The sequence below is a fragment of the Condylostylus longicornis genome, unplaced genomic scaffold (assembly GCF_029603195.1).
Source record: "Condylostylus longicornis isolate FDR11 unplaced genomic scaffold, ASM2960319v2 ptg000034l, whole genome shotgun sequence".
NCBI classification, from domain to species: Eukaryota; Metazoa; Arthropoda; class Insecta; order Diptera; family Dolichopodidae; genus Condylostylus; species Condylostylus longicornis.
The window spans coordinates 1,005,176-1,077,264 of NW_026578003.1; the positions used below are offsets into that span (position 1 = coordinate 1,005,176).

Consider the following 72,089-nt stretch of genomic DNA (forward strand, 5'->3'; position numbering starts at 1 on the left):
TTTTAAGGAAATCCAAAACTAAGAAAAGTAGTATGATCTAAATTAGGAATTAATAGTACGATCTTTCTTTTCGTGTGGCTGTTCCTAGAGTTTATAAGGTGCCTTTCGGTCTTTCTTATTTAGTTATTGCGCTTTACATTTATTTAATATTTTGCCGGCTAGTTTCAGAGGCGAAGGTTCGAAGAGTGTTTACTTGAATATAGCGTTAGGGGGTGGATTTTGGTTTATAACCGTGATTCTATTGAGAATAAACAAGCCATAATGCAGAATTATGGATTTTTTTCGTAAATACTTCGCAATATAATTTGCTCTCATATTATTAACAAGTATTTCTCGGTTTTTATTCTCTATATACCGTTCTGAAAATCCGCTATACCGTTTTGAAATGATATATTATTAGACATGTGTAGTGAATTGAGGGCGCATTCAACACTTTTCTACCAAAATAATAGAAATGTTCTTACACAATTCTCATCCCGAATTTTGGAATTATGAAATAATTTTGAAATAAAATTAGAATTTTTGCTTAATTTGTACATTTTTATTATATTTATGTGTCGATTGAATTGTAAAATAAAATCTATTAATTTTTGGATGAAATAAAGAATTTTTATTGCATTTGATTTTACATATAATAAATCTGTAGATTTGTAAAAACTGGTGGACAATGCATAGTTCGATATATATAGAAAATATATTTTAAATGGTATGACTAAAAACGTACATATTTCAAACAAATTACAATACGAAATAAAACGAATGAATTCAAACCGAATAGACTTCCATCGTCTGTAGAGTATACTTATAATTAGAGTGTACTTTATAAATATTTTCAACTGCAATGAGAAATGCGTGTACAGGTGTTCTAATCTTCCATATCAAGATCTTTCAACGTCGTATAATTAAAATTATAAAATTACTTTCAAATTTTTTTAATAATATAAATTAGATGTGAATATATAGCATATAAAAACCGATAATTTAAACCGAACCAATAAAAAATAGACAAATTTCTTTAAAGTATTTATGGATGCATATACTTAAATATTATAAAGTGTTATAATTATTTTATATAACATATTAAATAAAAAATTTTAAATTAAATATAAAAAAATTTTTTTACAATAACTTGAAATTTTTAAATTACTGCTTATAGGCAAAATTCTATAACCGAAAAATATTAAAAAATTAAATGCATTCCATTGATTAGAATTATCATTACAGAATTCTTCATTAGAAATGCAAAATTTACGCGGAAATTACTTTGTCGAAATAAATCAAATAAAATAATTAAATTAAATTTATATATATTTATAAATCAAGGAGTTTCCGTTAATTATACATACATTTTTATAATCTACTTTAATTTATAAAAATTTTTATAACACCATCTCTGTACCATATATATATATATATATATATAAGTAGTATATATCCATACATAACGCGTCAAATTATATAATGTTACATTAATTCCATAATAGAAACAGTTCAAATAATTTTTTATTTCTCCACTCTCCCCACATTAGATCGTCGGAAAACTTTATCTTTCAAAATTTTAAAATTAATTTTCTTTTTCTTAGAAAACTTTTAGAATTTTATTTTACGCATCTTCTGGTTCATTTTCCCCCATTACAAATATTTATATATTACATATATACACTTATATATATATATATATGCTAAATAAATCCACTATTATAAAATACATAGATACATATATGCATGTATATATATATATATATATATATATACATATAAATATATGTATATTACACGCAAGCATAAATTACATGATTATAAAATGGTACATTTAATATTTTAATTCACTTTACATGGTAATGGTATTTTATATAGTTGGTACACAAATTTAAAGTACTTTATAGCCCATATAAGCTATATACTTAATTAATTAACAACCAATAGTTTTTGAAAGTACACCTACTAAAATAATTGCATATATATATTAAGAATGTATATATAAATTATTATTTTATTTGAGAAAAGAATTATACGGTATTATGGTCATATAAAATATAATTTTAAGCGAGAACTACAGTAGAACTCTAATAAAAATAATTGATTTTTTGATAGATATAAAGTGAAATATTTTATTATGGCGTACTATATACTTAGGGAGTGATCGCATATCTCACTATTTTACTCGCTAAATGAGAAGAAGATAAACGACTATCAAATATTTGTAGAATGTAATTTTCGAGTGAGAAAAAGTTTTCGATATTGCGTATCTTTTTTTTTCTAAAATGTGTATACAAAATTTATTCACTCTATTTTTGGAGGTTAAGGTTCAGTCGATAATTTGAGAAAAAATCCAAAAATCCAATTGAAAAATGTGTAATTTTATTAGAACAATAAAATATTTATTAGCACAGGAGAGAATTCTGATTTGAAAGTGAATAAAAAGTGGAGATGAAAGGTGAGCGAGATTCACAGCTGTTATTATCAAGTATACCCATACGAATGTTTTTCAAAAATAAATTGAAACTTTTAATTTTAATACTAAAACTTCAACACTAACATTGCTCACTGGTTGTACTTAATTTTCGCATATATATTTTAATTTTTATAATTTAAAAACAATATTTTCTTTTTCCTCTCATTTTCTTCAATATTAATAATTTTTTAATTTATATGGCAAATATAAATCATTCTACTCATTTATGCAAAATTTGAATACACGCTTTATAGTTTCTAAGATATGGCCAACTTATTTATAAAATTTTATGGCAATAGGAACTTATATATCCAAAATCAAATTTAAATGGAATATTGGCTCTATTGTTCAATTCAATTATGGACTCGCGGAAGCAATCGACGAGCAGATTATTGTACGCTGATCTAAAACATATACTTTTGTTTTATCTACGATTTTTAAGCGCTATACAAACATATAAACTTATAATGTCCCTCGAACATTCGTTCGTACGGGTATAACAAATTCAAAACCTTTTTTTTTGGGCACACTTCAAACAACAACCACCGTCTGCCGTTAGTTCTAAAGTTAAACTATATAACTTCATAGCCAATGTAAACAAATAACTTTAAATATCTTAGTAAAATAAATTGTTTATCGAATTCAATAAATTTAATATGATAAAATGATTATATATTTAAATGAAATAAATAATATAAATTGTATAATAATAATATTGTATATGTGCATGTAATATTTTACATATTTGCGGTACTACAAAATGTAATTCTACTGTATTTACAATAAAACAAAAAAAAAACATGTTTTGTTCCTCTATGTGTAAATATACTCTTATATAGTTATTGCTTTGCTCCACCTAGATTTGACAAGTTTTTTCTTTTGCATACACATATACATTTTTATATGTATATAATGTTATATATATGTATTTCTAATATATGTTTTTATTTAGTTTCTTTTTTCGTATAAATAAAACTTAATAACATAATATTTTAAATATTATGAGGCCATTATACCCTAATTTTATACAAATAATAATAATAATAAATTAATATAAATTTTTTTATTAACATAATTATACTTATAATATTTTATTATATTAAGTATTTAGGGAAAAAAAATTAAAATAAAAAAAAAACACATTATATATAAATGTAAGTACATAATATTGTATAACATAAAATATAATTATTTTATATCATAGAAAATTTATTATATTGTATATAGGTATGTACATAGATGCGTTAATTTATTATTAGTATAATATATAATATACATTATATTATGATCCTTTTTGAAATATGTGTATATTTCAGACTTACATAGGCCCAGTATAGTTTCTATATATCCCATATTATAAGAAATATAAAATTATGTGTGAATTATACCTATACATACCATATGTACATATGTATCTATGTATATGCTTGGATAAATATACAAACATATTCAGATTTCTAATATTTTCAATTAGAAGAAAATTTTAATTATATTTATTTTTTTATTATGACGTCATTATTATGTTAGTTTACCGCCATTAAATTTCTATTATTTTTATTATTATTATTATTTTTTCTTGTTTTCTTTTTTTTTAACTTATGGCAACGCTCCGCCTTCATTAATATTTTACTATTATTATGTGCAGATGTATGTTTTCATATCGAAATTAAATGGTTCATTTAAATTTTAATAAAAAAAAAAAAGATTTGCCTATTTATTTTTTATTTTCACAATAATTACAAATTATTTTGCATTTTATATATAAAATAATATTAAAAATTCATTTAACGTTTAATAAAATTTTAAGAATGTGTTTGTGTAATATACATACATATATATTCGCCTGAAATGTTCACTCGCGCGCATTTCTATATTTATATATACATAGATTTAATAAACCACACCCTATATTTAAAACACCATAATATTATTGTCACTGCTACTACTACTACTACACTAATTCCATTAATATTTTTATATTCCCTATGTATAAATTATTTTTATCATCGAGTATATTTTCACTATACACACAACTACAATAACAAAAAAATTAGAAAAACAAAAAAAAAATTACAATTTTATATTTATTTGTCAGTCATTCATTATTCACTTGTCTCTTATTTTATAGTTTTGAATGTGCAATTGGAATGGCGGGTTGTTATATTTTTTAAGTTCTGTATAATAAATATTATAAATTTATTAATATAATATATATAAAAATCTTTTTTTTTTAATAACAATATTTTTAAATAATATTATTGTATTGTTTTTTATTAATGGTATTTTAATAATTTGTTTTTAAATTTTTTTTTATAAATTAAAAAAAAAATTTTTTTTTTTTTTTTACAAAATTTACTTATCGTTTAATACAGTGACACATTATATGCCTATATATAAGAGTTAATATAAAAAATAAAAATCATAAAAATTTTATAAACTTAAGTATAATAAATTATCGGAATTTCTAAAATTAATCTTATAACTATATATTATATTATTATTGCTTATTATTATTATACGATGATGAGTATAACATTATAATTATTATAAAGTACATTATAAATGTATGTATATGAAAACAATATAATAATAAAATAATTAATAAATTATATTTGTAAAGAATAATATTTAATCAAGTGGTTTTCAATAAATTCATATACAGAGCTTGTATATGGTTTTGAACAAAAATAATAAAATACCCATACATACCATATATTACTGAGATCATATAATTTTTGTCATTTAATATAATTATTCGTAAATCAGTAAAGTTAATAAAAGGTTTTATTTTAATAACATTTAATACATATTATATGTAATTAATTTAAATTATATTATTTTTACACATTCATACATATACATATATATTACATATATATCAAAAATATAAAATATATTGTAGCATAATACTGTGATTGTGATAAATAAACAAAGCGAAGGAATATAACAAAATAAGATTTATAATACCTAAATTATATATATAGTGAAGAATTACAGTTAAGTTTTTATAGAAAAAAAAGATAGAATAAATCAAAATAAGCATAAAATTTTTATTTATACAACACCCGCAATAAAAATATTTTGAAAAAATAGTATAAAAAATAATTTTTGAAGTTTACACAAATAAAAATTTATGATCTATTTAATTTACTTACTTACACCTTTACACATACGCAGAGATTTTTATTATATTAAAAAATTTTAAAAATTTCAATTACTTTGTATTAAGAAATAAGGATTAAGATAATTATTAAAAATAATCAAAAAAAAAAAAGTAAAAAACAAAAATGGTTTCTTATTATAATTCTTTAACATATCCACAAAAACATACTGGTTATCCGCCGGTACAATCATGGTTTTCACCAAATTATCATCCAACATCAAATCATCAATTATTAAGTGATATTGATCCAAGTCATCATCAACCAGTTTATTATAATCCACATCATGTATTTCCACAAGGACCAACAATGGATTGGCATCAACATGAAACATTTACAAATCAACATTCACATCATCATCATCATCATCATACAAGTAGTGCTGCTGCTGCTGCTGTTGCTGCACATCAACAATTAGGGCATTCAATATCAACACATCATGATTTATCATCACCAAATCAAAATGGTAATAATAGTATACATTTAACTGATATAACTGGTAATAATTCAGAACAATCATCAACACATGGTGAAAGTGGTGGTGGTGGTAGTGGTAATAATAATAGTAATAATGGTAATAATAATGGTGGTAATGGTGGATCCGGTAATAATGGTAATAATAATAATATGTTACAATTATCACCAACATTGACTAAAACAGAATTATCTAGTCCAACATCAAATTTAACATCATTACATATACAAATTAGTCATCATCATCAAAATAAAAATCATCGTACTGGTTTAGTTAAAAGCCCATATTATGATTGGATGAAAAAGCCACCATATTCAACACAAAATTCATCAGGTAAGTTAAATCTATTGTATGTAAAATGTGCATATATGTATATACATAAGTATGTATTTGTATATATAATTAAAATGTCAATATAACAAAAAAAAACCAAGTCTTGAATACTTTTTGTAAAAGAAAACGTGAAACTCTGAACCAATTTGCTGAGTTTCCTTTATGTAAGTGGTAAATTAATCAAGTCATGAAGTTTTAACAGCTAAAAATCTTTATTGAACATAATTTTATACTTTTGGATATATGAAATCAAACAATATTTTCTTGAAATTTAGTCTTCCCAATCTGTTTGTCTTAAATTTTTTGTTTTAAAACACCAAAGCGGGATCTTTATCAATTATGTATTGAATAACTAATCCTCCTATTAATTCTAACAGTAAGTTTTCGAAAAAATTTTGCTGCTGTTATGGATAGAGCGACGACAGCTGGAGAATGATTGGAAAATAAATTGTTCAAATTAAACGTACTCATACAAAATAGAAAATAGTTTTAACTTTTGTCCGCTGGCAAGTAGCAAGAAATTATTGTTATATTAGATAAAGCCGACGCTTTACATGCAATATGTATTAAAAAATTTATTTTAACTACACAAGTTATAGAATAATTATTTAATACAAACATAGGTCCAATTTAAGTCTTAGGCGACGGCATTAAGTGTGACTTATATAGTGGAATATTTGAATGAAGAAATTTTTTAATTTATTTTTTATTATTTTATTTGCATTTCTACAATTAAAAATTGTGTCATTTTTAAGACTTTTGAAAAGAAATTTCTGATCAATTAAATATGGGGAAATTATTGATAATTTTCAAGAAATGAAAATCAGAAAAATGTCTGAAACCGTAAATATATCGGAAAACCCCACGTGAATCTCTTATGAAGTAAAAATAAAATAAAAAAGTTTTTTTTTGATCTCTTACATAATTGAAATTGCTACTAAAAACTAAAAGCACTTCAGCAAATCAAATAAAAAAATCTGATTTGATCAGATTTGTTGCGTTGTGTATTTTTGGTTTAGCTAAAATAACAGGGTCGTGAAAATCTCCTTTTTGTTTATTTGCCTAGAAAAAGGTAAATTTAGTTTTTAGGAGAATGTTTTGATTTTTATGCGCTCCGATCAAATATTGATTTTTAAAAAATTCTTTTCTTAGGTCCTAAGATATTAAATCAGCTCATAGTGAAAATTTGGTTCCGAACTTTGATATTTCCAATATATACTGGTTCACCGTTTTTACAAAAATAATTATAACAATATATTAAATTTCAAGGAATTCAACGAAATTGGTTGATTATTTCTCTCTAGATATATGTATATGTTCAAAAATGCAGATTGAGCATGAAGCAGAAGTTCAATTCTTGCGACTTGGCGTCTCTCAAAATTGACCAATCCGTGACACAGCGAAGTTAACCTCTGATATAAATTTTCATCAAAATCGGTTAAGCCTAAATTGAGATACCCGCGTTCATATGCAGACCGAGGCACAGATCGGCAGATTCACATGCCTATATAGATAAACCGACTTATATAGTTTATTTGCATTTCTGTATCACGGATAAAGACATTTTTGTTGAACGAAAATGCTCAGCATGTCAAACAGATAACCTCCCCTTATTTTATGCAATATGTTTGGCATAACAAACAAAAATATTATATAAGTATTATGCATGATATAAAACAATGTGTATACGATAATACAAAATATAAATTTAAGCCTTTATATCTGATGTGCATTAAAATTAAAACTATAAAATAATAACAACAAAAAAAAATTACTCCACAAATTACGTGTGAAACTTTTATTCAAAAAATGTCATCTCAAATGATTTTGCTTGCATAGTAAACATTTTGTTGATGCAATGATCTTAATAAATATGTTTACATTTTCTAAAAACTGAATCATGCCGTATCTGTAAGATCAAAAAGTGTGGGTAAATTTTTATAACGTACGCCTAATTGCATAAAATGATTATACATGTTGTAATTAAATAAAAATGTTAAGTACTTCCATAAACAACGCCTGAAGATGTTACTTTGCAAACTAATTAAATTCAAAAATAAATGAATGATTTTAAATCAATTATTAGATTATATTAAAGCAATTTGTTTAACTTTGAAACAGTTTTGAATAAGAAGCCGTCTTACCAACCTTTTCAACTACTATTGCTCAACACCTAAATATTTTGAGAAAATTCATGGTCTATCGTAGTACAAACACTAATGAAGAGGTATACGAGGTATACGTCGAAATCGTCGTCCCTGAATATAAGTTTAAAAGTTCTGATCAAGAGGTTATAGAATATAAACACTATTTTCTGTTTATTTATAAACGATCTGTCTGACTGCTTTCGACATTTCTCTTGCAGTAATACGCAATTTCAATAGCTCATTATAATGATTTACAACGAAATCCATCTAAAAGACAAACTATGGTCATCTTCAGTAGACCTATCGATACTTTTGATTTACCTCGAATTTTCCTGAAGGAATCGTATATCAACTTTTCTGCGAAGGTCAAGGATCTTAGTGTTGTTTGTAATAGTAAATTTCATTAGCATAAACATATCAACTTAATAGCATCTAAAGTCTTTCTTAAACTCAGAACTCTTTGAAGGTTTTTTCTGGTTTTTTTTGAGGTGACTAGGATGAGTTGATTAGGCCTCTACTTCTACCGTACTTTTTCTATTGTTTTTCCATTATTAAACAAAATATCATTTTCCATGTCTGGACTAGATTTGTCGTCAATAGAAGAAAATTTGACAGGATCTCGGGCAAAAGAAAACTTTTGATCGATTGCTGCTTCGTTGAATATCTGGGTCTGCGATGCAGTATAGATTGTTTAACCCTTTCAACCTGTCTTTTGAATATTACTGAACTTTACTGATGCATAACGTATATGTGCCAGCCGAGTCAAAAGTGTTAACACGATTTTTGATGGCGATTGCCCGAAATATCTTCGTAATAGAACTTGGAAGCGGGTAGGTCGATTAGGTCGCCCATTGCGAAATACTTTTGCATACTGGATTTCCTAGACATCTGTCATTTTTGTGGAATTGCTTCTTTGTAGAATACTCTCCTCGTGAAGGTTACAATAGTGCACAATGGTCGGGTATGCGATAGGTTGTGCAAGCAATATTTTTTTAGCATTAAATAAATTAGTTATAGCATTAAATAATTTTTAGTATACTTTAAATTAAATACTTTATATTATAATTTTCTAAATTATAATTTTTTGTCTAATATTAGTTTTAAGAATTGTTCTCCTTTATAGGGTGATTTTTTTGTTTTTCTATTTTACATCTTTTATTCTGGTTTTTTTTTTAATGCTAAATTCTATATGTTTATAATACTATACTAAATCACATTAAGCTATGTGTATGATTGAAAGATATTAAATCTTATGTATTTTAGAAAACGTTAATTTCACATGTGACGTAATATTGCAGTTTTCTTTAATTCATTTTTAATTTTGACAGTCCAGTTACCGCCATTTCTATTAATAGATTAAAAAGAACGGTATTTTAATGAAATTATGGCTCAATTGTTTAAAGTATTTTATCATGATTTAAGCAAGAGCTTAAAGAATTTTAATTGTTGTCGAATTCTAGTTATATTCGGAGTAATGACTTTTAACTGCAAATCGAGTTTTGGCAATTATTTATAGTGGAACAAAATTCAATTTTCTATGTTGTAGTAAAAACAGAAAATTTTATTCTAAAAATTATTAAAAATATAATTTTAAAGTATTTTATTTGATAAACATTTTCTATATTATTGAATTTACTATAATTGAAATTGATTTTTCTGAAATATAAGTTTTGATATATGTTATGTATATGTATATAAATACGAATATGCCACACATTTTAAATGAAAATATATTATTGATAACGTTTTCATCATATATGAAAGATATTTTTCACAATATTTTATATTATACTTATTTGATAGTATTAGTGACACATGCGCGTCAATGATTTGTAAACTGTTATGTATCACAAATACCATAAGTATAAGTATGGATAATTCTTAAACAAAACTATATAAAGTTTTAAATTTTCCTCATCTCATATATTTGAGCATATATACACGAATATATTTAATATTACCTTACATTATATTGTATACATATAATTATACAAATGTATTATTTTTCCTTACATACAGAGAACGTCGGTTGGACAAAACTATTTAAACAATTTCAAAAAAATTAAAGCAAATTTGTAGGTGTGATATTCTACATAAAAAATATATTTTTCATGATTTAAAAGATAAATATTAAATAATCATCTTTTGTAATGTGATAATAAGTTTTTTTTTTCATTACGCGTCTTCTTAATCTTTTCTATATCAAAATTAAATTCCCAGTGAAATGAAATTAAGAACATCGCGATAATAAGCATCTTGATAAAAAAAATTCAAAAAAAGAAAAAAATAATTATAAATAAAAAAGGCAAAAAATGTATCCAAAAGTTTTGTTTTGTTTCGATTTTTTCGCGATAAAATAAATTTATTAAAGTATCCAAGCGCGATTACGTTTATTTTTATCTTATTTTGTTATCAAAATTACAATATCAGAATATCTAAACCGACATATTGTTATAATATAATTTTTTTTGTCCTGGATATACGCATATGTACCTACATACTCGTACATACCTAAATTTAGTAATTTATCTATGATATAGTTTTTATTTTATTATCACCATGTAGGTGTGTATTGTAGATTTTATTAATATCTAGAATTGATTATAAAATTTCAAAGAATTGAAAGAATTTGCTTTGTACTTTACAAAGATTAAAAGCACATGTGCCCATATTAAACATTTTATATGTATACATATGTATGAGTAAAGTGATAATTAATAACTTTGTATTCAATTTCATGAAAACAATTTTGTTTTTTATCAATATTTTTGTTTTTTTTTTAAATTGCTATGAAAATGAACTTTGTACTAAATAAATTCTAAAAATGAAAAAAATAACTTAAATAATCTATAAAAATATATATTGGCAGTTACGTATAGAATTAATAATTGTAGTACTTATAAATGAATAAATAAGGAGCTCAGCGCATTAGCGGCCTATTTGCAAAATAATGACAATTTCGAGAAAATTGCAATTGAAATGTTAAATATTTAATTTTTAGGAAAATTTTTAAAATGCAAAAGCAAACTTATATCAAAATAGAGTGAAAAGAAGATTAAATAAAGTATTTTGAAAATATAGAACAATTCTTTAGTCCATTACAGCTCTATTGAACATAATAATTCATTTTTGTATAAATGTTGGATAGGCCACTAATGCGCTGAGCGTAATTTAAATAAAAATGGAAATTGACTTAATAATCAAATAAGCTGATTACAAGGACATTCATTTAATTAAATATGGTTGTTAAATAATTAATAACAGTTCGTATAACTTTTACTTTTATTTTATTATTCTAATCATCTGTTCGTCATTTTGGTAAGGTACGCACGACTACTTTTCATGTTTGACTTTATTACAAACAAATTGAGATCTTAATGATCAACAATTCTGAAGGCTAACGTTTCTTTCTTAAGGCTAATAGTTTTTTACCGACCGCAATGCATACAAGGTAGGAACGCACTTCTCCCTAGTAGGGAAGCCTAAATAAACTAATAAACTAAATAAAGTAAAGCGCATTTCATTAAATTCAGCCGAACCGGTTTTGATGAAATTTTTATATTATGTGAGTTTATTTTGTGTCTATTTTACATTTTTGCATAAAGAGAAATAATCATCCAATTTCCTTAAAATATAATATTTAAATTTGGAGGTGTTAATACAATGAACCTATAAATTTTTTGTAAAGATCAGGGTTCGGAAATCGAACTGAAAGCCGACTTTAAATTTTTTTTTGTCACATCTACTGAACTAATTGGTGGAATTTCTTGAAATTTAATAATCTTGAGCTTTAGTTGTTATTGAAATTAACTGACGAAGTTTTTAAGGAATTCGAATGGCACAAAGCGAAACTTTACTCTATGAGCCAAATTTAAATTTTTCTAGGAATGTTAGCTAAACGTTTACTATAATGTCTTTAAAACTGTAAAGATGTGTTTAAAATGCAATTTAATAATCTTCTGTAACATTTTCACTAAATTACACATTATACATTGCGGGCGTTTATATACTGACCTCATATAGAATACATATTATATTTTTGTAAATATATATACCAAATTTCAACATGAATAAATATAACACTTATATAATATAAGTAATTATTTTATATTGATAACATTAAAATAAAATCATATAATATAATGTTTATATACATATATATATATATACTTCGGAATTTAAGCCTATATACCTATATTGTAATAATAAAAATTTTGATTCAAAAATCATAATATATAATTTATAATATAAAAAGGAAGCGCACTCCTGTAATTTTTGTTAATGTATATATATTCACCATAATATATTAATAAATCACAATTGCTCATATAATTTTAGGTATATAAGATTATTATTTTTTTATACTACTGCAATATACTTAAATTTCATTGCTATATTTTATAATTTATATACCACATAATATATACACATTTTCTACATTTTTTTTTTAATAAAATCCCAAATAAATTATACAAACATTTTTATTAATTTGATTATATATACCAGTAATATATATATATATAATATTGTACGTATGTGTTACCTATATATAATAATTGTAGTTTAAAAAAAAATATTGTAGTTTAAATATAATGTAAGATTTAGATAATTTTTTTTTTTCCTAAAAATAAATTGTAAGTAGAAGTCTATAATCGGCATTTTCAAAGTTAAAAACTTAAATACTTTTAATAACATAATTTATTATCTAATTTATTATTTTATTATTATTATTACTTATTATTAATATTTATTCGTATATATATATATACATATACATATAATATACTTGTTGAATTGTATATATGTTTTGTGTAAAAACCATTATAATTTTATTTACAATGACAAATATTGTCATTTTATTTATTTTTTAAAAAGTTGAATTTTCTTCACATACATGCATATATATATACAAAATATCACATATTATATATTTATGATATATATCGTATATGTATGCTTGCGTTATACTACATTATATATATGTATATATGTTTGATATTTAAAGGTCAACAGTCTCTTCAATAATTCCTTGTATACGAGTACACAATTAATAATTATTGTTATTAATATATTTACTCATATATACGAGTATATATGTATATTTGAGCTACATTTTATTATAATAATTACAATTATAATTATTATTATTTATTTGTTAATAATTAAATATGATTTTAATTGGCCAATAGTCGTCAATTATTAAGTATTGTAGATTTAACTGCAGTAATAAATTTGAAATGAGGTTTTTCTCTAATTATTTTATAATTTTTCATTTTTAATTTTTGTTTTTTATTTTTAATTAAAAGGATTTAGATACATACATTGTACATAAATTATTATTGTTATATTATATATTAGTAAAGTGTATATAGAAAAATTTTTTTAAAATATGAAATTATTTGAAATTGTGCACAATAATAAATATAATTATGTTGTAGTTATTAACAGTAAATTTATTTATTTTACACAACGTGGAAAGTATTTTTATTGCAAAATAATTTAATTATAATTTAAAAAATTTTGATTTAATTAGAGTAGTTTTTTGAGTTATTAATATAATTACTATAATATAAATTAGGTTTATGGATAATTTGTAAATAAATAATAAAATACTTGAATATTTAAGTTACATATATATCAAAAAAAAGCTTTAAATTATTTTCACTGCAAGCTATCAATTAAAATTTGTAAAAATATATTAATTCTATATATGCTTAATTATGTGATTTATAAATTGTGTATAAATTTTTTATAAAATTTGAAAAACATTTAAACAAAACATTTCTGAAATTTTTTTTTGTATTAATTGCAAATATTAAATTTAATTCAAATATTTCAAGGATTTATATATACTCTGTAAATTAATAATCTAATATATAGCTATTATACTCTTTGGAATCTTACATAGTCTATGATGATATATATTTGGGAAAGTTTTGTCATTTATGATGATGAAAGCTCTCAAAAGGAAAAGCTTTGAAAAAAAATAATGAAATTTTATAAAATTACTTCTCTAAATTTTGTCTTCCTCAATCATTACAATCAAGTACTGAATGCAAGATAATGTATATACAATGTTTGTATAACAGTTTACGCTTAGTAAAATATAAAAGATTTTCGTTGAAATGTATACACCATTTTTTATTTGTGGTGGAACAGGCTCTATTTCTGACACGTAATCTGATATAACTTAATATTTACTGAAACTTTAACAACTTAAGTTTCAAATTAAAATGTTTGTACCTCCTTAAAACAACACTTTTTTAAGACAATCGAAAAAACTATTATAAAATTATTGAAAAAACTAAAATTTGCATTGAATGTATTTTTTCTTAGTTAACCGTGAAGAGGACTAATTTTTATACTCGTATACAAGAACGTATGTTCGAAGGGTATACTAAATTTGCCTTATCGTTTGTAACGCTAAGAAATAATGATCTGAGATATAGACTCAAGTGTATGTTTTTGATCAGCGTCGAATTCTGAGTCAATTTAGCTTTGTCTTTTCGTCTATTTGGCTGCTTCTGGTAGCTGCCATACAACTTCAATAGTAGTTTGCCAATATCTTAGAAAATATTGAAAACACAGTACTGAAATTTTACATAAATTAATATTGTACTCGTAATATGGCAACTAAAGGTCATAGTCTGTTCCATAGTCAGCTACGACATATTTACTGGCACGTAAGATAAAAAATTCGTACGAGTATCACAGATTTGACTCGGTCAACTCTATTATTTCTCGTTTCTTATATTTTTGATATTTAATTATATTTTTAATTATTTTAAATTCTTATGTAATTGGACATTATATGAAATGATATTATTGAGGGCATTCTACCTTAATCTACTTTGATGCAAATTCAAACTGAAACACAATACCGTGCTATATGAAAATGCTATAAAATAACTTTTATATTGTTGTACACATACACATACATTATTATATTGCTTTTATTAAAAAACATTATTTTATCTTAAATTTCAAAATAAATTTATAAATAATTAAAGTTTATAGTGGATAATTTGCTTCGGCTATTTTATCAATTTTTATTTTCTTTTTCTTGCTTTTATTTTTTCTTTATATGGCATATAGAATATACGATCATTTTAACATCTCCAAATTTAAAAGTTTATATAGCCCACCTAAAAAAAAACACTAGAATTTTTCAAACTTTTATTACGGTACCATAATTGCGATGATTTAAACAAAAAATATTTCCGACAGTTAAAATCATAAAAAATATATTCAATTTCATATAAGTATATGAATGTGTACAAATGTGTTAAACCGCAATGGCTATCTATATGCACATCATATACACAATATGTACACTTGTGTAATATAAAATATTTTTTTAAATCGCTTAGTAATAAATGTTTCTTTTAAAGTAAATGTTTAAAGTAATAAAGTTTCTGGTAACTTTTCTATTTTTGGACATATCCGTCAAGAGGAACATTCAAATTTTAATATTGAATTAAGAGAAAATAAAATTTAATTTATTCTATTCATTGATCCTTACATAATATTAATTCTTAGCAATTCCAATTTTATTTTAGGATTAAATTAAAAATTTTATTATTATAATTTAATTCAAATATCTAAAATATACTTAGGCAATATCCTAAGAAAACTGTGAGACCCTGGAAACTAATAACAATTTAATTTACGAGCTTATAATGCAAGTATACGGTGATATTCGAAAAATGCCCGCAAATCATTGTTAATTTTGGAAATTTGTCAAATATCAGTCATGAAAAGAAAAGTAATAGGACAACATAATTCTACATTACACTATTTGCTTCACCATTTGAAAATTTTAGAAAAAATTTTTTTCTCCATTTACACATTTAAATATTTGCAAACAATTTTATTTTACAAGACAACGTTTACATATTATATATCAAACATATTGTCAATTATTGTTCTATTTGATTCCATAAAAAGGTTAATTATACAAGGTGTCTGAAAAGTTCCCGTATTCGTCGGGAATTTTACCCCTAGTAGTACCTGTTAACTATGTCTTTATTTTTTGTTAGCATACAAATGAATTGCGATAACAGGCGCATTACTATTACACAGGTATGAAGACACAGACATTACTATTACACAGGTACAGATCAGGTATGAAGACACAGAGAATTACACAGATCAGGTATGAAGACAACTGAGATTGTAAGGACGACTGGTTATAAAAAAATGATTGTTTAGTGTCCTCGTTGCGACCGCCCTGTCAATATATGATCGAATTATATGATGAAATTACCATCGAACAGATCACGACCATTGTCAACAATTTTCCAAAGCACCTCCATGCATGTATTACTACAAATGGAGTTAATTTCGAGCATTTGTTGAAAATTTTTTATTGAATATTGTTATTATTATGTTATAATATTTCATTCGTTCATTTGAATAATATTGTGATTGTTATAGATGCACTTGAGCTACTTTTTAGTCATTATGCAGTAAATAACATATTTACATATATGTACGTATATGCAATAAAGATAAGCAATTTACTGTATGTACGCAACTTTATTATGTTCATATATTAAAACAACTATTTTCAAAAACTAAACAATCGCAATTTTGGATCAATATCAATTAAGAAATTCTTGTTTTAGCGCAAACTATACATTACTAAAGATTTATTTAAACAAAATAATTTTTATATAATTAAAAGGTTTCAACATATCAATAATTAGTTCGTCATTTCACATATTATTGAAATTTAAAGTGAACTGGATTCTGATAATAATTGCTTTTAAAATATCAAATTTATTTTTTATTATAGAAAAAAAATGGAAGCAATAAAAAATATAGTTGTATTTTTTTCCCTCTATTTATTTATTTAACGTGGTCTTTCTTATATATTTTGTTATGATGTTTTTCTTCTTCTTCTTTTATATAGATAATAAATTTTATTGAGCAATACTTTTAACGATAATTTTATATGTATACGATTTGATTGGATCGCGCTTAGATACTCATTTTTTTTTTCTTATTTCATTTTTCTGCCGTTTTTTATTGATTTCTTTAATATTTTATGGCGTTATGCATTAATTAATTTTCAAATTTTACTTTTATTTTATCAATTTTACGTGCCTTTTTTTTGACATAAAATCAAATAAAAAGTAATAAATTCGAAAAATAATTTTGAGGTTCAAAAAAATTTAAAATAATTGAATTGTTTTTTTTTTTGGAACTAATAAATTTAAATTATTTTTTGTGAGTATTTCGGTATTAATATTATTTGATTATACAATTGAAATGTTAATGCTAAATTAAGTTATTAAAAGTTATTAAGGAATACTTTAATACCGATTTTAAACATTCAGAATTACACTAGGCTCTCCAGACGTATAATATGTAAATTAACCAATTGTATCATTTATAATGTATGAAGTCTTTTCAAATTGTAATTATATAAGTGTATATATGAATGTATAACTATAAATAATATTCATTAAAAATTGTTTTATATATTAAATGACTACTCCAGTATAGTTTTTAAATCAAAAAGTGTTATGGTGAAGTAGTTTTATTAGTTTAGATTTACGTTCCAAATTAACAAAAAGTAAAAAGGCAGAAATATTTTTCAATATCGTATAACAAAATTTAGGTCGCAAGTTAGAAAAAAAAATGATAAAAATTTTATCGTGTCGTATTAGAAGACGTCGTATCTTAAAGAACCAGTGTACTTAAAATAATTAAAAAATATAGTAAAGTGGATCTCTTAAGGCCAATGCTCCCGCTTCTTTGAATTTGTTTTGCGTAAGATTTTGTGAATAAAATGAATTGATGTTTTTTTAATCTATTGTATTTTTATTTAAGATCCAATAATAGAGAGCGCTTTACTTCAAGTTTTTGTTTAGTGTTTTAAAAACGTATTTGTTCTTGAAGTTCGAACAAAAATTGTACATGTACCTCATAAATCCTAATAACATGTACCTCATAAATTCTACTTGGTTCTAAATACTAAATATATATTTCAACAATTTTTTTTCTTTTGTACAATAGTCGATAATATATAATATGTAACAGTAATTATTTCTTAGTGACTTTATACAATATATAGTACATAAATAAAAGATACATATATATATATCAATAAAAAATTAAATAAGATAAAATCTCACATTTTCACAATAATTTTAAGCTCCTACTTGGTTCAAGTCTTATTTATTATGATTTAAAAATCTTTTTAAATTTGTAAATTATAGAAAGTTAATTGTATCGCTGCATTTTAAAAATTTTTTATATACCATGGATTGAAGAATCTTAAAATAAAAGTCTTGTATATATTATATAAACATTTAGATATTTAAAAATAAAAATAATTGTATGCTTGCATATATATTTAGGTGATAATTATATAGTCTTCTTCATTAGAACTTATTCAATTTGTCTATGACTATATTACATATTAATTTCTGTTTACATACATGCATTTTTTTTTAGGAATTATAGGCATATTCATAATTGCCAATAATATAGTTCAACAATTAAAAATGTTAACAAACATGGCTATCAATTCAAATTTTTTAGGTTTGTCTATAATGTTATAGAATCTATGCGTATACAATATTAAATATTTTCAAATAATTTTATAATAATTTGATTGACCAATTGACTAATCGAATACATTATTTATTTATTTTAAGTATATATACATAGTGTTCATTTATATTATATGCCTTTTATATTTTTTCAATCAAGTTGAAAAAACAAATTTCTAATAGCTATACGATTTATTAAATTTTTGAAAAATTTAATTAAGAACTCAATAAATATTTTCGCACCCATAGATAAATATTTTTTATTTATATAAATATATGCGTTATCTAATATATAAATCAACTTTAAATTATATTTGATAAATTTTAAAATTAAATTATAAAAATTTTGTATAGCTATATTAGAAATAAAAAGGGTACAAAGTTTCTTTTTCCTTTGTAAGAATTTAATACAATAATAAGCAATAAGTACATACATATATATACTTAACAATCTATACATAATTTGCAATGTACTATAGTAGAACATTGGCCTTTTTTTCAAATTACTTCAAAATATTTAAAAATTTTTGTACATTTTTTTGTATTTTTAAATTTTTTTACATTTTTTATATAAAAGGTTTTGTATACATTATATTTGCACAATTTGTCATATTGTTAATACTCATACTAAGAATATGTCATATTGTTAACATATAGTTTTCCTTAAAGGTCTTAATATGCATTTTCAATAAAATAATTTTCTATAGTCCATAATTAAATTAAGTTTACATTGTAATTTACAACTAACTTCTATATCGAATATTAAATAAATTTTGTAGTCTAAACTATACCTGTTACACTAAAAATAATTTATAGTGATTTAAACTGAAGCGATATCAATATTTTTAAAATTTGAATATAAAAATATTTTTTTTCAAATTCTATAGAATAATATTAATAACTTAAATTTGAAATATGTATAAGAATTTTCATTTAGAAGGCAATATATACGAGTACTATACTTTGATAAACTCTACAAGGTTATTAGTTTGCCTATAAGTATATATATGAATAAATATATATACAAATTAAAAATAGTTTAATTTATATAATATTCGTACAATAGTCTTGATAAGATTTTCTATGTTTTACGTTTCAATGCTATACTCGTATATATGTAGATATTAAATAAAAAATACAATATGACAACAATAAATTAAATAAAATCAAGTATCCTAGAATTAAATTTATAGAGTTTACATGTTAATGTACGCACATTTCAGATAGAATAAGTCACTAACGTATATGTAGAATAATAAATTCATATATTTGATTAAATTTTATACGTTTAATCCAATATTTCTCATTGATGAGTATTGTTAGTACCTAAAAAAAAAAAATATTACAATGTAGACTCTCTGATGATTTAAAAATAAAATTCTTAATTAAATTTATTTCATTTTTATCAACAATTAATAAAATAAATTTGAATACTTACGTTATTCAGTAGTAATTTTTTTTATACATAAATTAACTGTTGCTATTTCCAATTTTTTTATTTATTTTTAATGAATTAAAATTTTACATGGAAAAATTTCCATTGAATTCATTGATATCATCGATTGGTTCTAAGTACCTTTATATATATATAGATCTAAAAATAAAAAAAATGAAACTCATTAGTTTTAGCAATTTTTTTGTTTTTTCATATTTTATTTTTGAATTATTTTCTAATTTACTCTAATCAATATTAATTATACAGAGTACTTAATTGTCCGATAAATTTATAATTTTTTTTTTTTTATTATATTCTATATTTTCTTAACTAGACGAAATTCTTCTATATATTGGAAAATTTTTATTGGTGCAATTGACTCAATTAATTTAGTACTAATTTATTTTAATCATTTATTATATAGACTGCAATAAAAATAATTGGCGGTTTGAATTTATATTGACAATAAAAAAAAGTACTTATTTATACATATATATATATATATATATATATATATATATATATATATATATATATATATATATATATATATATATATATATATATATATATCCATACAAAACAAATATTTAGTTTAAGATTAATAAAATGTTGCAAAAACAGAAAAAAAATTAAGAAATTTATTGATATATGTATATATATATATATATATATATACCTACAGTATAAAGAGATAGAATATAATAAAAAAAAAAACGTGTGAACATTGACTTCTTACATAATATAATTCTGATATACGATTATGTTGTAATTGAAATTTATAAAATTTTAAATTTGACAACATTCCTACATTTTTAAAATCTAATTGAAAAATAATTATAAAACAAAATTAGAAACGAGCAAAAATAAAGTGGGCCGAAATAATTTTACTGTTCGAACCATTTACGAAACATTTTGCTAGATTTATAGCATGACAGTTTAGAAAAGAACAGGTAACATACATAATATTATGTAGACCTTTTATTATGTTTATTTTCAAAATTGCGGCTCCATTATAGTAAAATTCTTTTCATAAAATTTGGGCAATACGAGTACTGTTTTAATAGTGATTCAGATATTCTGTTGTTTCTGTTCTGTTGTTGCCGATTTCTATATTTATAATCGAAATTTTATGAATTTTTTCTCTCTGTTCTCTGAAATTTATTTATAAATAATAACATCACGTTACTATGTTTAAGTTGAATCCCAGATTTTGAGAAATTTAAGGACGAATTCGTCCTTAAAGAACGTTCCGTATATATATTGAAAAACTTGCATAAATTACTTCTATTATAATAAAATCCCAATGCTGTATATGTATGTTTGTTTAAACGTTGTAAGATGGGGGTGATTTTGACAATTCATTTCTCGGCTTTTTAAATGCTAAATACCCAATAGATTGGAATAGATTCAACTGGAATTATATATTTGATATTATAAAATAAATTAACTGAAATTTTTCATTATCATAAATTTTGAATATATTTCATACAAATTATTGCCAGCCAAGAATATGAGAATTTTAGAAGAAATAGAAGACAAAGTATAGATTTGTTTATATCTATTGCGTCTATACTGATTTGCAGACCATTCAGGTTTGATAAGTATATCCATAGATCTTTCTCATGAATGTATATATATCTATGTATATATACTTTAATAAAATTCATTGTTAAATTGTAAAATTTTGTACTCCATTTTTATTAAAATTTTATAAATTTAAGTGTTTACAATTTAACAAAAAAAATAATTATACTAAAAAAAAAAGAAAACAAGATTTTTCGTAGAATATGGAAAATTATTATTTATGTATGTAATTTTAAAGTAATTGATGCAAATATACTAGCACAATGTCTGTGTACATATACATATATATATGTACTGCAATATAAAAAAATACTGCGCAATAATTATAAAAATCCAACTGTCAATAATAATTTTAAATAAATATTATAAAGACTTTTTATTTATTTTCTCATTTAATTTTTTTTTTTTGTAAATTTTATAATATACAACTTTATGTTGTATATATGTATATACATACATATTTAATCAAATAAAATGTATAAATTAAATACAATAATTTTTCAAAAGAAATTTTTATATACTGTTAGTTGTCAACTTGAGTATATTAAAAAACAAATTATTATGATTTATGATCTCATTTTTCATTCTTTTATTAATTAATATACATAAGTATATACACGACTACATTAAAATATATATATACATTTTTAATATGAAAAAAATCGTTTATGTTAAAAAATTTTTTTTTTTGGTAAAAATTTTTGGTTTATACTATGAACAAAAGATTCACAGTAAATACGTGAGGATATATACAAATATATATATATATATATATACAAATATATATACATTTATGCTATGTATACAAATTATTTACATACATATGTATGTAGATGTACATTACATTATATTTTTTAACTTTTATATATATATATATATATATCACAAGTACATATCTACATACTTAGTAACTTAATCCACACCTGTTTTATCATCTCTTATATAGGAAAATGAACAAAAACCAAAAAAAAAATTAAAATAAAATTAAATTTTAAAATAATATGTAAAATAAAATTTGACGACCTAATTCAATTTTTTTTTCTTTTGTTTCTTTTTTTATTTTATTTTAAATTTTTTTTTTTTTGATAAGAAAGGTAATTATTTGAGTAAAATGTTATATTTGTTGAATGACATTTAAAAATTACAATATTTGAAGAATTGTTATATTTCTTATCAAAGACTACATAACAAATAAGCTGATATCATTTGAGGATGGATACACTTAATATATATGAGACATTCATAGACATATATATATATATATATACATATTCCTAGCATACATATATTCATATATATATATGTATATATAAGTATATTATTTATGTAAAATAATAAATTAAATATTTATTTAGCTTTGAAAAGAACAAAATAGAAAAAAGAAATAATGTTGTTAACATTGTTATTAACATGATAAAAACATACATAGTATATACTAAAAATTGTTCGCCATAATATAACAAATATTGTTGTTCTATGAGTTGTTTCTGATGTCTTTTACCGAAAACCGAAAATTATCAATGTTTGCATTTGTAATTATTTATGTGCATTTGTATACATATAAATTGCGCTACAAAATAGCAAAATTCATCAAGAAATAACAAAAAAAAAAAAAAAAGAAACGAAATTAGAGCAAGTTTGTTGAAAGAACTCTAAGGTTCTTATATTTTTATAGATCTTGTAGTCGATGATTGAAAATACAAAAGGTTTTTATATTATATTTAAAAAATTTTCCCGTGGATCACAAGTTTGTCTATCTTCTATCAAAATTAAATTAGTTTTAATTAAATTAATCTAGTTTTTGGACCACTTAACCGGCAAATTACAAGTGTTTTAATAATTTACCTACAAATTATTATCATCTTAAAAATTCCTCTTATTAGAACAAAATGTTATACTATAATTCCCTTTCCAGTTTCCTTATATCAGTTTGCTCTGAATTATTAGTTTTAATTGACTTCTAGTAGAGTAAGATAGTAACAGAAAATGTCCACATCGAATATTAAGATTAAATTTAATTACATTTGGCTTCACCTTTCAATTTTATCAACTTATCCTGCCAATACAATTTTTTTTATATTTATTTTATTTTTCTAATATTTCTCCCAAATGTATGCAATAAGTTGCCATTATAAGTACATCATAAGTAATTTTAATAGAACTCCTTTTTTTACATTTTTGCCTTTAAAGTTCTAAAAATGAACTTATTCAATACAGAATTATATTATTCACCCAAGCATAAATAATAAGGTTATAATAATCTTATAAAATTTGTATATGTATACATCCATATACATACATAGATTTTATAAGACGAGTATTAAAAAATGAAGGTGATATTTATGTGTGATTGTTTATCATTTACAAAATGTGGACTAATAAATTTGTATATTGACCAAGTTCCAATTGTTGTTATAAATATAAGTACATTGTTTATAATATAGTTATAATAGTTAAAAATGTGGCACATGCCAGAATTTATATAGTAATTAGAATAGGTATATTAAATAGTATTTTTGCAGGAGTATTTTCACTTAATATATACTAGAAAAAAAATTTAATATTTGCTATAAAATCTATTTCACACATTTACTTCTTATTTACCTAAACCGTCTAGCCGTTGTTAGTTTAAGATAATATTATAATAATAGAAAGTAAATGTAAAATATAATAAAAATAATTGCAGCAAACCACAAAAATGAAATATTGCGAACAGAATAAAAATGACTTGATTTTTTGGTCACGTACTGGTATTGGCTGAATTAAATTTAAAAATTCCGGTCAATCCACAATTATCCACATTTTTTTTCGTAAACTTATCAAATTCAAACTTATGAATTTTTAGTCAATTTAAAAAAATGTACGCATTGGTTCTAAATGGCGATTAAATTGACGTTTGTCACTGACAAATATACATAAATCTCAAATGTTTAAACTTGAAGAAGTTCCACTGGATTTCACTAGATTTGAGTACTGGTTCGTTTGTATTAGTTCGCTTGTCCAGTATTCTATGTAGAATTTTATATTCGAAAAAACATGTTAACTTATAATCGAACTGGCAGGAACACTGGCTGACGCGCTAAAATATATGTTTTCTATTGCTATATAACAGAAAGAAGTGAAGCAGTTCCATGAAAAATTTAAAATGTGAGATTTGGCGGAGTAACTGCAATAGAGATGTATTTTAATTTGTAAAATATTCAAAAAAATCTAACACATTCAAAATGAAAATTTTGAACTATAATACTTCTTCAACATCACTGAGTAAAAATAACCCAAAACAAAAATAATATATAGAGAGATATTGTATTCAAAAAAATCGAGTTATATGGATGTAAACATTAATGAAATTCGTAAATCTTATGCGTTTGCACAAGATATTTAAGTAAATATAAGTAAATTACATACAAACATTACTATATAAAGCGCTCTTTTGATGTTTTTTTTTTTTTGACGTAATATTAAGAAAACAAAACAAATGTCATATATTTTTTATCCAATCATTTTATTTTAGTGGAATTAAGGAAAAATTAAATAAATAATTGAAATATGAAGTGATAATCATTTTATATCAAAAAAAAAAAAAAAGAAAGTGTATGTAGATAGGATTTCATATTTTATTTATTGCTTTTTTAAGTGCTCACCTATATATATGTACTTAAATATACGTGAATTGCATATATGGCGGCATTTTATTAAAGAAAATCAACCCTTTAACTATAATTACATTGCACCAATCAATCATTTGTATTTCAAGTAGTGTCATAATTTATTATATTGCATTCAATGTTTACCTTAAATCGGAAGGATTAGTATGAAGCAAGATTGTCATGCAACAGGCAAAACAAAACCAAAAAAAAAAGGTGAAAAAAAATAAGAGACCTAGAAAAACCTCTTTAAATATTGTTGATATTTGATTAATTTGTTGCTATAATTAATTTTTATTTAAGGTAAACAAAGTATTAAATATTGTAAAATTATTTCTAACGGTAAATATTTTTTATAAACATAGTAATGTTAGTTATGACATTTCTTTCCCTAATTACGGTATCAAATTCAAATGTTTCACTCTTGTACACACATGCATTGGTATATAAGAATTTATCAGTGCGTTTAATTATACTCGTATTACGCGTTCAATTTACGCGGAATAAAATTTTTTTTTAAATGAAAAATTCTAACCGGTTTATTCTGCAATCCAATTAGCCGGGATCAATTTGAGATTTAATTTAATTTTATATTATTAATACATCAAATTGAACTCACTTGGATTATTATAGAATCCACTTTGATTATATTATAGGTATTTCATCCGAACTCAGCTGCGATTTGATAATGTTTTCCAAATAGGTAAAATCATAAATATAGCAAGTGGCTACTGGTTAAGTTTTGTTCCTCTAATTAATCAATAAATAATTTTTAACTTTTACTATGGCAAGTCGTTCCAACTTGTTCACTAGTCTTTCATATGTAAATGTAGTATTTACATCATTCAGTTGAGAAACGAAAATGTTGATTATAAGAACTTCGTTACCTCCTATAATATTCTGGGTAATTTTGTCTTCAAGGAACAAGAAAAGAAAAAATACACAACAAACAGTAATATTTCGAGGATCATAGTTGATTTTCTTTACAACAAACGTAATAATTGGGTTTGCTAATAGGCAAAAGTTTTTCAGTGAAAAATTTAATATTTTTGAAATACATTAAACAATAGGGAAATATAATTCACTTCACAAAAGTAAAAAAATTGTAATTGAATCGTCCTTTATTTTTCTTTTTGATTTAGAGCTTAGTAAAGTATGAATTGAGTGCTAAACCATAAATCAAATCAGTTAATATTCATTATCTTGATATACTCTTCAATTGGTCAACTAAATTTAAGCTATTTTTTTAAAAATACTCGTAATGTCCAAAATTTCGAAAATTTATAAGATTTCATTATCAAACTCTTGAAAATTATTTAAAAAAAAAAAAAACAGTGTTTTATATTTAAGTATACCTCATCTAATTTTGCTTCTTTAGGTCGCTATCCAAAACTGTCCATCAATAGAATTTAAAAATGTCAAAACTTTCAAGGTCTAAATATATTAAAATAACAACTATAGATATGAAGGGTATATGAAATTAAAAGTTCAATATTGCAATTATGTTGTAGATCTCAGCTGATTACCACATCTAGATTTGATTTTGGTTTTTTGATTCAGCATCAAGGATTCTACATAAAAAGAGTAACATTTAATTGACTATATTGATCATTCTTTCGAATATGAAGTTTTTTTCCGTAATATTGTGCTATTAAATATCCAAATAGTTAATTTTCTTAAAAGTAATATTATTATTACTTTTAATGAAATACAAAAATTGTTTTAATCAGTAAGAATCAAATTAATAATTGCCATTCCAAAAGAGACTTTTTGTTCAAACTCATCACTAAGACAAATTTATTATCTATAGCTCCATCAAGATTACAAAATAAGATTGTATTTTGTTTATTGCACTGCTCCGTCGGGATAAATCTAAAAAAAAATATAGAACAAAAATTAAAAGTGCTATGTTGAAATCTCAGATAATCTTATAATAATTTCACATAAAATTTTATTTAATTTATTTTAATTTATTTTATTTAAATTATGTGAAAAATGGTATTCTTTCAACGGAAATATAAATCAAATCATAATAATTTATTTAACCATTTATTATAACGTTTTTACTCAATTATATTATTTTCATTTCTTAACATTTATATATACATACGTATATATGGCAATTTTGGTCACAAAATTTAAAATGTATCCCCTTAAAATGGTCCCCCTTGCCATTTTATACAAAGAATCCTTAACCATAAGAATTATTATGAATCAGAGTGTGTAACAATGCTTTAAATTGTACCCAAGAGAATAAAATTGTCTGCATAATTTACTACCATCTGTTTTCATTACACAATACAATTTCGATGCTACAGTTTTTATTTTTGAATAATTAGTTGAATCTGGTGGACTTTTGTGGTATATGAAATGAAACATGTAATGAAGGACTCTTTCAAGAGCATTTTTTATACTTACACATGAAATTTCACAATATAGTACTGTCCAAACCTATATATAGTATTGTCAAGACAATTTTAAATGAAAGAAAATATTTTATATACATATTTGCATTTTATCACAAAAACAAGAACATTCCTATTTTAAATGAAAATGTTAATTTTTCTATGTTCTGATTTACATTATAATTATCAAGTTATAATAATAAGTTTCATTATAAATTTGAATATGCGCAAAACGTATAAGTATATTACTATTTTTTTGACTGAAAATTTGATGGGAATTGTAATTGCCTGTGGGATTTCTGAACTTGAAAAATTTAAATTTTGGATTCTAATAAACTATTTTAAAAAATTGCTTATGTACTTATATGATTTTTCTTCAGTCAATCGATTAAAAATATATATTTCATTAAATTTTTTATTGTATAAGAAGACAAATGACTTATGTATTTTATATGAATGATAATGATACTAACACTGTTATATTTAATATATAACTGTTATTATAACATTGTTAAAATAATTTATGGAAATTCTGCAATTTTTGTCAGAATAATCAACTTGAATTTGATTTTCTAATTAATACGTACACGTCAGACGTAACTGGAAACTATAATTTGTTCGCTTCACATATTAGTTGTACATACTTTTTAATAGTAAACGAGTTTAAAATTAAATGGCACTCGAAAATAACATTTTTCAAATAAAACCGACGGCATAATCACTATTTCTTTATTCAAGAAACCAATATAAATTTAAGCTGAATTCTGGCTTAGTGAATTGATTTGTAAAACAATTCTCTTGAAATATTATTTTTTATTTAAGAAATAGGTCAAAAATTTTTCAATTGAGTTTTTATTTTACAAATAATCATTTTTGAATTAAAATATAAGAATGTTTTATACGAAAATTAGAAGCTTGTAAATTGTACATATAAGTACATATATATTCTTATGTAATACGAATTGTTCAAAAACTAAATTCGCATAACAATATGTAAATAGTACTTACATATGTATGTATGTAATGTTATTTCAATATGTGAATAGTATTAAAATTTGTTAAATTTCAAAAATAAAGAGAAGGAATTAAAATTCTTTTGAATATTTTATTTTTGCATTTTGTAAAACTAATTAAAATTTTATTTTCATTTTTCTTTCAGGAAAAACTAGAACAAAAGATAAATATCGTGTTGTTTATACAGATTTTCAACGATTAGAATTAGAAAAGGAATATCTAACATCAAGATATATAACAATACGTAGGAAAACAGAATTAGCACAAGTTTTACAATTATCTGAAAGACAAGTGAAAATTTGGTTTCAAAATAGAAGAGCAAAAGAGCGTAAACAAAATAAAAAACGTGATGAAAATGATTCATATGCCCATTCAACATCCGATGTTACCGGACAAATAGTTGATTCAAAATCAAAACTCGATTCACCTGCTAATTTATCCCATTCTTTACATCAAATGCCAATGGGAATGTCATCAATTAACTTACATCATCATCCTGTATTACAATCTGGACACTTAACGATATCACCAGTCCATCATACACATCATTCACCTGTTTCTGCACAATCACTTCCCATGTAATATTTGCAATATTTTTCAGTCAGCAATGTGTTTGATTAAAATATAATCCTGTTTTTTTTTTTTTTGTAATTTTTAAATATAAAAAAAGGCTCTAAAACTTATTATTTATAAAAAACAAAATAACTTTAGAATTGATATTTTAATGACTTCAAAATCGAATTCTTTTTAAATATAAGGCACGAAAGTGGTAACTTATTAGCTCAAAAATTACCCATAAAACGTCAAATTCAAAAAAATTACAAGTTTAGTTAATACATACATATGTCAAGCAACAAATTTAATTTTACTTACATGCAAACATAGGTATGTTCGCTAAATCGCGTAATTTTTGAAAATGTTGCCGTTAAGCATCTAAAAATGTACATAAATGCACTTAATATATGTGCACAATTTAGAAAATTAGAGTGTAAACAATGCTTTTTTAAAAAATTTATATGTTATATATTAAATTGAAAAGTATACATATGTACAGAAATGTATGTATGTATATAAGAGGAAGAAAATTTAAATTTGAAATTAGATACTTATCTAACAAAGAAATGTTGATCCTTTCAATATAACTATTGTCATTATAGTTAATAGTGCTATACAGGAGAAAATTTTTTGCTATTTTTTGTAATTTTATTGTGTGAAATATTGGGTTTGTTTTAAGAAACAAATCACTTAACGATTAAAACATTGCAATAATGCTACTTCGTTTAGTGATAGGGGCCTCAGTTCTGAATATAAACCTTAATAGCTACTTATCGAAACTTTCTTTTTTTCTTTAAAATCTATATATGCAGTTTCATATAAAAAATTTTTATACTTGCACATATGTATGTGATATAAGGATACATATTGTATACGATGTACAAAAGTTTTTTTTATCTAATATTCAATAAATGTATGAAATTTTACAATTGATTTTTGAAATTTACATTAATAAATAATTATAAATAATAATATGCAAAGACAAGATTAAGAAGTCATTTTAAAAAACAATTCTTTTATAAAAAACATTTTATTGTTAAAAGCCTTTTAAGTAATAAAATCGCCTTAGAAGCTAAACAGTTTATTTAAAAAAAAATAAAAATAGCAACTTTTAAAGTTTTTACTTTTACTATTCAACCACATTTGAAAACGTATTTTTAAGAAGTATAGTTAAATTTGTATGTATAAAAAAATTTTTAATAATTGCCTATTTAAAAAAGTAACAAAAAAAAATTATTTAAGTGTAAGGCTGTCTTCCAGTATACCAAATGCGTGCAATTAACGTTGGTCATAATTTCCAAAGTGACATTTTAATTTTGAAATTCTAAATTTTCCGCTTTATTGAAATAATTTTTAAAATGTCATTTGCGAAAATTGCTTAATTAAAGATGCTTATCATATTCAAAATCAAGTGACGCCATTAACATGATCTTCAAAACTTTGACTTACTGGAAAACGCCCTAATATAAACAATAGAAATGAGGCGAGCAAAATTTTAATCTTTTTATTTTTGCCTCTGTTTTTTTGTTGTTACAATTTCTTTTTATATTTCTAGTTCTGTAAATCATAAACCGTCCTACAATATTAGTACATAAAATATAGTAAATGTAAATTTTAATTGAAACATGAAAAAAAAAATATTATTTTCTTTTTGAAAAAAAAATAATAACAATTTCAGTTGTATGTATGTATTATGAACTTCATAATTTAAAAACAAAATATAAATTTATATTTAATATACACTTACTTAATATTAACTTTAAAACATTAAATAATTGTAACTGTACTTAGTGCATAAAATATTTTTTTTTATAATATTTCATTTAAATTTTATTGTTAATTATCTGCATACATAAGTAATAATAAAAAATAGAAAAAAAAACAAAAACCATTAATTTATATTTTTCTTATACGATTAGTTTAGAAATACGCATTTGCAGGAGTAGCAAATAATATTGCCACAACTTTGATTAAAATATAAGATGATATTATGCTATATACGTATTCCTAAACATCATGCCGCCCTTGTCAGAAAAAAAATTACATTGCAGTTTCGGGACTCTTGACGTGTCGATCTAAGTTACGAATATACTATGAATATTATAATAATCAGTTCTCAATATCAAATTTGGTAAATTGCAACTAAATAAACTAAAATTTAAAATTAAAACTTTATATTTTTAAAAACAAATTAAACTAATGTACGGTAAGATTATACAAAACCCTTTGAATTTTTGACTGGAATAAAATTAATATGACAGCAAAATGTCAATTTTTAATTTCCGTAAAAAATACTTGACATTTTTAACTTTCTTCTTATTGTTCTTGAAAGAGCGGAAAAGTTCAACAATAAGAAACAGTTAAAGGCTAGTTTTTAAGTATATGAATAAGTATGTCAAACATGAACGGGTTTGTATAGCAAGGATTTTAATAATCTAAGATAATTCACGATTTTGCATTCAAGATTTTTCTGGACGGCTTTTGATAGTATTATGTATTTTTTCAAGGTTTTAAGAAACCGTGTAAATTTTTACATTTTGAACGTTTAGACAATGCCATATAATATTACTTTTTGACAGTTTGTACAAACTTACATATTTTAACATTTCAAACTATTACATAAATTCGATTGAAAACAAATCAAACGCAAAAAGTTTTTACTTTTGATTTAAATAATTTATTGAAAAAGTAATTTCTGGAAAAGTCACTTCTTTTGCTTAAAAAAATGTTCAATTTAAAACAATTATTTCCAGCAAAATTTTTTATAGGCTTACTCGATATTATGTATGGCGTGAAAGATAATCTTATTTTGTAGTATTTTAACACCCAATCTTAATTACTTACTTCTTTGAAAGCAAAATTGAAAACCTTTAGCATATAAATTTTTAAAACAAAAAACTGTATTTTTTAAAAATATAAATTTGAATCACAAAAGTAACCGTTTTTTTAATTGCTTAGAAATGTCAATTTATAAAGAAGACGTTTCAAACTTCATAATTAAATATCAAAACATCTCCGAAAACATATTATGATCCATCTGGTGATAATTAAAAGTACTATTTCCATCTATCGGAAAGCATTATCGTTACTAAACAGGTAATTGCATTTAGTTTTACGTTTCAGTTTGCAAATAAAACACTAGCAATGATATTTATAAAATTTTTTGTTTAAAAGTAACTAAAAAATATAATAAATATTTTGTTATACTCGTAAAATTTAGTTATCTGTTTATAAAAATGCTACTGTACTCTGAAAGTTAAAAAAAGGTAAATAAAAAATTCAATAAATTTCATAAAAATTTATTTAAATAATAACTCTTGAAATAAACAGAGCAAAAAGATAAACAAGAATGATTGAGTTCATGTTAGCCCGTGTACGAACTTAGACCTTATGTACTTGCACTAGAACAACAGATATAAAAAAGTAATACTGCCACTAAAAACCCCAATCTAAAACAATATAATGTCAAAACAAAAAATAAAAATATTTTAGATTAAGCACAAATATTGAAGTAAAGAAGATATTACTTATTTTTTTTGACAGAACTTTTGCAGAGAACAAACATGAACTCGGTCAATGTTAATCTTTTATTAAGATTGCAGTTTTTTTTATTTTCTAAAAACAAAAAATATTCTAATCGAAAACTTTAAATTTTAAATGAAGTGATGACCTCACAAAAGTTTATCAGACGCTTTAAGTGCAAAATTATGACATTTGCCTAGTAAAGTACATAATATTTTTTCGCTTATTCCCAGAAGAGCATTTTGTGTTGATTTTAGTTTTTTATTTTTGAAAATGACTGTTGAGATAACAACAAGTTGCCAAAAAAGTATCATTAGATCATCATGTCATAAATGACGTATGAGTTAGAATATTTAAGTATTATTGCAACTTCATGATAAAAATATTTTTAATTTGGATTTTGTTATTTAGTAATTATCGAACGAATAAATAGTTAAACGACCGTGTATAATGTCAAAACATGATAAGCAAAAATCGGGCAATTTGCTCGAAAGTTGGTTTGGTCGACCTAAAGCTAGATCGAAAAATGCACCATATGCTGGTAAACCAATAAGGAAGTTCATAGTAAAATCTTTATTTATTCAGTATATATATTATAGGTGGAAGGCCAACTTCGACAGATGGTGAGTTAGATCTAGGAGATTTACTTTTAGAAATAAAAAAATTATCGGATAGTGAAGTGGATCAAAGGTTTATAGACATTTTGGAAGATATGAATATCCCAAACGATAAACGATCGCCTTTGTTATCAAAGCCAATATCAGAAAAAAAAGACATGATATTTATGCACTTAAAAGGTAAATCATTTAACAATTACATATCCACATATATGTAATATACGAGAATATAAAAATTAATTTAGGGAAAAATTCGCTTGAACATCGCTCAAACTCAAAATTTGAGAAACCCAATCACTACATAGAGTACCTTCAAGCTGGTGAGCACAGCGAACAAAAATTTTACCAATGCATTGAAAATTTGCGTGTTGCTCTAACAAGCAATCCAATTAGTTGGATAAAAGAATTTGGTGAAATTGGTATAAATGAGATAGTAAATTTATGGCGAAGATGCAAACAGGAAAGAAATTATGACAGAATTGAATTCGAATGTTTAAGATGCTTGAAGGCTTTTATGAATAATACATGGGGCTTGAATTTAATTTTAAAACCTGATCAGCATACTGTATTACTATTACTTGCTCAGAGCTTAGATCCGAGAAAACCGCATATTATGACAGAGGCTCTTAAACTTTTAGCAAGTTTTTGTCTTGTTCCTGAACGAAATGGTTATGAAAAAGTATTGAAGGCAATAACAAATTCCTTATCCCCTACATATAAGAATGGTGAGAGATTCAGATCGATAGTTGATGCGTTATTCGTTGATGAGCGATTAGATTCAAAGCGAGATTTATGTTGCCATAGTTTAATATTTATAAATACAATCACAAATACACCAAGCGATTTGAATTTTAGACTGCATTTAAGATGTGAAATTATGCGCATGGGGCTACATGAAAAATTAGAGAACTTGACAGAAATTGTAGAAAAGAGTAGTAATGAAAATTTAAAAAAACATTTTAAAATTTTCAATGATATTAAAGAGGATGACGCTGAAGAGTTTATACAAAGATTTGATAATGTGAAATTCGAATTAGATGATCCGGCCGAATGCTTTGAAGTTTTAAAAAATTTAATTGTAGATACGCCTTCAGAAGCATTTTTCTTGTCAATTTTACAACATTTACTTTACATAAGAGATGATTATTATATACGTCCAGCATATTATCAATTAATTGAAGAATGTGTAGCACAAATTGTATTCCATAAAAGTGGTTGTGATCCTAATTTTGACAATAGGAACTTTCATATAGATACATCACTTATTTTAGACGATATTGTCGAAAAATCTAAAGCAAAAGATTTAAAGCGCGCAGAAGAATTTGAAAAAAAATACGAACAACTGGAAATAGCTAAACAGGAAGCTGAAGCAAGAGCGGCTGATTTGGAGGAAAAACTAAAACAAATACAAACTACTGGAAAAATACCTTCAGATTCAAATTCAAAGCCCGCACTTAATATACCATTTCCACCACCACTACCTGGAGGAAATATGCCACCGCCGCCACCTCCGCCTCCTGGAGGTGCTGGGATGGGGACTGGGGCTCCTCCTCCTCCTCCACCTTTCCCCGGTGCACGAATGCCACCACCACCACCGCCGATGCCTGGAGTAGGAGGAGGTCCACCACCGCCTCCACCACCGCTAGGAATGGGTTAGTATGCTAAATAGATATACAAACAAAAATTATAATTACAATAGCCCACAACTGACCATAAACTATTAGAATTTCATTTTATTTTAAGGATACATAGTGTTTATGAAATCCAATAATTTTTGATTGGATTCGAAAACTAATTTTCCAAAATTTTTTATTTTTTTTTAATAAACATACGCTTTTGTGTTGAAATCGTCCTTGAAAATATTCAATATTATAAATTGGCGTATATCCAACAGCGTTCAAAAAAGTTTTGTGCGCTGAATCATTTCGTTAAGTGGTTTTCGAATGATGTCATTTTATTTAAAATTCATTGAAAATTTTTGATCATTACATTATTTTGAATTTTTAAACAAATATTTCAAGTACAATTCAAAATTTAAATCAATATCAACCGCTAGTTAGGTTAAATTTAATATTAAAGCGGGTACAATACAAAATGTTCTTTTTCTTAAAAATATTTTTTGCAACTTTTTTTAAAATTTGTTTAATTTTCCAAGTAACTAATGTTTATATTTATACTCATTCTTATAAAGGTTTACGTCCTCCACCACCTCCTATGGGAGGTTTGAATCTAAACGCTGGACCTTCACTTCCCCCTGGAATGAAACCCAAAACTAAATGGAATGTTAAAAATCCTATGAAACGAGCGAACTGGAAAGCCATCGCACCAAATAAAATATCTGAAAATGCTTTTTGGATAAAATGTCAAGAAGAAAAATTAGCTTCGGATGACATATTATCAGAATTATCAACAAGGTTTACTTCAAAACCGATTAAAGTAGATCAGAAGGATTCAGTTGACAATAAACCTACTACACTGAAGAAAAATGTAATCGATTTACGGGTACTAGACTCTAAAGCTGCTCAAAACATATCCATTTTACTTGGAGGATCTTTAAAACACATGCCCTATGAAGAAATAAGATTATGTCTATTTAAATGCGATACTTCCATTTTAACACCAAATATACTGCAACAATTACTCCAATATTTGCCACCACCAGATCAACTGAAAAAATTAGTTGAAATCAAAAGTAAAGGAGAAGATTTATCGAATGTCGAACGTTTTATAGCAACAATTGGTGACATCAAACGTTTAAATAACCGTCTGAATAGTTTGAACTTTAAGTTAACATTACCAGATATGATACAGGACATTAAACCAGATATCGTGGCTGGTTCGGCTGCGTGTGAAGAAGTTAAAACAAGTAAAAAGTTCGCAAAAATTCTTGAAATTATTTTATTGTTAGGAAATTATATGAATTCCGGCAGTAAAAATGAACAGGCCTATGGATTTGAAATTAGCTTCCTAACTAAATTATCTAATACGAAAGATTTTGAAAACAAGAAGACTTTAATGCATTACTTAGCAGAATTAGTTGAAACAAAATTTAATGATGTTTTAGACTTTTATGATGATTTGACTCATGTTGATAAAGCATGCCGTGTTAGTTTAGAAACTATTCAAAAAACTATGAGACAAATCAACAGCTCAATGAAAAATTTAGAAACAGATTTGAATAATAACAAAGTTCCCCAATGTGAAGATGACTTATTTGTTACAGTAATGGGAAAATTTGCAGAAGAATGCGGTCAACAAGTAAATTTATTAGGAAAAATGCAAGCCAAAATGGAGAAACAGTATAAAGAGTTATCAGAATATTTTGTATTTGATCCTAATAAATACAACATGGAAGAATTTTTTGGTGATATAAAAACGTTTAAAGATAGTTTTATAATGGCATATCAAGAAAATGTAAAAATTCGCGAAGAGCAAATTAAAGCTAAAAGATTATTGGAAGCGAGAGAGCAAGCTCAACGTGAAATGTTACAAAGACAATTAAGGCAACCGACATTAGTTGATATTGATGCTGCTCATACCCAGGAAGGAGTGATGGATAGTCTATTGGAGGCATTACAAACAGGTTCCGCTTTTGGAAATAGGCAAAAACGTCGACCAAGACCAGCAGGTGCCGAAAGAAGAGCTCAATTAAGTCGAAGTAGATCCAGGACTAGAATAAATGCAACAAATTTGGCTACACGAGAAATGATAGCCAATGAAATCGCACTTCATTCATAGCTTTTTAAACAGTAGACTTACAAAACTAATAATAACAATAAATTTTAAAGAGACTCTTATTATAAATTTTTTTTTGTTTTGTATTGTAATTTTTTTCTGGCACAAATTTTTCACCGTGAAAAAAATTCCGTAATTTAACTGAGATATAAAATATTTTGTATACTTTAAATATTAATTGTAAATTCATAAATATTTTTTAAATGATCTTATATAAAATACTTTAATATAAAAACATATTTCTTAAGAAGAAATTATAAAAAAAAAAAAAAAGAAAATTAACATTTTTTTTATATGTTAATGCGTACTTGTTAAGCGATTTAAATAACATGTAATACATTAATTTTTTGATGTATATTTTTTATACAAATATAATATAATATGCATTACATATTGTTTATACATACATATTTTACAATAAAGTAAGAGAAAATAAACTGAAATTCTATTTAATTAAATTTTACTTTGTAAACCGAATTACTATAATTGTATTATGTTGAAAGAAAAATAAGTGACAATACCTAACTCATATATAACCTAATAAAGAATTGAGTATTGTTGAAAAACTTAGAAGAAAAGATTAAACAATTATAGTTTATAAAAAATCACAGAACGACTTTTAATATATTATTATTAAAAAAAAGGGTTAAAAATGCACTACGTACACTTTGAAAGCAGAAGGCTCCATTACAAACATGAATTTTGTAATAAACTGAAAGTATTTTTAAAGCTTATAGCATTGGTAATGGATTTAAGAATAATACATTTATATTTATTTTATAATATGTAAAGCAATTAATATATCAGTATTAAATTTAAGTATTATAATATTACACAATATTTTCTCTATAGCATTTAAAATGCATGCAGATCTCTTAAAAAACTACTAATGGAAAGATATTGTATAAATCAATTAAATTAGAATCGAACAAGCAATTTATTTTGTAAAAAAATTAACTTATTTAAAATTGAAATAGAAAAAAAATTTTGAGTTAATTTAAGGCATATCATGATGGTTGTAATTCTGGTCTTGCAGTGAAAATTTAAAGGAATAGATACTTGTATAGAGAAAGAATCAAAAAAAAATTTCGTAAAATTGCTTAAAAACCATTGAAAATTAATTTAAAGTAAAACAAGAAAAAAATACTCTGTAATTATTAATATTTTCTTTTAATTTAACTTAAATTTAAAATTTTTACTTTATAATCTATAATTAATAATACCTAAATTCAGACTATTTTACAATACAATTAAAAAATAAAATATTTTGTTTTATTCTAATTGTTTACTGTTATCTGTCGTTGAATGGGCAATGTTTAACAAATCCTGTATCAATACAATAAATTCCAGTTGCGCTATTGAAAGAAAAGAAAATTAATATAATTAATGTTTAGTAATTTTTTAAATTTAAATTTAATATATTTTTTAAATACTTACTCATCAGGTGCATCAGTGCCAATTTTGAAATTTTTTAACGTATAAGGTACATCAAATGGATTTATGTAGTTTGATAAAGGCAACTTATGTGGACCTGTAATTGCTTTACATCCATCTGGACATGGTACTCCAACAAATGATTTGTGTTTAAATAAAGAATTTGCTAAATAACAAATACTTAAGAAATGACTGCAACGTGATCTTCCTATTTAAAAATTATATTTATTAATAACATACAAACTTTACTTTTAAATAAAAGAAAAAAATTGGTTTTTAATTTTACTTATGGGATGTCCTTTACAATATGGTTGATACCTTCCACCATTAACACAGAAATTCAATTGTCCAACACTTTCCTCTTGACCAAGGTATCCTGTTAAATTTTTTTTTTTTTTTTTTAATTATACTATAAATTTTTTTACTAAATATGCGTAAATATAAATTTTATTGAGATGAGTCTAAAACTCTCAAGTATACATATTCCTTATAACTAAAGGATTGAATTAATTTACCTGCATTTGTATGAATGACTTGTGTAACAACTGCATCATCTCTTGTTAATCGGAATGCAAATGATTTCTTACTTTCAATAAGAGGTCTAGCTGGATCTAAACCTAAATGAAAAAAAAAATAAATGTATAAAAGTATTTACTAAAGTAATAAGAGGTATTTACAAAAAAAAACACAAAGAACTATTTACCAATTATACGATACTGTTTTGATGTTAAATGATTGGTCATCATACCACAAATGTGAGCACCCAGTGAATGGCCAACACATGTTATTTTCTTTTTTATAGCTCCGTTATGAGTTAAAAATGCATATACCTAAATTTAAATTATTTTAAAAAATTTAATTGTTTACAAGAAGATTTTTAATTAACATAAAATTAAAGTTAATTGTACTATAACTAATCTGATTTTCACATTTTATATTGAAAATGTATTAATTATATTAAGTATTTGTCATAGCTTCGCCGCATTGCAAAAAGTAAGTTGCATATCGTGAGTCAAAACAAAATATCTTGCATATTTCTATTGCGCAGAAAGTTATTGCTATAGATATAGAAGTAAGATATTATAGAACTGTATACATAAATATAATATATTAAATAAATTAATACACGTATACGTATATTAATTAGTTTTACTTAAGAATATTGCAATTTTATAATTGGAAACTTTTAATTAGAGGGATTTATAATGAAACCTTAAAATTTATTACAACAAAATACTTGTTAAAATTTTAATTCTCTGAGATATATTTTAATTCGCATCAAGATTTAAACTGTGTTATTAGGACATCATAAAATTACAAAAAAAAAAAGAAGAAGAAATTCGATACAAAGCATCATTACGGTGGCGTACACAGTAGATTTAATCATTGTACATACAAACATAAGTATACAGTTTACGAGTATCGTATCTAAAGAAAGTTGAATTATAAAACTAAAACTTGTGAAAGTAAATATATATAAGATTTTAATTTATGTTTTTTTTTCTTGTTTCTGATGTACAATTTTTACTTTACAATGTATAGTTATTTAATTTTATGTGTTTTTAACAAAAAAAAAAAATATATAAAACCCGATTTTATTCTTACCTGTGCTGCACATTGTGCTGTTAATCTTGTATTTGCTAATGCAGTCAAATAGCATGGATATTGTGTTAATGGTCTCCAGTCTACAGTAACAACATTGAAATCTCTTGATAAATAAGCTAAAAAGCAGATGGTAATTTTATTTTTTATTTCTATTACTTTTTTTTTTTATTCAAATAGGATTAAAGTTTAGAATTTTCTACACATTTTCTTCGCAGCCTATACCCGCTTTTTGAAGATATAGAAATGATTTTTTTTTATTATTATTAGCTATATGTATATAAATATTACCATCTCGTAAATATCTAAAATGTTCATCTTGTTCAGTTCCATTGAAACCATGAATTAATATTGCAGTTTCACGATATTTACTAAAGCCGCTTGCATATAATGAAAATGGATTTCTAACATCTAATGGTAATCCTTTTTTGTAGCCTTTGCTAATAATAAATAAGAAAAATGAAAAACAAAAAAATAAAATAATATAAAATATATGTAAATAAATAAAGTATAAATGAACGTGAATAAAATATTTTTGTGATTGAAATTGGTAAAAATTAATTATGACCGCAAAGCAAAAAAGTTTTTACCTTTTTTAATGTGAAAGTAAAGTATGAAAATAAATTCTTAATTCTTATCTCATATAATATTTTTAGAAAGTGATTTCACATTGAATGAAAAAAACAAAAACCGATTTCATTGTGTATTAAAGTTATTGGAACTTATTCAATTAAAAAAACAAATGTCAAAACCTTAAAGGTTAAAAGTTTTAAGTTTAAAATGTCAATCATTTTAGAAATTTTAATTAAATTTTAAATTTAATGAACCTTTATGGTAGTTTTAATATTTTGGAATTATTGATGTGGGAGAATTTATGAATTGGTTATAAAATGGCAAATATTTTAAATTAATATAATAAATAATAAATAATATAAGTACAAATACATTCATGTATAGTAAAATTTCGGGTAACGATTAAGATTTCGGGTTAGGAAGGTAATTTTCAGATATTGTAAGAAGTTCAAATTGTAGATAAACGATTCTGATTTCTATCTGAGTTCTGATTGATTCTGACTTCAAATAAATAGATAATATTTTTGATTTCTAATATTATTGTTTTATTTACAGCGATATTTTCCTGCCATCCGTTCAACTTACAAAAAAATTAATATTTTTTTCCCATGATATCATCAAAAAATTAAAATTATTATTAATTCAAAAATATTTAATCTACAAATAAATGTTTGTTATTATGCAGTTTTTTATTGAATTCATGAGGTTTCAGTACTTATATATTCTTATCTCTATATTCAACAAGGTTCTGTTTACATACATATTCTTTGGGAGGTTAAAGGAAATTTGACAATAATTGGTTACGATTTGCAATTTTTATATTAAAAAACACACGTATATACACATATTTTTTTAAAATATTTACATTACGCACAGTAGCAATATATGTACATATGTAGATGCAGAACATCGACAGTAACTTTAGCTATAATATGGGGAAATTATTATTTTCATATTGTTTATATAAGCATCTATGTACATGCATAAATACATACATACATATATATAAAATGCATTGAATTTCTTTTAAAAAGAAAACCAAAACAAGCAGTAAAAAAACAATGTAAGACTAAATTTAATGGTACAGGAAGAGCTAAAAGCAATATGTAAGTATGTATGTGCATAAAAAAAAATATTTAAAGAAATTTTTTTTATATATGTAAATATGTATGTATATATGAATACATATGTATGTATGTACATATATATTATATGCAGTAGCCATTGAACTTGAAGATTTTCATTTTATTTACCAATAAATTTTAATGTTGAAAAGTAATACGAAAAATAAAAAAGTAAAAAAAAACTCAAAAATTTTTAAAAAAAAAATTTAACAAACTCGTGGAATTTTTTTCACATTTTTTTTTTATTCTTATTTTATGCAATAAAAAGTAACTCGTTTTTTTATGTTTATTTTATTTTTCGAACTTTTTTTTAAAATTGTTTTTTTTTTTGATTTAGTATTATGAGTTTAGTTTTCGGTTCATGAATCATAATGTCTAATTACTTACATAATATACAACATGTGCGTGTTGAACAAAATAGATCATAACAATATCAGTACATACATATATAACTATATTATGTATAACAATATTTAAAAATTTTTTTTGACTGCTTTGAAATATAATGTACGTATGTATGTAAATACAAAATAATATAGATAAAAGAATAAACAATAATAAAATATAAATCGCGTATGTTATGTATCAATGTTCAATTAGCAAATATAGGCAGGTACATACATACATATATCTATGTACAAGGACTACCAGTTTCCTTTATGGTTTTTGTCAACTTACACTATTATTAGAGTAAAATAATAATGTGGAAGTAAATTTGTGTGGATGTAAATAATGTAAAGGTAATTTTAAATAAATTTAAATGTGAATTAAAGTAAATTTAAATAGCAATATTCCATTTAATTTCTAAAAAAAAAAAGTGTAAAAGAAATTTAAGAAATTGGAATACACTTTAAATTGGCATACATATTTAATTTATGAAAGATTTTAAGAATTTTTTATGAAAATTTTTAAGAATTTTTATTTTTTGTAGCATGCAAATTGGGTATTATGCTTAATTTGGCTTCTCTAACAATTGTGACAGCTCTTTCACAATCAGTTATTATGACACTTTTAAAATTTTCTTAATTTGTATTTGTAAATAAATATGTATGTGCATTTAAAAGAACTTTTTATCACAAAAAAATCGCTCGCGGTTTGCAATGCTATGTAGGGCAAAATAATTAATTTGATTAACGAACTGTTTTTCTTATTTTACAAAATTTTTCCAATAAGATAGTTGAATATTATAAGAATTAAAAACAATAATTTTCCATAAATATTAATTTCTTTTTTAATATGAAATTTTAAAGATATACAAAAATTTTATACCAAATTTGCCAATATTACACTTTACTTGATGTCACAATTAGATGCGTTTAATTGAAAATTCAATTGGGTATGTTATATGATTGCTTTTTGTATTGATGAATGTAGTGATCTGCTTATAGGTATCAAATCATCGACAGCTTGTAAAATTTACAAGAAATCTAAAAAAAAATCAAATCTTCGAATAACAGCATTGCAAATATCATAAAACTGTAAATATTTGCCAATATATGTATGCATAAATGCATAAATAATTCAAGATGCTATACAAGGCTTCTTTGTTTGTTTATAAAAAAAATTTTTGCAATTAATCGTGTTCATACAAAAATTAATTATAAAACTTTTTTGTAATTTCTTAAATTTAAACAAAATTTTCTTACTGTAGTTGAGAAAACGAATTTAATTTGTGAACTTAAATTTTCAAACAGTTTTTGAGGCTGTTGTTTACGCAAATACATGTTAACATATTTAGCGAATCAAAAGAAGATATTCAGGATATTTTTCTTAGTTTCGAAATTGTGAAAATAAAATTTGTATTATTTAAAATTATTGCGTCTAATTCATAATTGAAAATACAATTATTTTTATTGGTTTAAAATACTCGTAGAATTGGCTATTTCCAATTAAATTACAGCAATGTAATAAAGCTAAAAATTTGATTATATACAGTTACATACATTTACGTCAGAGCATATTTTGCATTACCACTGTTGCAAGTTCAAGATAACTTAAAAATATGTATATGTTAATGTTAATTCGAAATTAAGGGTGTTTTCGGAATTGCATCTACTATACATATATCAGACACATTGTTTCCATCTTCTAAAATATGTTCAAATAATGACGATGTGTTATGTTCATTATAAACTTTATCATATCACTTGATTGAGATTTTATATTTTTTATATTTTGATTGAAAAAGGTTTCGGCAGTTTGTTTAGAAATCAAATTTTTTAAATTAACACACTTTGATGGTATGAATGCAATTTAATTAATTTAAAAAAAAAATGTCTATTTTACAATTATTTTATAAATTATTACTGATTTTGTTTTTCCAACAGTATCTGGTATTAAGCTTTTATTAGGAGGGGCTTTCGTTTATTCAGTTCTAGAATAGTTCTAGCTTGTAGTACGTTCCAAAATACACCCTACATATACTGAAAATATAGATCGTCCGAAAATTACTGGCTGCAATAAAGTGCGTTCGAAAATTCAATCTGCAATAGAGAAATGTTAGAAACGTAGCGCAGACTTCTAGTATAAATTTTGTCGCTGCCACATAAAATTTTTCTTTTTTAATTTAAAATTCAAAAAAAATTTTTAATTTCAAAATGGCAATTCTTCAATTTTTTTTAAAATTTCCTTATTTTGCAGTGAATTGGAAGACGAAAAGTATTGGGATACAATATTATAAACAATGTCGTTTCTGTTATTTTCCAACGACTGATTATTGAGAAGTTTCAGAATTTGTAGACTGCGTAAACAAAAAAAGCTTAACTAAAATTTTTGCATACGGTTTAGAGCTACAACTTAGAAATTTTTTATTTTAATGTAGAACTTTCAGGGCAGCGTGATATTATGATAAAAATTTCCAAAATAAGTTTGAGAAACATTATTTTAAAATTGGTTTCTGTTATACATACCCATTAATTAAATAAGTTAAATATGCATACATAAGCTTTTCCCAGATGTTGTTCAAGTATCTATGTATATGAAAAATTATGGTATGTAGAAATGTATAGTTTATTGAAAAAAAAATTTATATAAAAAATTTCAATATCTACTCTTTTTAAATTGATTTTGCTAGACTGTATAATTAACAAAATACTGAAAAATACTTGAAAAAACGTGGTGAGTTAAAGTGTAAGTCTGTAATGAATGAATGAATGAATAAATGGATGAATGATATTTAATTTGTGTTTTTATGTTTTTGTTTGATTTTTTCCGATAAAATTCGTTTTAACTGTCTATGGGGTTTTTGTTATTTTTTCTTCAAAATTTTCACAAAGAATAAAAGCGAAATTGAAAACTTATACCATTACACTGTTTTCTCATTTATACAAAATCAAAATGGGTTTAATCAAAATAAATAGGACCTACATTTCGTATAATTGATTTTTTTTGTGTTTTTTCTTTGTTTTATTTACTTAATAAATTTACTTATTAAACGATAGTAAAAGTGTTCTTATTTTGAATTATTTTTTCTCCAATGTGTACACAAATTACATGTGTAATTTCTTTTTCCTTTTGCATATTAAAAGTGTTATTATATAGTAAATTTGCAATATTTTGTAATATCTACGGAATCGAGACAATTAGTATTATACAATAGATAAAGATTTTAAAATGAGCCTTATTATGAGTAATTCATTGTTCAGAATCTCAAAATCTCTCTAATTTGGGGATAACATTTGAGTTTTATTACATTTACTATTTTAGCTTAATGAGTTCAGTTTTAGGGGGTTCACAGGCTAATTATAAATTTAAATCGAAAATTATATTACAAATTTGAAAATGTAATAATAATTCATAACAAAATTGTGTTTAAAAAATAATTGTTCGAAATATTATGATTTCATTTATTATCATAACTATACTTTAAATATTGAGTCAGGATTAAACGTATGAACTGCGCTAGAACCGTTGAATTATATATGACATAAACAAACCGACGCATTACTAAGCAGTAAACCACCGAACGTTTACAAAACGAATCATAAATCTATTCAGATTTTTAAATTTCTATAATTTTTTAAATAAATAGTCGGAATCTGCATTAGTTTTTTGAACCTGTAATTTTTCCTTAGTTCAACAAGAGTACAATTCACAATTTACTTTTAAAATAATATTCACATCTTAAAATTACAAAAATATCAAACGTCTTTAATAATAATTATTGTGAACTAAATATTTTATTGTCATAAAATTGAATCAATTGACAATGCATAATAATATCTAATGATAATATTTATATTATGTTGAACAGACAATAAACTATAATAGTTTATTAACTTATAAATGCACACATTTTCTCACATAAACTACATAATATATTAATAAATATGCAGTAGTAAAAAGTGTCGAGTAACCCTATTTTTCTCATTATTATTCATTCAAATTTAAATAAAAGTCAATTATGGTATTTTCTTTTGAACTATAACTTGAGTATTATTATGATAGTATGACATGTACTTATTCCATTTATTTGATGTATAAATAAAATGTATACATATTTATGAAATAAAGAAGAGTTGAAGAGAGAACTAGCTTTCCGTTCATAATTATTTTATTTTTGGTTAATTATACTGCGGAAATTTTTAGTCTCCATATGGTTGAAATTTAAATTATGAAAGTGCTTATTATTATTAAAATTGCAACGGATGAAAATATAGGATAAATATATAAAGAATTAATATTATAAGAGTAAGATTTCAGATATGATTCATATAATATTTTAGAAGAATAAATTGCTAAGAATATTGTGAACAGTATATGATTGGTATCTTTTTTTACATACTTGTTCCGGACTCTAAATATTAAAAATTTTTATTTAAGATGCGAACATTCAATAATCAGACAGATCATATCGATTTCTCAAATAACATCAATTGGAAAACTTAAGATCACCGTTCCAAAAATTAAAATTTCAATTGTTGAAATATCAATTGGTGAGTTTTATGCTACAATTTTATTTAAGTATACCAGATTATTAATTTTATTATTTATTGTATAGGTATACGTTGAATTAGTATCTGAAAATTGCCTGTTATTTATATATATTTTTTATATTGTTTTCTATGTTTGCATAATGCAGCACAACGATTGCAAACTCAATCTCATATCAATGTATGAATGTAAATGCATTTACATATTTTATTTTCAGTTTGAAAAAGAAAATTTGTGTATTTATTATTGTAAATCATAATATTTTCTTCTTTCAATTTAAATCATTGCAATTGTTTAACATGCAGTATAATAATATTAATATACGCAAGTCATTTTAAGTTAGTATTGTGCCATTTTTAATAAAAGAAAATTTCTAATTTACAAGAAATATTGCATACAAAGATTTAAGTATTATTTATCATGAACACAGTTAAATTCCTTTTCGAACATTTTGAGAACAAATAAAAATTAATTATTTTTTTATGTAAATTTCTGAAATTTTTCATTTTAAGAAATTTCGGAATGTATTTGTTTTCTGATTCAGCATTCCGTATCTTTCCTATCAGACATATTTTATTTAATTTATAAAACTTTTGCCAATTGTATATAATTTTATAAAATAATTTGTGAGTGATTTGTACATTTGAAATTTGATGTTTTTGTTTTTACGCGTATAAGTATCCAAAAATTCATAAAAAATTTGCAAGCAATGCTAATTTGGAGTATATGAACATTTACTACATGAAAAACGTATAGATTTTGGGAAAAATTACTACTATTTGTTATACATCATCCTAATTCTGTTTTCAAATCATTTTTAATCTGAGCTTAAGATCTCACATGTTTCTAGATTTTTTCTTATTTAAATTATATAATAAATACATAATTAATTAATTTGACTGTTAAAGTTTATAAGACTTATCAAATTTCCGCTTTTTCCAATTGTTTGTTTCTTTAAATCATAATAGCCAATATATTACAACAAAATTTTCTTTATCTATTCAACGAAATGCCTAATTAAACTTAAAAATTAATTATAAACATTAATATACATAATTAAATATCATAAAAATAAAATTATTGTAAACAAACTAATTAATTTAATCATTTTAATGTTTGTATCATACATTTATGCCCAAAATGTGGATGAGTTTATAAAATTAATTTTACATTAAAAAATTATGCACTTTTGATTGATTAATCCAGAAAAACAATACCATATATATACTGATAATTACATAGTGTAAAATAAAACAAAAAAATACTTTTATACTATTGCAAATTTGAAACTAAAATATATAAAATTACGGACATTCGATTGCGTGGTATTTAATAATTTATTTAAATTTAAAACGGAAAATTATAACTAATTTCCCAGTTATAAGAAATAAACATTAAATGAACTGGTGCAGTGCTTGAAAATAAAACCAGAGAAAAAATAAAATAAAAACAATAACGTAATAAAGAAGGAAAGGAAGAAAGTAAAAGTTTCTGTGCACTACCACGTAATAAGAGTATAGGAATTGAGTTTTTTTTTACAATTTTACGGTTTTTCGGAAAATATTTATAAAAGAAAGTGAACTACAATTACAATTTCAATTATACGAGTATAAAAATTCATTAAATAATATTAAGAAAAGAAAAAAAGAGCAACTTTTACTAAAATGAAAAAAAAAATAGGCGGTAAAGACAAGATAGTAAATGGCGGTAAGGTGATACAACTAAATAATTTTTTTTTTATTTTTACCTAATTAAAATTAATGTAAAAAATGTTTAGTCTCGAACAAGCTATTTTTGTTTTAGTCATCAAATATGTATAATTCGCGTTTTTCATTTAATTTGTTGTAACATTTTTTAATTGAAAACTATGTTTTTTATATAGTTAAAATTATAAACCTATTTACATATATTTAAATGGTAATTGTTGTTATGTAAAATGCTATACTACTAAATAAACATAAAAATCCACTGTTAATGGGTACATATTTCAAATTTTCAAAAGTTACATAAAATTAAATTTTCAATTATTTGCCTATTAAAAGCTAAAAACGAAATCACACTTTTAATTTCATTTTACTAATTATTTTATTTTCTTTTTCGTGTATTATGGCACAACAGTTATGGCAAATTTCGTATAGGTCAAATGTATTATTCACTTATGTGTAAAATCGTGTGAAAATTGAATGTATTTGCATTGATATATCTAATAGGGTTCTTAACAAGAGAAATTTTAGAGGTTTTCTTTTTCAAAATTACATAATATAACTATCATAAACTTCTTTGAGTGCGTTAAACTGATTTCAATAGCCAAATTAATACCGAAAATTGTATTTAACTTTTGTTGAATTGAGCAATTTGTTCAAAATTTATTAAAACAATTTATTTAAACTGAAAATATTTAGAATTTATTAAAAACAAAGCTCTAGTTCAAACAACATTAATAAATTCTAATTACCCAAAATTATAAGTTAATGTGCGATTATAGGCTAATCTGAATGGCGACTAGGACTACAATGAAAGTAAAAAAATTATAATAACTTAATGTTAAAATTATGCATTAAAATTTTAAGTAAACACATTTTTATATGTACGAAGAAATGTACAAATGCTTCTGAGAGGAAAGCTCGTAAATATTTACTAGAAACCATACCAAAGTATTTGTTTAATATATATACAATATATAAGAGTTGTATTACAGGTATTTACATAAGTAACCCGGTTTCATTTTTGAATAAGGAAGACAATTTAATATTATTATTTGTAAAAACCTTTAATGAATTATCATTGTCACATAAAACATGCCACTTTTTTCGACTACAAATTCAAAAAGAATAAAAAAATTATTCCAATCATAATTTACTATATTAATTCGTGATAACAGGTTTCTGAAAACCGTTTCAGGAACCATTTTAATACTTTTATGTTCATCAATTCTAGTACTAGTAATTTGGTTATTAAAAGTATGATTAAAGGCTGAAAAGACTTCTTTTAATTAAACAAAAAAAAAAAAAAGAATTTTCAACCACAAACTAGCATTAAAGATTTATTGAAAATTAAGTCAATTGAATTTAGTTGCCCTTGAAATTATTTGATTTAATTTCACAAAAAAAGAACTATTCTTGGGCCCTATACACTATGTTTATTGATATTTTAAAATGTGTTATGTTTTGTAAATATGCTAATTTTTGATTTAAATATTCAAGGTCTTAATTTCGAGGTTTTCGTACAAAAATAATGTACTATTGTCATCCTATAAACCAAATAATGTTATTAAAATTTCTAATAAATTTTAGTAAGTATTGTACTATAGTAACGCTTTTAAAATTGAATGTGTACATGTATATAATATGGTGACATACAATAAATTATTAATTGTTTACATTTAAGAAAAAAATATTTTTCAAAGTTGATTAAACCAACTAGTTATATAACTAACTCTACATGTTTATATTTTAAATTATAAATTATTCTTATATAGGAATTCTTACTAAACGTTATTTTGATCATATAGTATCATTTATATAATATAGGAAAATGCCTAAAACAAATATTACAACATATTTTGTTAGAAGGTATTCTTGTTTAAACCCTTCGAATTAGAAATGTTAATTTAAAGTAACAATTGACAATTATTTCATTTCTTATTGTTTTACTTTCGATCTCCTTTGTTTAATTTCATGCTCAATACAGCATATGCAGCATATTCATTTTAATAGCATAATCTTCACATATTAATAGTATTTTTCAACAGTGTTGATATAGGTATACAGATATGTATGCCAAAGATACATTGAATCCCAATCAATATTGAAATATGTAGGTACCAATTAAATATTGTGTCACCTCATTTTTTATATCCAATATAAAAGATGTAGTACCTACGGAAAAATGACTGTATTTAAAATTATTAATGTATTAAATCGAATATTTAAATCAAACATGACATAAAAACATTGAAAAATGATAATTATATTGTTATAAAAGATCACAAAATCGCGACAACTTGCTAAAAATTTATAATATTATACATACGTAGTTAGTTAATTTTATTCACAAATCAGATAAATATGAAAAATTATATTGTAATTTGCGATAAAATATGTATATATAATAATCTGGCAATAAAATTTACTATCTAATAAAACATAGTTTTATATTCCAGACAATATGACTACAATTTTCATATACCTTAACTAAACAATAATGTGTATATTTATATGTATGTATATCTTAGATTTCATGATCACTGAACATTATGTCAACAATCTAAAAATAATTCATTCAAATACACCTGAACATCTGTTAAATGTAATAATAAATAGGAAAAAAAGAAATATAAAGATGAAAATGAAAAAAAATTAAAGGTGAGAGACTTTCTTTATAGCTGCATGAAATTTTTATTATATTTGAAGAGTAGCGTTATGCTTCAATCTAAAAAGTAAAAACGTGCGAAATAATAACATTTCAATATTAAAATCTATAAAATTTTCATTTGGAATAATATTTGATATTGGAATTATTATATGTAACGTTGAAATTAATTTCATAGAAAAACTTGTTAGTTATTATTACTTATTAGCAGTCTGTTCTGTTCAGTAGTTAGGCGGAAATTAATAAAAATTGCTTTTGTTTTACGAGTATGTTTATTGCAAAAAAATTAGCGTGAAAATAAACTGAAATGCTTTAATTATATATATAACATTTAGTCAAAGACGACTACGACAAATCACATTAGGCACATACATAGAACAAGCCCTTCTCTACACCGATTAATAAAAAGTAGTTAAAAGAAGTAATTATTGGTCCTATATTACCGGAAATTCATTTATATGTACATAAAAAATAATATTTCGGTTATGCTTTATATACCACTACCGAGTCCCTACAATTTGGAGTGTTACTGGTAAATTTTTAATTAAAATGAATGAAATTATGTAAGAACCGACTTTAGAAGAGCTAGAAACTATATACCTAAATGTTTTAAGCTTCAATCAGAAAATGTAGAATTAAATTGGAATTTTAGAACTTAGTCTTAGGTTAATACAAATCTGAAATTTTTGCTTTAATTTAATTTTTACAATTTAACTCAAATAGTTATTTTGAATTAAAATTTTATTATTGTAAAATATTCTTTCCTTATTTATGAATAATTATGTATCTATTAATATTATCTGAAAACTGGGCAATTTCGTATAACTCTTTTTAATTACTGGCTGGCTGACCTTGCTATAAAATATTCAATAAATTATTATATATAGTTTAAGTCTATATTAAAATTATATTTATTAGATGAAAATCATTTTTTTTATTTGCTCTAATTTATAAATAAAAAACAAAAACAAAATTACCTGTACAGGTCATAAACCAGTATGAATAACGAAAATATTCAAGTTGAGGGTCACAGTATATGTAAAGCTTTTATCGTTTTTAAAAATTAATACACACTCAATGAACTATAAACTATAATGTTCTGGTCTTAATTAAATATGATTACTTGTGGAAAATGTTATGTTAATTTACCGGTTCAGGTATTTGTTTTCATTTTTCTTTTTTATAAGTTGACATCAATTCGGTTGTAATCAATTGGATTAAGTTTCATTATGTCGTTGTTGTTTTTCAGGATTTAAAAATTATTTTCTTATTTTTATTTCTCATTATCTACGAATACTAGTTTAATTACATTTCGTATTAATATTGAAGCAATTTAATTTCTATCTGATGAATGATTTTGGTTATTTTGAATGAAATATCGCAATTAATGATTTAAATATATAGAATTGTAAACAATATAAATTCAAATGATCAGGATTTGACGTTTATTTTCTATATATACAAAGACATCTATCGGGATTCGGGAAAAATGAATGTAAATATATGTATAATATAATACTCACATATTCCCTTTAATTATACTTTAGTTGGAACGGCTACAAACTAATAGTTGAATTATGTTAAGAAAATGTTTTTTAGTTTAAGTAAAGCGAAAACGAAAACTGTTCTACCTAGTTCCCAATCGAAATGACGATAGGCGACCTATACGCCGAAAGATTGATACGTCATCCTATACGAAACTTGATACTAGCGTATAGGTGAGATAAGATGTCATTTGTATACGTACTTTATAATAAAAACACTTTCTTACATAGTGATAATTAATAAAATAATAATCAAAGATAATTAATAATTATTATAATAAGTTATTATAATAATTAATAATTATTATTATTAATAAAATAATAATAAGATAATTAATAAATAATAAACAAAGATAAACAATACAAAAACAGAACAAAAAATATGTGTATGCCGCGTCAGTTCTTAAATTTTCAAAGTTTGATGTACTTCGTGTATTTCTATATCTCTCATTTAAATTAAATTTTTAAAAATTTTTTTGACAGAATATGTACGCCTTACGACGTCATTTTGGCTGGACAAACTTGCAGTGCAATTTACAGTAGATAAAACTATTACCCACACGTTTTTAAAATTCTTATATTGGTTCTTATAGATTGAAAATTCTTTTTGATATATTTATAAAATATGAATATAGATGGTGTTTTATGTATTAATAAATATCAAGTGCCCCTCTTCCTAAGTAATATACAGACTAATCCGTTCGAGGTTGCTTAAAAATTATATTTTATGCAGTAATAATAGAAAAAAGTGAATTATACAAGAAGCATACATTTTATAAAAAGTTAAAATATATATAATAACGGCAAGTGTTTTATCAGATGTGTAAATCTTAAGGAGCAATTAATGTTAACAAGCTTATTACTAGCATTGCAGCTTAAAACAATACCAAAGCATCTAATTGGAATGTTTAATACGAAAGAAAATCTATTACATAAAAAAAGTAGAAACTATGTACAATGTACCTGAATATAACACATTCTCATAAAATTTAATTAAAAACAACAAAAACAAAATAAAGCACATAAAAATGTTATGGCTATACAGTTTTTGTCATAAAACTTGTAAAGTGTTAAGTACTGTATAATTGTATTTAAATGTTTTAATACCTATGTATGTTAATTTGTTACATATTATGACAAGTTATCATTAAAATTAAGAAAAAAAAAAACAAATATAAAGAATAGTAAAGTAAAATCGAAATTTAAAGTTTATTTATCATTTTTCCAACAAATAACGCTCGTTTACTGCAACAGTGATATAACTCCAAAAATACGTTTTCTAAGTTATTGATACAGAAATAAGCACTTAAAACATTTCTTCCGTTTCGCTTACAATGAATTATAAAATAATGTTATACCGAGAAAAATGTATTATGCCTCAAAATTTTGAAAATTCGGTTTTTTTAAATGTGCAAACTTTGAGTTGTAAAAAACGAGCGCTGTATACCTACCATAGGACGTAACATCAAAGGTAAGTGTAAAAACATTTTAAATTAAAGCTTTTAATCAACATTATTTTAATATAAAAGTGAAATTAACATGTATAAATTAGAGATCCTTATATGCCTCCATTATGTATTTGCATTTTTATTTATTTTATTACATATTATGTATTTTATCTTACATTACGAGTGTGTAGGTATTTGCAAGTTGTTTTATCCATAACTTAACATAGAATATGGATCATAAATTTATACAGTTCTTGTAATTATTAATAATAATTGTTACTGTTATATTTACTGATGAAACTGTTATATTTACAAATCTAAACTGTTATATTTACAAATCTATAAACTTTTATTAAATTAATTATTGGAAATTTTAGAATTATACAGAAAAACATTATGATTTTTTATAAAATTATGGTATAAGTTTTAAAAAAAATTTTAAAAATAAAATAGTACGAAGACCATTACAGTCAATACAATCTTTTGCATATTTTCTGTGGTAAATTCTTAACATACTTATTTAATAACAATATGTAATTTAAAGTACCTACATGCATAGTTTATGATAGTTACAATGTAAGAGTGGATTTTAATCAAGTTTTTATTGGTATTTGAAATATGTGAAAGTTATTATACGTTCTTACATATGTACGTATATACATGTGTACATCGTATGGTGCGAAAATTAAAAAGAAAATGAAAAGATATTCAGAAATGTTATTTTAAATGCACTAAGATTAATGAAAATGAAGTTTAAAATTAAATTAATTTTTATACACATTTAAATTTTATGTTTATAAAGCTATAAAAGTATATGAAACGGAAGACTTGACAGCCTACATTATTGCCTCTAAGTTAGTATATACAATATAATTTTTCATATAATAATTTTAATTTTTAAATTAAAAATTAAATTTTTTAATTTAAAACAATTTTCACTTTTTCAATTAAATTTTATTTTATTTTTTTTATTATTATTAAGCTTAACTTTCTGAAACCAATAAAATGTATACATGCGTTTAAATTTGATGAAATATTTTTTTTATTCATTGAATATTTTTTATCTTGCATAAACTTTCGTTTTTTATTTATTTTTTTTATGCTGCAATATATTAAATATAAACTATTTTTATATATCCACATATTTATGCACTAATAAAATTATTAAATTGCAATGAAATTAAAATTTTACAATAATAAATGATTGAATTACAAGCAATCATGGTCAACATCAATTGTAAATGATGTTAGATATATGTATATAACATGTAACACATTGTATGTGTATATGTACATAAGGATATAATATGGTATAACATTTTATTTAAAAATTATGTTGCAAATTATTTTAAAGCAAGTTTGTACGTATATTTAGGAAAAATATTCTTATGTATTCATAATGTTCATCTTTTGTTATAAAATGTTAAATTAAAATTTAAATGTTTAATAGTGATTTGAGAAAAAATCTTTCGGACAAAATTCAATTTTCACTAAACAATCGAGCAATAAAGTTAAATTTTTTTTTGAACAATTCGTACATATTTTAAATATGTTTGATACTTCCTTTTATAAGGAATTTTTAATTGAATTTGAAATATTTGGATTTGTCTACGCACAAGTTCGAGAACCGAGTTAATGAAAATGTGTATGTACGCGTATACACATGCAGGTATTTTTTTGATTTTAGTTGATTTTGATTATAGTTCCACAAAATTGGATTTTTTTTGGTACACTTATTTCAAGTTTATTGATTGTTACTAATATTACACCCCTCGTTAATATTATTTAAAGTTTCTTTTAGATATTTTCAGATATTTTTAGAGATCGTTATATATAGTAAATATTTAGGTACTGCTACCTGGCGTGTTTTAATGGTTATATTACAAAAATAATCATTGTTAATAAATTCCTGGCGAACCTGAGAATGCATAGGAAATAGACTGACAAACATCTCACCAAAAATAATTATGCTGCATTTCCCCGATCACATTTTCCTTTCTTGTGTGAATTTGACCAGTACAAATAATTGAAATCAACGTCAATATCTTACATTTATTTACTGTATAATTCCAAAAAAAAAACTGCATAATAAATTATTAAATTTTTGATGGATGCGTTACACCTTACATAATATGGGATAGTTATACAATTTATGTTATATACATTTGATCATAAAATGCCACTAAAAATTTTTTAACGCTACAATAAAACAATACGTAAGATTGTACACAAACCTTCATAATTTTTGAATGTATGATCAGTTTTAAGGTTATTTTGTGTCTATATTTACTATTTTGAGATAAAATTTAATTTCTTTGCAAGCCTTTAAAGAGCTTTCAATTTTTAAGGTGTTAAAATAAATATTTTTCAAGTATATTATGTAACTACATATAGTTGTATTAGAAAATGTTATAGAAATTATTTTGTTTAAAAGTTTTAAAGAAAAAACATTACTGATGACTTATATAATATTTGACACGCCAAATATGCTTGACAAACAAAAATAATTTTATTTGCATTTTACAATTTTTGTTTTTGTAATCATTTTGCGATATTTGATTATTTTTGGATTAAACAAAAAAATAGATTTCATGGGAGAAATTAAAAAATTTAACTTTTAATCGTATAAAATTTATCGTGTATAGGTATTTTAATATTTTCTTCATTACTTTAATTTTAAAGTTTGGTATTATTCTAAGCATTTAAAATCCCGATTAACTATTATAATATAATAAAATATTCACTAAATTATTTAAATTTTCTCTGTTTTTATTTAGAAACCTCCTATAATATACGTAATATATGAGTTTAAAATTTTAATTTAATTAAAATATTTTTTATTCGTATTCGATTAATTAATAATTTTGAGTGACATACCGATAATATCACTGTAGACAAAAATAATATGAAAAATATGTAAATAAATTATAAAAAATTTCTTGTGATAAAGACCTAGAAATTTTGTTTTAAACTTCATATTATGTAGTTTCATATAGTCTTACGTTTGTGTTTTCTTTTGCCTCTGTTTTGATACCCTGCCCACAATAATTGTATATTAAGACATGTTTACATATACTTATGTTAAAATATTCGCGCATATTGAAGTTTAAGAATTTGAAATATGCAAAAAAAAAAAAGATGAAAAAAATTGTGGGTAAAATATTTGAAAATAAAAATAAAAAGAATGAGTAAGATTTCTAGAGTCAACAAAATATTTAATTTATTCTACTATGTAACGAATATAATTTTCGCGGCAACTCTCAATCGACTGACAAAGTAAAATGGCAATTTGATTTGAATTGAATATTTAATTGAATATTAATATTAAAATAATTGGTGTAGACAAAAGTTTATTATTTTATTTATTATTTTTGTATAGGCAAAAAAAAAAAACTAGTGCAGTCTATTATCTATAATTAACTTTAAAAATATTATAATTAATGTGACTATGAAATTGGCAATTAAAATGCGTATAATGTTTCAATTATCATATGTTTTAACTAATTATATATATATGTATACCTATGCTTGTCTGTAGAAGTTTTAAAATATTTCAAGAAAATTTTTAAGTAACAAGCATAGCAAAATCAAGAAAGATAAAAACAACCTGCAGTTCAATATTTATTTTAATGCTTTAGAAATCTCTTTTCATTTTTACGATATATATGAATGTGTACGACATTAAGGTGCTATACTGAATTTTGTGATGATTTAAACTAAAACCGAATTTTTTGAATAATTACGGTTAAAGTAACTAAATTTCTTATAATTTTTTCACCAAATCAAAATGTAAATCCGTCCGTGAAGGAATAACAAACATTTTGGATGTAACATTTTTGCTTAAATATAGAATAATATCCAATTTGTATTCTAAAATTTTAATTTTTCCTTTTAGAGAGAGAGAGTACTCACATATGTATATAACAAAAGTTACGGTCATATAAAATTTAACTAAATTATTTAACTAAAAAAAAATTTAGTACATAATGTATAATAATTTTACTCACGGTGAATAAATTCTAAAATTAACATCAGGATGTGGGCAAGCACCAGCTCCTTTTATTACACAACGTAAAATATTAACATCCCATACACCGCTACGTATAAATTGTTGAAAATTTCTTCCGAAAACTGCTGAAACATCTGAAACTTTTCATTATTTGTTTTATTAATTATTTTTGCTCATTTTTTTATAGTGATTATAAATTTTTAAAATATATATTTAATATTTAGCACTTCAAATATTTTGAAAATAAATATTTTTTTTTGAAATAAAATTCAAAGGCAATTAAAAAATTTTTTTTTCTCAAAAATATTTTCAATTAATTTTTTTTTTTTTAATAAAAATATTTTTCTGATTTTTTTCTTTAAAAAATATAATTTAATTTTAATTTTTTTTTTTTTGCTAAATTAAATTTAAATATTAATTATTTTTATTATAAACTAGAAGAATATTGAAAATTTTTCACACCTTTTGCAATAAACACCATAAAAAATATAAAAAATAAATAACGACATTTCATTTTTCCGTTAATAAAAAAAAAAAATATCCAAAAAATTATTTTTACTTTTTATTTTATTTTTTTGTTTTTCTTATTATTGAACTTTACGATAAAAGTGCGTCCGGAATACTAAAACAAAAATTTTACAATTATTGAAAATTCGAGGGTACACTTAAAAACTTTTTCCTTTCTTCAAGTTTTGAACTTGATTTTTTTAAATTTTTTATTATTTCCTTCCAAAATCTTCATAAAAATAAAAAAATATTCACAGAAAGAAAAAGAAAAAATTAAAGAACCATTAATGAATGAATAAAAATGCAAAGGGATTGTGTGTGTGTGTTGCAAAAACAAGTGATTAAATTTTTTAGTTGAATTTTTTCTTTTCGGTTCTTTTTTGAATGGACGGACATAAAATTTGGAGCAAAAATTAAAATATTTTCCTTGTTTTTTTTTTTTTTTTTTTTGTTATATGAAATTTTTCACTGGCCCACTCTGACGTGATCACTTAAAAATTTTTTTATTTTGATATTATGTTGGGCACCTTTTATTTTTTTTTCACTACTTTTTTTTATCTTCCTTATTATTGTTTTCGTTTTTTATTTTCGTTTTTTGTTTATGTGTTATTGCACTGTTTAATTGCCGAAATATTTTTCCTTTCTCCTGTTTATATGTACATAAATGGTTGCATATAAAAATTTTATGCAAAAAAACAAAAAAATAATGAAAAAATTAAAAAAATTGAATTAAAATTTAAACAACAAGTAAAAGTTGATATTAAAATTAGCTGTTTTGGAAAACACTTGTATGCTTATGCAGAGGCCAAATGTAGCGAAATTTAATTTTGACAAAAAAGAAAAAGAAAAATAAAACAAAATATTACGGGAATTTAAACGCACTTTCCAAAATAAAAAAAAAATTTTTTTGCGTATTTTTGATTTACAAAAAATTAATTTTATATAAAAAAAAATATTCTTTAATAATTCATTTAAAATTATACAATTTTTAATTTCTTTTTTCCTTATTTTCAATGTTATTACATTATGTGAATATCAGAAAAACGTTAAATAAATTTGCAAGAACTACTTTAAAGCCGGACCTATAATAACGGTTTACAGTTTATACTTGTTATGTGTGTGTCTTTAACGAATGTAAATATTTGAATGAAACCAAGAAATCGTTAACTTTGTTAAATTGGCATAATTTTATTTTCAATTTATTTTTATTTCTTGCTTATGTATGTATATATCTTTTCCTTCTTCTTCTTCTTTATATTTTCATTTCATCGCCGCTCTTGTTTAAATTCAAGTCTTTTATATTATAATAGATTTTGGTATCAAACACGCGTTTAAATTTTTCTATTATATTTTATTAAATACTCGTTTCTTATTTTTCTATAATGTAGTTTGTATTGTATATTGAATATTATTTTTCTCGTTTTTCTTCAGTAGTTTTATTATTTCTTTATTTTAAATCAAAGTGTATTACTTTATATGTAATTATATTATGTATATAATATTTATATTATATATCTATACATAGCAAAATAAATTTAATATAAATTTTGCATTTAATATAAATATGATATAAAAATTAGTTAAATATAATATGCTTATAAATATTAAATATGAGGAGTGCAACCTTTCAAATCAAGAGCAACAAAATTCATAATATGCAGGCATGTAGAATATATGAGTGTGTATGAGAGCAATACATTATATTATTATTTAGTATCAAAATATAAAAATTATGTAAATATAGGAAATGTTTATGATATTTTACTTGTACAACATACAGTATATTATGTACATATATACATTTGTATTATTTTACTACTTGTACGTTACACTCGGTTGATTTTTTTTTTACTAAAGTGTAAAATATTATATTAACTTGTTATACATTATGATTGATTAAATGTACATTATTTACTTTCTTTTCAATTAATTTTGATATATGTACATAGATAGATAGATGATAAATAAAAGTTACTTCCGAAAATATTTTCTTTTTCCCAAAGGGGTTTAAGGAGTCTATAGCATATAGTTAACTTCAAAGTCACATAAGTAATATACGTTATTGATGTGCCATTCCGGTTATAGTATTATCGGAATTTTAAATTCTAAGTCTGTTTCAATACTTAAACTTGTTCTTATGTTACATTTGCAACTTTAACAATGCCGTATATCAAAAATTCAGCAGTAATATTTGAAATGTCATTTGACATGCTCAAATAAATAAATTTGTTTATTGCAATTTTGAATTCAAGGTCATTTAACTTTTAAGAATATTTTAGTATATGGTTTACGCTACGATAAGGTACTCGTATTTTTGTAACAGTAACGATACAAGTGATACAGATATTAATATGATTGATATGAGAGTACTATTGATTATAATATGTTGATTTCTTATTATGAAATCTGACCTAAAACAGCATTTATGAGAGAATACCAACATACTGACAAGATATTGTAGAGTGTAGATAATTTATTATTATTTTATTTTCACCATTAATAATAAAATTAATAAAAATTAATAAATATGAAAAAAATTTAATATACATAATTAAAATGACATTTATTTTAAATAAATTATAATAGAATGATTATAGGTATGTCATAAGAAAATTCAGAATTAAAAGATAACATTTGACAACTATGAGATCACATGATAGATAATATCATTAAATGTACTTATAACAAAAATTTTTGTCCCAAATCTTTACATATTTATATGCAAATATTAATTTTGTTTTTATATTATACAACCATACTAGTTTTAAATATTCACATTATTTCTGATAAATGTAACATAGGCTGCTATGTACAACGTATACAACGCATAAATGTTTATAATATTAACATTTGTGGTTATAACAAGATTTGTTCTGATTTATGAGATTACTATACGATAACATTAACACAATGAATTAAATAAATAATATTGTAAAATCCTGTTACCTGTATACTTGAAAATGTTCTAATTTTATTGGAAAACCTGGTAAAAAAGCAAGATTTTAATGAAAAAAAAAAATTACGCAATGATATACGGTATATGCAAAATATATAGTATTAAAAATTGGGTTGACTCTTAAAATACGAGTATAACGTCAATCAAATAATCTTCACATATCATGCATACATACGTGGTATCTATACATGACATAAATATTGTTCTACGTGCTATCACGTACCATAGGGTATTAAAATTTTTATTTAATTTTAATTAGTTAATAATATTTTAATTGTATACTATATGTTTGAGAAAGTTTTTTAAGAGAAAAATGTGAATTGGTCATTTTAAAAATTTTCACAATTTATAAAAAATCTTCTTTTTATATGAATTGTTTTTTGGCATAAATTTTGTACATTTCATGCCTTCGTTTTCTACACGCATATAATTTATTCATATCTTAATTAAAATTTTAGCTTTGATATCCTCATTTCATTCTTTTAATATATATGTCTTGTAATTAAAGGAGTAAAAGAGGTTCTAATAAATAGTTTTACATATTTGAACATTAATTTAATAAATTCAGAATATACTTGGTAAGGTAACATGTTGAACTTAACCTCCTTGTTCGATTAGGATTAAAAGACTAAACTTCTGGTACGATAAGATTCTTGGACATTCAAAAATGTTTACAAAAACATTAAGTAACGAGACATGTAATTATCAGATTAAATTAAAAAGAAATTGAAAAAAAAATTAAATATAAATTTTGCATATACTTTACAAAAATCACATTTTTCCGTAAATTCTGCAATGTAATTTATTATTATTATAGTGGAATGTTATTTTTTTACCCATTTCTTGACATTTTGTACTTTTATAATTAAGAAATAAAAATATAATTTTATTTGGTTTGTAAAAAATATAAAATCTTGTTATTATGGAAATGCAAAATTTTCATAAAATAATAAAGTTGTTTAATGCTACAAAAAGTATACCAGTGTAAAAAATTTAAACATGTTATGCAGTACATTTTTAATTATATTAATTTTAATTGCATGTAAAATAACACAAAACTTACATAATGCAATAATTAAAAGCTTCAAAATTTACTATTTAATTTTATAATTAAATAATTAAAAATGAGAAATTTAATGTTTCGTTTTAATATTATTTTTAAAATACAAATATTAAAAGAGAATATAAAAAATTATAGCGTTATCTACTTAATTATGACAAAGAGTTCCGGACTTGTTGCCCTTTAAAGAAAGTTGCATTCAATACATTGAATATTTTATTATAATAAAAATCATTATTAAATTTAAAAAACATATGTATATGTACATGAAAAGTTTTTATAGTGATTATTTCGTAAGAATAGAAAAAATAAAATTTAATTATCTTAATTAATAGAAATTATGACATTTAACTATTTTGAGTTTATTTTTGTTATACCATTTTTATATTTATGTAACTCTACTGATATTTTTATGAATTGTTTAATATTACTATTATTATTATCATATTTTAGTTATAAAATTTGATTCGCACACTAACAGCCCATATATGTTTTACTCCAGACCTATTAAATGAATTATATAGTGGCGAGTCTATATATGAATAAAACAATGTAATATTAAACTATGTTGCATTTTAATCACTTATAATTCTATATTTTACAATTTCTCTATAAAAATAAATAATTTCTAGTCAGCATTAAATTCTAGTTTCTGATTTTTTATATACACTTTATTGCTATATTAATTGATTTTAATAGCAATAAAGTGTATATCAAAAATTATTGAAATTTGAAAAATTCTGTACGTTATGTTGTAAACTTGAAGGTTTCAGACAAAAATATTTTTGTTCTTTTAAAAAGTCCTCACTATGATATTAACACATTAATCAGATTTGGGTATATGAATAAAATTTCGAATAGGGATATTCTTCAATTTAAATAAAGAATAAACTATACGAGACCGCTTTTAATTAAATTAAGAACAATTACACTGAATTTAGGAAGTTTATTTGCTTCCAATCATATAAAATTATGAACGTAAATCAAAATTTTCAATAAAAAATTTTCTTTCTTAAACGTATACACATCAACATACAAAAAATAATAATGAAAGAGTTTAAAAATCAATAATTTCTACAAAATGTGTTATAATTAAAAAAAATTCAATTATGTACATAAAATTTAAAATTTTTTTAAATATTTAAGTGCAATTTTTAATAACTATTATTAAAATAGTTCAAATATTACAATGAATTGCATGGAGCAAGCACTTATTGTAAGATATTTAACTAGAACAAAATTGTTTACAAAAAAATCTTGTAATAATTTTAAATCCACACTACATATACATACGTACACATTATTGTAGACAATCTATTCATGAAAACTTAAGATAGAAATTTTAAATTTGATTCAGATTGATTGTTATACAAGTGGAAATGCTCCAGGACAATTGAAAATTAAAATTTTGTATTTATTTAAGTATACATGCAAGTATTTTTGCTGTATATGAATATAAAAATGTAAGTAATACTTGTATGTTATAAAAAATATAAGTATACGTTTACTTGTATGTTATTTCATTCCTTGTTTTTTAAAACACAGTCGAGTTGTATTTAATATTACCTTTATAACAAAATCATAACAATTTTAAATTTACTTCTGTGTTCTGTAATAATTTGCAACTTTTGTCTAAGTAAATCATGATATAGATAATACTCAATTTATCTATAAAATGAGTTTTTATTTTGAACATTTTAATGTTTGAGGTCAAATGATTAAGTAAATATTGCTTGTTTATATTATTTTTATACTTATATTTATTTTGTTTTCAATATTATATCCGTAACAATACAATTTATTTTTTTTTCATTGAAGAAGGAAAGCATGAATTATACTAACATGCCATTGCCTGGCAACCCATTTTGACTTATGTGTTTTACCACCAAAACCTCCTCCTTATATTCTGATACTAGTCCCCTTAGACCAACCATCAAATTTTCGTTAATATAGATTGAAAGAGATTCAACGCTCCCCGTTTTGGTAAAGCGCATTTTGCGTTAAATCCGAAGGCAAAGTCCTCTTTAGCCTTCTGGGAGAATACCGGATAGCAAGGAGCCGAGAGCTCTGTATGTCTCTATATGTCTCACATTGACATCCAAAGGCTTTTATAAGAAATAATTGTGAATGAAAGTAAAAAAAAAAATTTTAAACTGCAACAAAATTTTAATTTGCAATAATCCAAAAAAAAAAAAATTAATATTTTCCAGGAGTTCACTTTTAACTTTAAAATTTTCATTTAGCTTTATTGTTTAAAGAAAAAATAAATCTCACTTTTGAATTATCAAATGGTGTTTTTAGTGTTACCTACTTTTAAACTGTTAACTACTAACTTAAATATAAATTTGTACATATATATGTAAGTACATGTTATATGCAACTGGTATATAACCTGATAAATTTATACCTACATGTACGTATTCGTATAGTAAGCATATTTGTTTTAATGTAAAATGTATATTACGTATACATATATATATGTGTACACAAAGTCTAAATGCAATTTATTTTTTTGCTTTATTTTAATTTCATTCATGTTATTGCTTTCAAAAAATCCAGTATTTTTAATAAATAAGGAAAAGATATTATGTTGAAATTACAATTTGAAAATCAAGTTCAATAACAAGGTATAAAATTTTCAATTTAAAAGGGTGGGCCATATACCAATTTTCTTCTTCATTACATACACAAATTGTATAAAAACCTCATGCCAAAGACTTCATTTCTAACGGAGCCTCAGTTTGTTATGTTGGTCATTAATTTTTTGATTTACAAGTAGTACTTGAACCTCAGCACAAAATTGCATTCCAGAAGGCAACAATTTTGGTGCGCGGCTATTTTTCTGGTGAAGTTTTCTATTTGAAAAAAAAAGAGAATCACTAAAATTATGTCGTGGAGTAATCTGTAAAAGAAGGTCCAATTAATATGCGTCTATCTACTTTAAGTTAAAAAAAAAGCGTAAATTGCCCACCCCCATGAATTTGTTGAAAGCGATGTTTTCATCTTCACCCAAGCCAAGTCTGGTGGATTCACTTTATTTCTTTTTTCCAAACATTTATTTTTGTAATGAGCTGTATATACATATCTATAATATTTTATGATGCACATAACTACCATATATAATATAATTTACAAAGTTTACATTTTTCTTAATAGCTATGAAATCGTAGTTGAAAATTCAAAAGATTCAACACGATAAGATGGCATTCCATGTTGCAGAGTTGATTGGAATTTTTCTGAAAAAAGAAAGAAAAAAAACGACATTTTTCATGTGACATCTTTTTTTCCTTTGGTTTTTTTGAATCACGAGAAAGGAATATACATTCACTTTTTTTTTTAATTTTTGTTATTTTATATTTTGCTTATAAAACTCCTTCAGCCTTTCTTGAATTTCTTTTATTAACCCTGTCGAATCAAATGTACGTATGTAGCTGATTACTATTAAAAACGATAACAATGTTCAATGGCTGGTATATAATAAAAAGGGTAATTAGTCAAATAAGGTTTTAAGAAGAGAAAAGGTTATATAATTAACTAAAAAGGAAAAATTCTTTAAATTTTAAAAATAGCACTTAAAATTATCAATATGAGTTATAAAAAACCAATTAAACGACCAGAAATAATTAACTGCTGCAATATTTTGACTGCCAAACAATTAAATACCATTAAATATTCTAAGAACAGTTACTAAAAAATTTAATTTTACTGAAAAGGGTCGTGTAAAGTTCGGTAATAAATTAAATTCATTTTAACTTTTACTGATGTTTTCATTCTTTAAAATGTTCCTATGAATAATTATTTTAAATTACATTTAAAAGACTGCCAAAACAGGATCTCTATGAAAGATTTGTCTTGAAAATATTGTTTTTAGATATCTAATATCATTTCGTATTAGAGGATTTGGCATAATACATAATATACAAAACTGAATTAGTGTAAGTAAAAAAAATTCGTTGACCCTAAATGATTAAAAAATAAAATTTTTGAAGTTATTATTTTTTTTTGTTGTTAATACATTTATGAATGTAACACTTATTATAAATAATAATTAATGCATGTCTAATTTTGAAATTTAAATTAAATAAGAAATATTTTTTAAATTTGTATATGTCCATTTTTTAATAATGTCCAATGAAACGGTTAAATAGTAAAGAAGAATTTTTGTATTAAATATAAAATTGCAATGCTATGGTATCTATGAATTTCCTATTAGGTATTTGGAATTTACTTACATGTAAGGAATAAAGTTTGGTATATAGATGTTCTTTATAAAATTTCCTTTATAAGTAAAGTCGTTTTTAAAAACCGGAATAAAATTTAAAAAACTAAATATTATGTATGAATATATCGGTATCCAAGATCAGGGAAATTCGCTTTTCAATAAAAAAACAAAACAGGTCTTCAATATAATTTTCTATTTTAGTAAGTTTAAACCTTGAATAAGTGTTATAAAACAATATATGTATATGTATATTTCTTATGTATAAGCTTCCAATTTATTTTTCTAAAAAGAAAAATACCTTGGTGTTAAAGTTTTCTTTTATTATTATATTTAATTTTAAGTTTTAATGCAACCTTTGAAATATTAGCGTTAAGAAAATTTTTGATTTCTTTTAAAACTTTTTTGTTTCTTGAACAATTTTTTATTTACAGTACAGTTAAAGCATATCTAGTGAGAAAAGCATAAATCCGAAATCAAGAATTTGCACATTTTTGAATGCTAATAATAATTAGTAATCAGGGATAATTATTACTAATTATTATATATTCTTGTATTCTTTTATATTTTTAAGATTTTATAGATTTTTTGGTATAACGATGTGGCTTTTTATTTAAAATTCCTTTGAAACTGTACTTTTCAGTTAAGAAATGCAAAATTAGTAAATATAAATTGTTGGATAGTGAGTATAAATCGTAAAAAATTTGAATGATGGCTTACCAAACTTTTTCAATTTTATGCTATTGTTAACTCTTTATTAAATTTTCTTTTAGAACGCATTCTTTGCCCCAAATATTGTGGTAATTATTTTCAAAAACATATTTTGTTTTTTAATTTTGCAAATATTATATTTTTGGATTTATTTATAAAACTTATATTTGTAACTAAGTATGTGTATAAAACACACATATGATTAATTTTTTTTATAAATGTATAATGGTATATTAATAATTCACGATAAATTGAAAAATAATTGTTAAATACACTGCATAAGAAAAATTGTACTTGTTAAAATGTAAAAAAAAAAAATTATCCGTACAACACTCTTAAAAATAGGTTTTCTTTGCGAATCAATCCATTTACAACGTTTTCACATGCATGTTTTTTTACTTTAAAAATTCTATTTGACTATGATCTTAATTTTTAGTAGAAAAAATTTGATTATATTTATCCAGTTTGTTTTTCTCCTCCTTCTTCTTGGTCTGTTTCGTTTTCTGCTTTATTACTTTCATTTCCGTCTGTGACTGTTTGTATATGATAAATATTCATTTCTTCTTCTGAAATTGGAACTGGAGCCTTTGACAATAAATCTTTGCCATTCAAAGATTTTGGGAAAGCTATAACATCCCTTATACTTTTGGTGTTACACATAATACTTAACAAGCGATCAATTCCCAAAGCAATACCACCATGCGGTGGACAACCAGATTCTAATGCACTCAAAAGATGATTAAGATGGGTATGCTCAATATTTAAAATTGTTTCTAATACTAATTTTTGAATATCCTTATTATGAATTCGGATTGAACCACCACCGATTTCTTGACCATTTAAAACAAGATCATATGCCTGAGATTTTATTAAGTGATATTCTTCTGGTTTATAGAGTTTGTCTACATCGTCTTCTGTAGGAGCTGTAAATGGATGGTGAACACATTCCCAGTTTTGCGTCTCATCATTAAAACTGACTAAAGGAAAATCTGTTACCCAAAGAAATTTAAAATCTTTATTTGTTCTTTTTGGAACAATCTTATTTTCTTCAAGTATGTTCATATACTCTAAACGAATTTCACCCAACATAGTTTGCTACGGAAAAAACTTGTTAGTTTGCCACATTTAAAAATTTACATTAAATATTTCTTACTGTTTCCACTTGTGGGCCATATGCCAGTAAAATTACATCATTGTTCCCTAATCTTAATTTATTGAATAATTCTCCACAAATTTCGTTAGAAAGTAGTTTGGATAGACTTTGTATCCAATTTTGTTTGTCTCTTACCTTCGAAATTATGAATTTTACATTCTCATATTCCTTAGTTATGGATTCCAATCTTTTCTTAACAGAAGCTGATAAAAACGATTTATCAGCGGTGCATGGTATTGCATAGGCTCTGAAATTAATTATATCTTTTGACAAATTTTTATTTTTTGTGAGTAAATCCGTAACATCTTGCATCTAAAATAAAAAAAATATAAAATTATAAAAGAAATACTAAATTGATTACTACAATTATCAATTTGAATATATTTTACCGTCATTTCGAATCGCGTATCTGGTTTATCGCAGCCATATTTAGACATGGCTTCGTCGTAGGAAATTCTTGCAAATGGAATGGAAATCTTAGAAAATTCATGTGGCCAGCTATAATATAAAATTTCTTCGATTAATGTTAAAATATCGTCTCGTTTTGTGAATGACAATTCTATATCAAGTTGAGTAAATTCAGGTTGCCGGTCGGGCCTTGTAGCTTCATCACGATAACATCTTGCTATTTGAAAATACCTGTCGATAGCGCCAGCCATTAGCATTTGTTTGAACTGTTGTGGACTCTGTACCAGAGAATAAAAATGACCAGGCTTTCGCGTTGGAACAACAAATTCTTGAGCTCCTCCTGGGGTTCTTCGGAATAATGTAGGTGTTTCAACTTCAACAAACCCTAAGAAGTTTATTAAATATTCTCTCATTTTCATGATAACATTCGATCTAAGTCTGAGGTTTTGTTGCATGTCGGAAAACCTTAAATATTTGATAAATATATATAAAAAAATATTAAATTAATATTCAAAAATTGTAAACCTCAAATCAATATATCGATGCTGCAATCTTAAATTTTCTCTAGCTCTGTTGAAATTTCGTACTTCAATGGGGAGATTCTTTATAGCTTCATTTATTATATCAACAGATTCCGCAATTACCTCAATGTCTCCAGTTTTCATTGATGGATTTCTCATATTAGTTGGCCTCGGAACAACCTTACCAACTACTTTTATTATTGATTCAAATGGGACTTCTTCAGGAATTGAGGCGCTTTCATTTAGCATTATTTGAGTTTGACCATATCCATCTCTTAAAACTAGAAACTTGTTCATTCTTTGAAACTCCAGCCATCCACATAATGTGACTACTTCATTTACATTATGCGATCTAAGCTCACCGCAATTATGAGTTCTGGTTGTAAATTTGTTTGTATTGGCCACTTTATCCTTACTCGGTTTATTTGAATCATCATCGTCTTTAGAGTCCTCGTTTGAAGTTTCGCAAACATCATCAATCGACATTTTAGTGATTTTTTTTTTTATTGGTCCGATATACGGTTCTTCAGGATCTACAACTTTTACTGAAATAACATGAACTTCTATGTGACCTGTTGGATAAACCTAAACTTATTAACATTAGTTTTAAAAAATACTCTTCTAAATATTGAAATACTTTCAGCTTTTTTTAATTTTTAACTTACGACGTTAACATTTCCCTTAGGTCGAGCCAAGACTTTTCCTTTAACTTGAATCACTGTATTGGTAGGTAAACTATCAATTATTGATTTAATCTGTGAATGAAACACTTTTGTAAACAATAATACTAAAAATTCTAAAGATTTTCTACATCTTCATTTTCCAAAACAATTTGTGTTTGTCCATAACCATCCTTTAACTGCTGAAATTTACTGCTTTTTCCTTTTTGAATCCATCCCACAAGCTGCACTTCTTGACTAACATGTTTCAAGTTTAAATCATTGCAAGTTAAATCTCTGTTTTCAAAATATTTAAGCATGTTATCAGTTTCTGAAATAAGTAAACATTTGCGTTAAAATACTAAAAGGAGAAATAGTATACATAGTTCTTACTGCAAATTTTATATTCTGTGCTGGTAACTCCAGTCATTTCACCTTCTTCCATTACACTATGGGACCTCTTTTTTGCTCCTCTTTGACTTCGTGATAAATCTACTAATACAATCTCTTCAACACCAACTTCCACTTCTCCAGTACGTGACGTTTCATTAATACTTTTGCTGGGCCGAAGATAAACTGTTCCACGAATTGTCAAATGGGCATCCATTGGCAAGTTTGCAAATCTTTTTGCTATTCTTGGGTACTAAAAAAATTTTTTTTTATTTTTATAAACTGCTAAAAACTACATCATGAATTAAAATAGCTTGAACATAATAAAGCTACAAACTTTTTGTTCTTCTATTACTAGTTGACAATGTCCCGTATTATCCTTCAAATCACAAAATCTTCCAACCCGACGTCTAGAAAATTTACCAGAAAGTTCCACATACTCATTCTTGTGGTTAGCTCTAAGCTCGCCGCATCCAAATTTTAAAGGTGCAGCCGGTGTTCCTTCCAAATAACTTCCAAAAGAATTATATCTTTGGCCATCATAATTGCCTAATTTTTTTATTACAAAGATATGTTTGAAATGTTTTTCATATTAAAATATTAATTACCAAAATTATTTCCAAAGTACTCCGATTTATTCCAATTCCAATTATTGTTAAACATGTTGATGTACTTTAGATTAAAACGCCGTGCACTTTTTAATTGTAAATAATTTAATGGTTGACTGAATTTCTTGAATTTCACAAACACAGAAGCAAAATTTTCTATGATTTTCTTGTTGCTGATTTTACTAAGATAAATAAACATATTATTATTTA

General features: G+C 23.6%; 4 protein-coding genes across 5 annotated transcripts in view; 2 read left to right on the forward strand and 2 right to left on the reverse strand.

Annotated features, from left to right (window-relative positions):
* The first annotated feature begins 5,714 nt into the window (after positions 1-5,714).
* LOC129608766 (homeotic protein caudal) lies at positions 5,715-30,179 on the forward strand. Its single transcript, XM_055520470.1, has 2 exons — positions 5,715-6,424; positions 29,367-30,179. The coding sequence occupies exons 1-2, from the start codon at positions 5,743-5,745 to the stop codon at positions 29,801-29,803; spliced, it is 1,119 nt and encodes a 372-aa protein (XP_055376445.1). The 5' UTR covers positions 5,715-5,742; the 3' UTR covers positions 29,804-30,179.
* Positions 30,180-33,651: 3,472 nt separating this feature from the next.
* Positions 33,652-37,873, forward strand: LOC129608714 (protein diaphanous). The gene is made up of 4 exons (XM_055520382.1): positions 33,652-33,839; positions 33,898-34,095; positions 34,161-35,567; positions 36,107-37,873. Exons 1-4 carry the CDS (start codon positions 33,749-33,751, stop codon positions 37,651-37,653), a joined length of 3,243 nt encoding a protein of 1,080 aa, XP_055376357.1. The 5' UTR covers positions 33,652-33,748; the 3' UTR covers positions 37,654-37,873.
* Positions 37,874-38,198: 325 nt separating this feature from the next.
* LOC129608773 (phospholipase A1) lies at positions 38,199-59,231 on the reverse strand. Its single transcript, XM_055520485.1, has 9 exons — positions 59,150-59,231; positions 58,686-58,827; positions 40,978-41,126; positions 40,690-40,805; positions 39,788-39,914; positions 39,600-39,701; positions 39,371-39,460; positions 39,088-39,292; positions 38,199-39,005 (listed from the first exon to the last, which is right to left on the reverse strand). Exons 1-9 carry the CDS (start codon positions 59,199-59,201, stop codon positions 38,942-38,944), a joined length of 1,047 nt encoding a protein of 348 aa, XP_055376460.1. The 5' UTR covers positions 59,202-59,231; the 3' UTR covers positions 38,199-38,941.
* An 8,813-nt stretch (positions 59,232-68,044) lies between these two features.
* LOC129608727 (aspartate--tRNA ligase, mitochondrial) overlaps positions 68,045-72,089 on the reverse strand; it is a 4,156-nt gene continuing 111 nt past the window's right edge. Inside the window, exons 2-10 of one of the 2 annotated variants that reach the window (XM_055520401.1) lie at positions 71,880-72,061; positions 71,609-71,820; positions 71,275-71,524; positions 71,034-71,212; positions 70,888-70,977; positions 70,227-70,807; positions 69,683-70,166; positions 69,294-69,605; positions 68,045-69,235 (exon numbers count right to left, since the gene is read on the reverse strand). In XM_055520401.1, the coding sequence (XP_055376376.1) occupies positions 68,597-69,235; positions 69,294-69,605; positions 69,683-70,166; positions 70,227-70,807; positions 70,888-70,977; positions 71,034-71,212; positions 71,275-71,524; positions 71,609-71,820; positions 71,880-72,061 (2,929 nt within the window). In that variant the 3' untranslated portion in view covers positions 68,045-68,596. Of the gene's footprint in view, positions 69,236-69,293; positions 69,606-69,682; positions 70,167-70,226; positions 70,808-70,887; positions 70,978-71,033; positions 71,213-71,274; positions 71,525-71,608; positions 71,821-71,879 lie in introns of both variants that reach the window. The other variant, XM_055520400.1, reaches the window with a different exon arrangement.

Excerpts from the sequence above, each read along its gene's own strand:
- LOC129608766 (XM_055520470.1), top strand. The coding sequence starts at position 5,743 with ATGGTTTCTTATTATAATTCTTTAACATATCCACAAAAACATACTGGT. Across the intron at positions 6,425-29,366 it reads TTCAACACAAAATTCATCAG|GAAAAACTAGAACAAAAGAT; the intron begins GTAAGTTAAATC and ends TTTTTCTTTCAG.
- LOC129608773 (XM_055520485.1), bottom strand. The coding sequence starts at position 59,201 with ATGAAATGTCGTTATTTATTTTTTATATTTTTTATGGTGTTTATTGCA. Across the intron at positions 40,806-40,977 it reads TTTTAGATATTTACGAGATG|CTTATTTATCAAGAGATTTC; the intron begins GTAATATTTATA and ends TCTGCTTTTTAG. Across the intron at positions 39,915-40,689 it reads CAGCACAATGTGCAGCACAG|GTATATGCATTTTTAACTCA; the intron begins GTAAGAATAAAA and ends ATTTAAATTTAG.
- LOC129608714 (XM_055520382.1), top strand. The coding sequence starts at position 33,749 with ATGTCAAAACATGATAAGCAAAAATCGGGCAATTTGCTCGAAAGTTGG. Across the intron at positions 33,840-33,897 it reads GAAAAATGCACCATATGCTG|GTGGAAGGCCAACTTCGACA; the intron begins GTAAACCAATAA and ends TATATATTATAG. Across the intron at positions 34,096-34,160 it reads GATATTTATGCACTTAAAAG|GGAAAAATTCGCTTGAACAT; the intron begins GTAAATCATTTA and ends AAATTAATTTAG.